This window comes from Lobosporangium transversale (assembly GCF_002105155.1).
Source record: "Lobosporangium transversale strain NRRL 3116 chromosome Unknown BCR41scaffold_9, whole genome shotgun sequence".
Lineage (NCBI taxonomy): Eukaryota > Fungi > Mortierellomycota > Mortierellomycetes > Mortierellales > Mortierellaceae > Lobosporangium > Lobosporangium transversale.
The window spans coordinates 199,579-265,269 of NW_019028987.1; the positions used below are offsets into that span (position 1 = coordinate 199,579).

Genomic DNA, 65,691 nt, shown 5'->3' on the forward strand with positions numbered 1-65,691 from the left:
GACAAACAAACAGGCAGAGCAGGGGAACCAACAAAAAAAGAGAGAGGTGGGTAAGGAGATCACCATAGCTCTTTCTGTAAACCGGGGTTGTAATACAGCATTTTCATTCACTCTTGTCCCTCTTCGCTCTGTTTCCCTTTTCTCTCTTTTCTCTCTTTTCTCTCTTTCCCCCTTTATTACTCTTTACTTTATTCAAAACAGTAACAGCCAACTTTCTTCAACCATACCCATACAAACGGCTTTTTTTCTTCTTTCATTCATCACCACCATCTCTTCATTCATTCCATTCCATCCTATTCATTCTCACTCTTATTCTCATGAACAACTCATAGCAGGACTTTTTTTCTTTTCACGTATCTCTATAGATTCCATATCACATTTCATTTTATATCAATCACACATACCATCGCATTGCACCATTGCACCATCGCAACCATTGCATTTAATACCCACAGGGCTAGGCAAACAACCAAGCAACCAACCAATCAACCAGCCAATATCTTCACCTCTCTCTCTCTCTCTCTCTCTCTCTCTCTCTCTCTCTCTCTCTCTCTCTCTCTCTCTCTCTCTCTCTCGCTCTCTCTCTCTCTCTCTCTCTCTCTCTCTCTCTCTCTCTCTCTCTCTCTCTCTCTCTCTCTCTCTCGCTCTCTCTCTCTATTTTCCTCTCTCATTTTTGTACGCCCACTCTTTTTTTTTTTTTTTTTTTTCTTTTTTTTTTCGCGCTCTTTCTCTCTTCGCTCACTTCGCTCTCGTCAATCATTTCCCTCAATTTATATCATCCACTTCCATCCACTTCCCTCTCTCTACTACAAATAACTACAGCTGCAAGCAACAAATAGAACTTTTTTTAATATCTGCATCTGCAGACATCATTAAAAAAAAAAAAAAAAAAAAAAAAAAAAGTGAGAGAGAAAGTGAGAGAATTAGAGAAAGAACCAAAGAGACAAAAATAGTTCTCAAGAGATAGAGCAATAGAAAAAAAAAAAAAAAAAAAAAATTATTTATGTGACGGATGCCAATGGGTGCAGCCATGGAAGTAGAACCTCGCACCAGCATGGAGCGCCATCTCATGGACAGAGACCGCGAGGGTCAACTCTACCTGGAGGCACGTCGTCAACAGGCTGCCCAGGACCTGCTCGGGAATAGATCGTCCTTCCTCTCCACCATCACTCCTCCTTCTTCCAATCCCTCCTCCGTAGCGTCCTCACTCTTTCATGAAACTTTTTCTTCTTCACAAGAAGGCGTTACTATTCATTTCAACAGCACTTCAACATCCTTGCCCGCTACCCCTACCTCGCCCATCACTCCTGTCACCACAAATATGTCCTCTTCAGACCCTACCCCTGTCAGCCTTCCCCTCCCCAACAACAACAACAACAACAACAATAATAATCTCACCCCTACAGGGACAACAACAACAACAACAACAACAACATCCTCCTCATTATCGCCTTTTCGCTCCTTGGGTCCTTCTCTTCAAAACATCGTCCCCATCATTAAAAAGACGCGCCAAAGAGCTGCCACAGCTCAAGAACGATCCCTCACAACACTCCCCCCATCCACCTCCACTTCCAACACAGCAACAGGAACAGTAGAGACCATGGACCGACCCCTCGTCACCATTTCTCCCTCCAGCCTTGAATATCAACTCACCGCCAACTTGCTCAAATACCCAACACCTCCCTCACTCCCACAACAGCCCACCTCCACACGTCGCCATCGTTCAGGGTCACGGCCACGATCGAAATCTAGACCGCGTAAAAGTCGTCGAGGCACAGATATCGGCGATACCTTTGATACCCATCAGGACAATGACAACCCTCCTTCAACCTCCCAAAGCACAGGCCATCATCGACAGCGTGCAGAGCGTTCCAATAGTGGACGAAGAAAGAGGAGGGATTTTGAAGGTCGTAAAAGGGCCCACACCACCCCAACCTCAATCTCTACAGCAGCAGAGAGTAATCAAGTGCCCCCTCTCCCTCAACAGACCTCCTTGCCTTCACTTCCTCCAATCCCACCAAAGAGTCCTCGTACGCTCATCGCCACCTACTTTCCAGGCTCGTTGCCTCCACCTCCATCTAGAGGTCGGGTTCCTTTGAAGAATAAGGAGCCTTTGGTAGTGGCCCCAACACCTTTCAAGACACCTACTTTTGGACCAGCCTTGAGTATGATCAATAACAGCAGTTGTGCACGAGATGGGCCTCCGGTGCCTTCTCCTTCGACCTCACTTCAGTATATACCCTCGACCGATATCTCTCGCTGTTCCACCGCACAACCCCAGCAGAACAACAATGAGGATTCAGATTTGGCACCTCCCTCCACTCAACCTTCGCCCTGCACCTCAGCCTTGGGGCTATCATCCTCAGCTTCGACCAGCCATAACAATACCAGCGACAACAATGGTAATAACAACACCACTCACAGCAATAACAACAAAAGACGAGCACAGCCATTAGGTACGCATCGCCTGCCATCGGATGTGGATCTGTTGGTGGTCAAGAAGAGCTCCCGCACAGGCCGAAGCTTTCATAATCATCCCTATAACCATAATCATAATCTTAATATTCGTAATCAGCACATACCCATCAACAACTTTAGTCTGCTGAGCCATCACTGCACTTTTAACAATCAGCATCATGCAGAGGAGAGTCAACCCTTATCGACCTCAGGTTCCACTAGTCCAACCTCACCCACCTCAGAGTCCTTTATCAATACATCGTCTGTCCTGTCAGGTACAGCAGCATCAGCAGGAGCAGGAGTAGGCGTACATGAAGGTCGACGTAGTTCAAGTGGCACTATTTTTACATCGACAACAACTGTTGTGCCACCTTCAACTACACCTATTTACCCAAGAGGGTTGATGCCAAGCAGCAGTAGCCCTCTGGCGGATTCACATCTGCCATTGGTCATCCGTGTACAACAGAGAGCAACACCCTATATCCGTGAGCTATTTCCTGGTGAAATCCATCCTAATACGCCTAGCAGCACACATACCAGTCAGGACCTTGAGATTGTTTTGGAGGAAATCACAGGTCGGATCCGGACTAACCGCACCAGTGTAGATCCTTGGCCCTATCAAGTTCGTTACAACAATGGTGGTAATAGTGACAGTACTTCACCAACAACAACAGGACTGCGGGATCAGAAACCCTTGCCACGAACTCATCGTGAGAAGGAGCCACGATACTGGGTGTTTAGAGATCATGATGGGGCGATCGTGTTGGGGCCCATCTTCTTCTTGTTGGGCCACCTGCTCCCATTCATGTGGTGGATTGGTTCTGCTTATCCAAGTATTGAGCATCCAGATGAGAAGCGATCAGCAGCTGAACTGGCTCGGGAAGCAGAAATGGAGGCCGATATGGAGGCACGGGTCAGAGCTCGAGCTCGAGCGGAAGCAGAGGCTGTAGCAGCAGCAGCTAGGAGTACGACTATTTCTATTGAAGGAACAGGTGCAGGCGTAGGACCTGGAAGAAGGAATGATGGAGACTTGGAAGCTGGTCTTGGTCTTCGAGGGATGGCTGACGATGATTCTGATACAGAGACCGATGTGGGAGACCTACGAGATCATCCGGTGATTCAATGGTTACAAAAACAACTTCGGACGGTTGGAGCGACGATTGCATCCATCAAGACGAGTGTCTCTACAAACCCCAACAACAAAGATTCGACGATCGCTACATTACAGATTGTCAGGATCTCTGAAGATGGATCCAATGTGAGTGACGATTATTTGAGGCCCCGATACCATCAACATCAACATCAACATCAACATCAACATCCACTTCATTCTTTGGATCTGACGAATGTTAGTACAATTCATGTTCCGATCCCTTCACCCACTGCTGTGGCAGCAGCGGCAGCACAGTCGCGTGCTCGATCGATGGGACAAGATCGATTGTTCGAAACCCGAGGTCCTTGGTCTATTGCAGGGGCGATTGAGGAAGAAGACATGGGGTGTTCTGCCATGATGTTGGCACAACGATTGGAATACGACCGTAAAGTGCTTCGATATGAACTCGATCTTCGATGGAGACGTATTAATTTGATCTGGTCGATTGGATCGTTCGTCCTTGCCATCGCCATCACAGCTTTCATTGTTGGGTTCTCTCTGTAAAGGAAAGGGAAAAATAGGAAAAAAAAAAAAAAATTATTCCTTTTGCCTACTCTTTTGTTTTTACTGTTTTTTATTTTATTACTGTTTATTTTATATCATTTATATACTCTACATGTATTTTTAATATCATTTCCATCGTTCCTTGTACACTAGCCAGAGAGAGTAAAAAAAAAAAAGAAAAAGTTGTTCCAGGTTATTTTACCCCTGATGACCAAATAAAAAATAAAAAGTAAAAAATCAAAATATCCTCCGAACATTTTAAATGAGCTTTTTTTTTTTTTAAGATTTAAAACATTGTCCATTAACACATGGCAACAAAAGGTATATATATATATACAATGCCCAATGCCTTTGTCTATTACACCGGGTCGCCAGTCAATGTCAACTTTTTGAGATGGGCGAGCCCCATTATGACATTCCTCTCCTTATTTGACTAAATTACAGAAATAAAGATGGAAACAGAAAGGAATCTTCCGAGGAGTTCAGCAGCATTGTTTCTGTCACGCTGTTCTTTGCCAGGGATAAAGACAGGCGATCCATTGCCGATCACAGGTTGAGAACACTTAATCTTCATTTCTGAGGTCTTGCTTCTTTTGATATCCCTAAGTGGGCATGTGCTCAAGACGACTCACAATTAGTAAATGGCAAAGATACACAGGTTCATTGATCACTCAAGTGTGGTGCGCTGATGTGGCCGTGCTGTTCATTTCGAAGGCTCAATGCGCGCTTTTTTATAGGTTGACTTGACTTTTATACTCATCACTCCCAATTGTATCATTGGACTTCATTAATGATAAAATTACAGCACTCTGGAATGAAACACAGCCATTGAATTCATGCAACAAACAATTGTTTTTTCAGCCCTGCCACTTCAAGAGGCAAAGCCGAAAAATAATGGACCAACCGGCATCCTTTACTTACAAATAGAGAAATGAGCCAACTTTTTTTCTTTTCTTCATCTTTTCTTCTTCTCTTGAATCACTACCGAAATGACAGAATTTCAATACCAACAATTCCGATGCAACAACATCATTGAGAAAGTCTGTGCCAGAACTGCCCCCATATCCACAAGCAATGGCGACTTGTCGTGCTGGGTGACTTTGCAAGACATTCGACAAGTGTTTCCAGGTGCGTTCCGGTTCAAATTTGATGAGTATCCTGTTCCATTCCTTGCAGACCTTAACGGCAACTGGTAAGTTATTTTATTATGGCGCCTCTGTCAATCGCCCTGAAAATAAACAGAACCCAATTTGACACGTCTTTTTTTCTGATAGGATCCAGCCTCTGCGCATTGCGTTCTATCCTGACAAGATTCTGGATGTCTTCACAGAAGTACCGCAGTCCAGCAACATCAACAGCGAAAGCAACAGTAGTAGCAGCGCTGTCGTCCATTTGCCAACATCGAGAGACTCGGTGAATTTAGTCTCTCAGGATCCTTCTTTGTCTTCATCAAACTTGGTTCAAGCTTACAACCCATCTCTTACCACTCACAGCTTGGAAGAGATTAAGGAGTTGGTACTAGAAACCCTTAAAATGCAATCAGAAACAGTTAAACTACAGCATCAAGCTCTTGACAGACTTGCCATCCTCCAACAGAAAGCTGATGCTATCCTTGTCCAGACCTTTGAGCTTCATGAATATCCAATCCCTCGACTCTTTATCATTCTGCCTGTTGACAGCACCAAATGGGACCCAATGAATGTCTTGAAGAACAAGGTTCGCCTTCATTTCCTATGTGAATGTGAGGATCGCTCTGAAAAGGCAAGCAAGGACAGCCAGAAGAACAAAACCCATCTTGCCAGACATGAAGGATATGAGATCAGGAACAGCACAGAGTTCTTTCAAAAGTATGGGAAATACATGATCATCTTGTTACAAGGACTCAAGTTGGGAATGGGAACAACTCCAGGCTCATCTCTGACACCAGCCCCAAATCTGGTCGATGCCGGTATAAAATATTCGCTCGACTATTTGAACGAACTCACAAAGGAAAACCCAGGCTTGAGTGGCTTTAACACAATGGATGACTATGAAGGACTTGAAGGAGCAGATCTCCGACGACTGAGCACATTCCTTCAAACCAATGATGAAAACAGACAGCTTGGCAATTTGTACAGGACCAGGACAGAAGCAGGCCATGTCAAATGGGTTTGTGTCGATCACTATCGCTCGACGTATAAAGAGAAAGAACAGAAAGCGTTTGAAGATGTTGTGGCGATGAATTGGGGCAAATATGACTCACAGCTCGGTAAAGTGGTCATTCAGTTGCTATCCAGGATCACAGCTAGAGAGTTCTTCGAAGCCTTGACCAGAGCTAAACATATTTACGAGTTGGATATTACATTCCACTACTGGGAGTGGACCAAGAGTGATTTGGAAGCACTGAAGAATGCACTGAGAGTATCGAGTGTATCGATCCTTCGACTTGATCTTGGACGATCCCAAGAAAGCATAACCAGGAAAGTGCTTTCAGGATTCACACGACATGAAAAGCTTGTAGGCATCATAGAACTTAACAACATGAAAGTGATTCATGTTGTACTTCCTCCGGATGTCAAAAATCTATCCAATCTACAAAGCGCAAAATCATCACACCTTCACAAGTTATCCTTTGGGATGAGACCTCAAAGGATGAGAGCTAGTGATTTCCGACTGCTTATGAATTCGCTCGAGGCTTTGGTCATTTTGGATTTAGCATCCAACTCGATTGGAGATAAAGAGGCTCTGGCACTGTCAGAGGCACTCAAGACTAACACCAGTCTGACCAATTTGGACTTGAGTTACAACTCAATTGGGAATGAAGGAGCTCTGGCACTGTCAGAGGCACTCAAGACAAACACGGCCTTGACTAAATTGATCTTATGGAACAACTCAATTGGGAAGGAAGGAGCTCTAGCGCTGTCAGAGGCACTCAAGACAAACACCAGTCTGACCAATTTGAACTTGTACAACAACTCAATTGGGGATGAAGGAGCTCTGGCACTGTCAGAGGCACTCAAGTCAAACACCAGTCTGATCAATTTGGACTTGAGGGACAATTCAATTGGAAATGAAGGAGCTCTGGCACTGTCAGAGGCACTCAAAACAAACATCAGTCTGACCAATTTGGACTTGAGTCACAACTCAATTGGGAAAGAAGGCGCTCTGGCACTATCAGAGGCATTCAAAACAAAGACCAATCTGGACTTGAGTCACAACTCAATTGGGAATGAAGGAGCTCTGGCGCTGTCAGAGGCACTCCAGACAAACACCAGTCTGATCAATTGGAACTTGAGTTACAACTCAATTGGGAAAGAAGGAGCTCTGGCGCTCTCAGAAGCGTCCAAGAAAAACATGACCTTGAATGTTCTTGTATGGGAAGCGCCTTAATCGATTTGCAAAGAACTCTGAGGACCTTTAGCCAAAAGCTTTATACAAATGGTCGTAAAATAGATGCGCTGAATGGGTGATCTCATTGAAGGGACTACATATAGCTCTGTGTTGTGTTATAGAAAGCTCATATAGCACCACAAGTCGTTTGCTCTTGTTTCTCACTCGTCGATATTCTCAATTCTTTAGGCATCATTTGATTTTACATTTCCAGCTAGCTATGATAAGGCTTGCGGGTGTTGGACAATACATTTGACTGCTAGAGTCCTCGCCAATAATCAAATATATTTTAATTTGAATAGAATACTTAACGTACAACTCAAAGTTATAATTTTTACGACAGCGTTTTCGATTGATAAGAGGCTCGTCCTCAGACTCGCTATCCTCTATCAAACCAAACGTGTTTCCAGTATCTGGAGCAAGGTCCTCTATCTCAGGCTCCATGGCAACAGCCTCAGCTCGCTCTTGGTTTATTACTCTATCGAGTTCTGTATCCCACTCACTACTGACGACTATGATAATGTCACTAAGGTCCTCAATAGTCTCCTCTTCATCACAGACCTCTTGATAAACCTCATCGTCTAACACTTCTCCTTGTGCCCGACTCCTCTCGTTATAGTACCTCATACCAACCTTCACAGACTTCTTCCATACAGAGTAGAAGGCTCTACACGGAATCTGGGAAAACAAGTCGAGTATCTTTTTCTTCAGTAAAAGGGATGTCATTGTCATCTTTGCCCTTGAAGCAATTATGTTTTTTACGACGGCCCAGATCTTCTCAATAGGTTGGAGCTCGCAATGGTAGGGTGGAGTCTTGAGAGTTTCATGCCCACCGTTTTCCTGGGCTATTTTACTGATAGAAAAGTACGACTCGTCAGGAAGGGCTTTAGCCAATCCCATAAACTCGTCTTTATTCAGTGCTTTTCCATATTCTCTTGTTGGAATAACAATATCTTTGCCCGCGAGCCACTTTGATAGCTTTCACAGTGTTGCTCTTGGTTGGCTTTTTGTTTTTTTTTGTGAAAATGGTATGAGGCGCCATCAAGGTGGATTTGGCAAGGCCCAAGTCCCATCTCATTGAGATTCTTACAAGTTCGCTTGAAGATTCTGTCAAGTAAACTGGCGTTGAAGTTTCCATGATAATCGTGACCTGTTGCTACAACGCCTGCTTGTTTGATTTCCTCTGGCACATCGACACATAGCTCAGCTTCCTGTTCTCAAACTTTTTTTGATTGAGTCTTTGATCCTTTAGATGGCCAATCATATACACTGTCCTTGACGAATTTGCCGTTGATCTCTTTATTGGCCTCATCGTAGTAAACAACGAACGCCACAAATATAACCATTATTGGTTTTCTTCCTACATCGTTTACTACGCCGCCGCCACTTTGAGCCCAACATCTCGCTGCCGTATGGTCGATGTGCCAGCAAGACTTGCCTAGGAAGACCTCCAGCCTCCTTGGCGCCCAATTGCCGTCTACAAATCTCAGATTCTTGAGGCGGCGCTTGAGATACGCCGTACGGAACGCGACATTCTCTTTGGATTCGTGCAAGAAGTCCTGCCGGATCCCTTTGCCCCCATAAAATCCCATTTTACAAAGGTCGCGAATGATGGACCTTGCTGATCTGTCGATATCATAGTCGTCCTTCAGTTGGTTTGCATTTAAAGCTGCCGAATTAGGAGTTCCGCTCTTATTTGATTCAGCTATAATATTCATCACTTTCGAGCTTAGATTTTGATCCGCCTCTTTTTTGGGGTGTCCAGTTCTTCCAGATCCTGAGGCCTCGAGGATGCTTGTGGTTGCAAATTTAATTGCTATCACACAAGTATTTCCCCCCGCACCCAATAGAGTCGGTAGGTCCTTTGCTTTATCACCTGTCTTCATAAACCACAGGCCATTATATGAGGGCAGGTAGCTATCGGTATCAGAATTGAAAGATATTTTCGTGTTGTATACTTGAAGGGGAAAATGAGACTGAAAATGAGAATGAGGTGAATAAATGATCTGAATGTTCTGAATGAATTGATCTGAACAGCAAATTCCTAAACAAAACCATAGCTGAATTGACTTGGTGGCGACTGCATCTAATATATAAAGTTATGGCTTCGTTACGTGAATTTTTCGATTACCAACTTTTAATTCAAATCGAGTATTTTAAAAATATATTTGTTTATGACTTTTTGGCGAGGACTCTATTTAGGAGGCAAATCGTTTGAAAAGGAGCCAGAACTACTCAAGGTATCCTCAAGATAACTGTCATAAATTCATCGAACTGTCAAGAGATACTATGGATTCTTTGTTGACATCTAGAGATCAACTAAGTGATGAACTACAAGGCAGTTTAATAACTGAACAAATTATAGCACTTTGCTAGGGATATTAGTTGGTCGAACCAAGCAGAGGACCCATGTTTATGCGTATGTCCATGTCCAATGCATTCTGGAGCACCTAGAGCAAGAAGGATTGAAGGCCCACATTAGATAGAAGCAGTTGTCAGTTCTATAAAAGCCCTTTTGCTTCTCTCTACACATTTGCAAAGGATCACCGGCCTTTCACCGCTTCATATTTGTACAGCTCATGTCCAGGCTGTAAAGGGCGAGCTTTGGTATCTATGATCATCGTTGTGGGCCAACAACACTCATCGCAACTGCGTTTAAGAGCAAGTACAACAGTGATATGCTTGTTTAAATAGCACACCGTTCATTTGATGACATCACTCTAACCGCAAGCTTCTTGTATTATGACATTGGCATACTTATTTGAGGTCAATAGACTGGGAAGGATTCAGTTCATAACATTTTGAGTCGTCAGTAAACGCGATTACAGTCGCAGCAGCATTGGTTAAGGTTTTGTTAAGGAAAGGAAGCAGAGCATCCTACCGTTAACATCCACAATGGATTAATCAATACTAGCTGTCAATCTGAGAACCAGAGATGAGCAAATCAAAGACGGGAACAGAGATCAAGGATTGTCTTCAAGATACCTGTCGCAAAGCGGCTATCATATAAAAATCATTCGCACCAATAAGCGCTTTTAGATGGTTCCGAGTTCATCGAAAAACTATCATTATTTTACGCGACTGTTCTTTGCCAGGAGAAAAGACATTATGTGTTGTGAATGAGGTTGAAGATGGTCAGGAGAACAAATACAGAGATAAAAGATATGAAGCACATGTGTATGCCTTTGCTCAGTTCCTAGGCCTGCTGGTTTAAAAGTCTGAACTTCTGTATTGAAGAGAACGGTAAACATGCTGCAGTAATATAATTAGCTGATCTTTTGGGTATTACAGAAGCTCAAGGCGTTCTTTTTTTATGAGTCGAGTTCTATTAATCTACTTCAATCATATCTTTGACCATCTGAGAGCATTTCAGTAAGGTCACTTCACCTGCGGCGGATGTACTGCACCTTTTTTTTATTTCGTCTTTGTAGCACCAAATGGCGAAGCAGAAAAACGTGGTCGACTGTGTCTCTCTTTCAAAAAGTGAGATGAGATAGCTTTTCTTCATTTTGCCATCATCTCTTGAATCATCACCGAAATGACAGAACCTCAATACCAACAATTCCGATGCAACAGCACCATCGAAGAAGTTTGTGTCAGAACTACTGCGAACACTTCCGCAGACAATGACAGCTCGTCATCCTATGTGAGCTTGCAAGACATTCGAGACGTGTTTCCAGATGCATTACGTTTCAAGTTGGATGGGCATCCCATTCCATTACTTGTAGATTCTAATGGCAACAGGTATGTTACTTTATCATGGTCTTTTGTCAATTGCTCTGGAAAGAATATGAAATCCAATTTAGCTTTTTTTTTTTTTTTTTTTTGCTCTACTAGAATCGAACCTTTGCGCATTGCATTCTATCCTGATAAGATCCTGGACGTTATTACAGAAGTAACACAGACCAGCAGTAGTAACAACAGCAATGCCGTCGTTCATTTGTCAACAACAAGAGACTCGGTGAATTTGACTCCTCAGGATTCTTCTTTGCCTTCATCAAACTTGATTCAAGCTTACAACCCATCTCTTACCACTCATAGCTTGGAAGAGATTAAGGAGTTGACACTAGAGGGGATTAAACTGCAGGATCAAGCTCTTGACAGACTTGCCATCCTCCAACAGAAAGCCGATGCTATCCTTGTCCAGACCTTTGAGCTACATGAATATCCAATCCCTCGACTCTTTATCATTCTGCCTGTTGACAGCACCAAATGGGACCCAATGAATGTCTTGAAGAACAAGGTTCGCCTTCATTTCCTATGTGAATGTGAGGATCGCTCTGAAAAGGTAAGCAAGGACAGCCAGAAGAATAAAACCCATCTTGCCAGACATGAAGGATATGAGATCAGGAACAGCACAGAGTTCTTTCAAAAGTATGGAAAATACATGATCATCTTGTTACAAGGACTCAAGTTGGGGATGGGAACATCTCCAGGCTCATCTCTGGCACCAGCCCCAAATCTGGTCGATGCCGGTATAAAATATTCGATCGACTATTTGAACGAACTCGAAAAGGAAAACCCAGACTTGAATGACTTCTACACAGTCGACGACTATGAAGGACTTGAAGGAGCAGATCTCCGACGACTGAGCACATTCCTTCAAACCAACGATGGAAACAGACAGCTTGGCAACTTGTACAGGACCAGGACAGAAGCAGGCCATGTCAAATGGGTCTGTGCCGACCACTATCGCTCAACGTATAAAGAGAAAGAACAGAAAGCGTTTAAAGATGTTGTGAGGGTGAATGGAGGCAAACATGACCCACAGCTCGGTAAAGTGGTCATCGAATTGAGATCCAGGATCACAGCTAGAGAGTTCTTCCAAGTCATGACTAAAGCTAAACATATTTACGAGTTGCATATCACATTCGATTACCATTGGGTTTGGGCCAAGATCGATCTGGAAGCACTGAAGAATGCACTGAGAGTATCAAGTGTATCAATCCTTCGACTTGATCTTGGAGAATCTCAAGAAAGCATAACCTGGAAACTACTTTCAGCATCCACACGATATGAAAATCTTGTAGGCATCATAGAACTTAGCAATATGAAAACAATTCATATTGTGCTTCCTCCGGATGTCAAAAATCTATCCAATCTACAAAGCGTAAAATCGTCACACCTTCACAAGTTATCCTTTGAGATGAGGCCTCGAAAGATGAAAACTAGTGATTTTCGACTGCTTACAAATCCACTCGAGGCTTCGGTCGCTTTGAATTTAGCATCCAGCTCGATTGGGGATGAAGAGGCTCTCGCACTTTCAAATGTACTCAGGACAAGCACCAGTCTGACCGATTTGGACTTGCGTCGCAACTCAATTGGAAATGAAGGTGCTCTTGCGTTGTCAGAGGCACTCAAGACAAACACCAGTCTGACCAATTTGGGCCTGAGTCGCAACTCAATTGGGAAAGAAGGAGCCCTGGCGCTGTCAGAGGCGCTCAAGTCAAATATGGCCTTGAAGGTTTCTGTATGAGGGGCGCCTTAATCGGTAAGCGAAGAACTCTGAAGTTGTTAAGGCCGCTTATTATTGGCTGGAGTCATTGTCTGATTTAGTTGACTGGTTTGGCCAATGAAGTAGTGCTGGTTGACTTGAATTAGATAGCTGACTTGCCGCAGCTAGGCATCCATAGCGACGTCGTTTTTTTTTTTTTTTGATCCTTCAATATCGAATCTTCCTCCCCCCCCTTATTGAAAGTTCATCCTTTTTTGTAATGGCTCTCTATAAAGGCAAGCCTAATACGGCCAAAAAACTGCACTATGAGGACAGAAAGATACTGTTTGTAATCTCTCCTTAGAATCGTGTGAACGTCAAGGAGAAGCATCCAAGGGATTGTGGAATTCCTATATATCAGCCTCAAGGGGAGCTATGAGAAAATATAATGAGGAAGCAATCCATCCTCAAAGGATAGGAATCAAGAGTGCTCCATACTCTTCAGTATAATCTTAAGAGACCTACAAATCACACAACAAGACCGGACGCTTGTTGGATCAGACACAAGGAGTGACGAAGAGAATATAAATGCCAGAGACATCTAGAAGTGTGTGTAGCAGCCAAAGCAGGGCCTTAACAAAGGAGCAGACTGTTGTGGATGTCACTTCGACAAGGGCCGCCCAAAGTTAGACAGAAGAGGACTAAAAAGTGAAGTTCATTGATGAGACTATAATCGGTAAGAGTGAGGCCCTTTGGCCGAAAGTTTATTACAGATGACCGCAAAGACGCGCTGCATGGTAGTCTCTAATTGAACGGACTACACCTAGCTTTGTACTGTATTCTTTTGACAAGCTAATGAGCAAAGTTCATTTTATATTTAGTACATGCCAGCATAATAGCAACGTTCTACTGACTCGCTTTCACACATTTTTTTTTTGTCTTTCTCAGCACTACATCATGCCGCGTCCAAGAGCTATCAACGCATTGATTCCGGTCTTTGTCACAAAATCAGCAGATCCGTCTTTGATGAAGGATTGACTCTCGCCAAGTTTGCTCGTCGTTTTGGGCTCCTCGTACTCTACAATAAAAAACATTGTAAGAAAGTAAAAAAAAAAAAAAAAAAGTGGTAATTGTCATGCAGTCCTTCGAGGAAGAGCACATATCATGGCTACAAGCTAAACTTGAAAAAAAAATTCTAGCCTTACTATCGCTAGTCTTCACCAAACCATTTCACTCGTTTTCAGAGTTGTTCTTAAACAAGTGGACTATCATTCAAACTCATGCGTTATTAGGCAGAGGATTACAAAATCCTAGAGTGGGTCGCTGCTCGCGTCCAATGGACGAGTGATCTGATTATGTGGAGTCAACTTTAAGGAGGTCATGTTCGTTGATGAAGCGGGCTTCAACCTACATCTTACGTATATTTTTGGTCGAGCGCCGCAAGGGAAAAGGGTAATAAAAAATCGTCATACCCAACTAGGACAGAATGTTTCCCTTGTAGCTGCTGTTGTCCAGGAAGGCATTACCGCTTCAGAAGTCTGTTTAGTTGCCTTCAGTGCTCAAGTCTTCGAAGCTTTTTTGGCCGAAAAATCTATAACTGCTCTCTTAATCCCGAGAGTCATCATCATGGATAAGGTCTCTTTCCATAGACTACCAGAGATAAAAGACATTTAGAGTGCCCATTGTCACTTTTACTTGCGATTGCCTTCCTACACCTACCTCAATACGGCCGCATGGGCCTTTGGTAACTTCAAGACAGATGTACGACGTCAATATCCGTAATCATGAAACAGTCAAAGCACATCAATGATGGTATACTCGAGGTTGAAGCAAACATGTGCCAGCGATCCGCAGTCAAAAGAAATTTTTTGCCCGCAAATAGATGTGAATCTCTGCAACAGTGCTCACGAATAAAAAAAAAAATAAAATGGCCAAATTTATGTCAAAAAATGGCCATTCTGTAAGCATTTTCTATGCCAATTTAATTTAAATCTATTAAATATAAAATGAAATTTGCTTATTTAACTTGTCAAAAGAATAATAAATGCCTGTGTTTATCATGCTGGTACTTATTTGGACTACTGGGGATAAAATGGCCACCAATGCTGTCCTTCAGATGCACTAGCAATGGACCTGTCCCTGTAACGTCACTGTGCTTATGATTTAGGACACTTACTGTGGATATATGATTTCATGCTTTAATATCCTCTACACGCTTACCTCCAGGATAAACCCATCCCCAAGTACTCTACAAGTGGTTTCCAACCGCGTGGATACAAATCCTTGGCAGCTATCCATACATACTGCCATTTAAGCGCTAGGGCCCAAAAGAGCTTTGAAAGCTCCTCACTCTGGCAACGTGCATTTTGATAAGGTATGTGGCCCCATCATCAGATACAGTACACTTGCATATGAAAGCGCATTCACTATTAGGAGATTTCCTTTCTCAAACTCGATATTCACTTTCTCCAGAACTGGCAAAGTACAGAATAAAACAGAGAGCAACCCACGACACTCTGCATTGTCATCAAGATGACTAAATGCAAAACACAGCTTCGCTGAGGGGCCTAAAAACCAGGAATTTATGATTGTAAAATCAGCAGATGGTATCAAAGAGTTGATTTTATCTGAACGTGAAAAGAAGTGTTTTTCATGCCCTTTTTTTTTTACAGGCAGAAAACAGATTTTTTCTGTTCTTTTGCTTCTTTTAAGCAGTGCTTGAATGCTTGTTCGTTGCTTTCATAGAGGGTTATTTTGATCAAGAACATGCTAATGGTAAGAATTGGGTTAAGGGTCGCCTTGTTCCATTCTTGAGGATGTTTATTCATCACATATAAACCATTGAATACGTTGCTAGTCCCGCATCATCCTCACTGCTTTTGACGGCTTTCGGGAGAACTCTTTTAAAAGCTGAAAAAAAATAAAAATAAAAAAATAAAAAAAAAAATTACGCGTTCGGAATTCAGGAAAATATAATGGCTGCACCGATATCACCAAGTTGTCTTTGACTGGACTATATATGCTTGTTTGGGCACTAGTCTAATATTACTCAGCGGAAATAGTCCATCAAATAGCAAACCCATCAATACTTACAAAAATGTAAAGCAGCCTCCACGCTCATCCTTCTGACTCCTTCGAAAGCAAAACCAATTATAAACATCGAACCGCATTATCCGTTCCAGACACAAAGCTGGTTTTTAGAGCATGATTCAATTAACGTAATGAAATAGTGCGCGTACTAAAACTATGGAATGAAATACCCTAGGATCCTGACGATTACAGTAGTAGAAGGTATCAAAAAAAAAAAAAAAAAAAAAAAAAAAAACTGCCATTATGGAGGACCTGAAAATGGAGAGAAGAAAGATTAAGATACCGATGGGTGCTGGCTCATATTTCGCCTATGCAGCACAGCTTCTCACTATTTTCTAAAGGCGCTGACCAAGCACTTTTGAGAAACGATACTTTGAAAGCAAATAATCCAAATCATAATCAGGCCTACGTTCAGGAATCTGGGGCCAGGTCGCTTTACATAAGACGACGCTAGTATTTGGCTTTTTAAAATACCCTCTAGGCCCTTACATCAAGAGAGTAGCTGCTGGCATAGAGAGTAATTATGAATAACAGGTAAATATTAAACAGAGGGTCTTACAAGTCAACGAATATCGATTTGCTTTACTAGGATTCATCTGACCGGAATGTAATCAAAAAGTTGAACACTGCAACCACTTCAGCCAAGACAAAATCTATAAGTGACGTCGAGAGAAGTCTGCTCTTTCTCTTCGGGACTTTGCCTGAGTATCTCGAAGCGTTAGGACAAGTGAGAGAGGGCGGCTCAGTAACGAGGTGATCCTAAAGGAAACGCAAATGAAAGGCCATATACTTGAATCAAAGAGTTTGGACAATTTTACCATTTTCTATGAATGGTCGGATGGGACTGTTGGGGCAGAGTAAGAAGCATCCAGCAAGGCGGTAATCGGTATTAACCTTGAGAAGTCTTCTTCATGTCCTTTTCAAAAAAAAAAAAAAAAAAAAAGACTTTTATTTTTACACAGCTCCCTCCAATGAACTGCTATTCAATTGGCATGCACCAACAAGTCCTGCTTTGTTTTTGTGGATCCTGATCTATATTAATAATATTAGCCATCAATTCAATAGCTGTAGCCAAGGTCTAGGGATAAAGCTGTAAATGGATTTAGCGCCTCGAAATAATGATTTTCTTGATCAGGTCGAGATCCGTCGTCTACGTTTTCCAAGAGTGAAAAGCCTGCATGTACCAAGACATCAGGACACAATTGTTCCTAATAAAGACCGTTATGTCTTCAGTCAAAAGACATGAATGGACAGTATCCTTGAGAGGAAATATAATCAATGGATCAAGAAAGACAACTCAATCGAGTATAGCAAATTCATCAAGTCAAGGAAGCTGTAGAAATCAGGTCTAGAAGGATCCATTGTAAAGAGAGCACACACATGTTTGTGTTTTCTCATAAAAAGAAAAAAAAAAAAAGATCGACCTCATCGCCATCTGGGTATCTTTCGAATCATCGCCAAGATGACAGAACTGCAATACCAACAATTCCGAAAGGCCAACAGCGACATCATTGAAGAAGTTTGTGTCAGAACTGCTTCCACTAATGCAAGCTTGTCATATTTTGTGAGTTTGCAAGACATTCGAGATGCGTTTCCAGATGCACTACGATTCAAATTGGATGGACATCCCATCCCAATCATTCCATATGCTGATGGTAACAGGTATGTTGCCTGTATTTTATCTCGATTGCCCCAAGTGAACCCAATTTGACACGCCTTTGTTTTTATTTTGCTCTAATAGGATCGAACCTTTGCGCATTGCATTCTATCCTAACAAGATCCTGGCTGGATGTCATTACAGAGCTGCCGCAGTCCAGCAGCAGTAACGGTAACAGTAATGGCAACAACAATGCCGTCGTCCATTTTCCGACAATAAGAGAGACAGAAAAACCAGTATTTCAGGACCTTCTTTTGTCATTATCAAACTCGGTTCAACCAATCAACTCCTCTCTAACTCTTCGTAATAACGCCCAAATCGAGATTAGCAACTCTAATTATGAGGAGATTAAAGAGAGATGATGAGGTGATCAAGCTGCAATTGGAGATGCTCAAACTCCAATTGGAGGCAAAGGAGAAGGACGACAAGATGCTTGAAATGCAAAGGGAGGCTATTATGTTGCAACATCAAGCCCTCAGCAGACTTGCGCTCCTTCAAAAGCATGCTGAAGCTATCCTCATCCAGAACTTTGAGCTGCACGAGTATTCAATCCCTCGACTCTTTATCATTTTACCGGTCGATCGAACCAAGTGGGACCCAATGAATATCTTGAGGAACAAGTTCCGCCTTCATTTCTTATGTGAATGTGGAGATCATTCTGTAAAAGCGAACAAGAATAGTCTGAACTAAATCCATCTTGCCAGGCATGAGGGCTATGAAGTCCGAAACAACACAGAGTTCTTTCAAAAGTATGGACAGTACATGGTCATCCTTTTGCTGTGGTTCAAGTTGGGAACGAGTATATCCTCGGCTGCTTCTCTGGGATCAGCCCCAAATCTACTGGATGCTGGATTGATTATTCACTCGACTATATGAAAGCACTCTCTGTTGAGCACTCGGTCTTGAACAACGTCAACACACTCGATGACTATGAGGGACTTGAGGGTGCAGATCTCCGACAATTGGGAACATTCCTTCAGACCAACGATGAAGAGAGGCAGCTCAGCAACTTGTACAGGACCACGACAGAAATGGGACATGTCAAATGGGTTTGTATTGACCACTATCGTGCAACATACAGAGAGAAGGATCAGAAGGGATTTGAAAATGTAGTGGAGATGAATGGTGGAAAATATGACTTGCAGCTTGGTAAAGTGGTTATCAAACTGAAATCCAGGACTAGAGCTGGGGAATTCTTCAGTGCCCTGACCAATGCAAGGAATGTTTACGAGTTGAATATCACATTCGATTGGGAATGGACCAAGACTGATCTTGAGACGCTTGAGAATGCATTAAAGATATCGAGTGTGTCGCTTCTTCGACTTGATCTCGGATGGGTTCAAGAAAAGGTTTCTAAGAAAGTGCTTTCGACATCTACGCGATATGACCTACTTGCTCGCTGATCAATCAAAGTTGTATCTTTGGGATGCACTATGGATGGATCCGTATATAAAAGACACGCCATGCTTGCGATGGCTATAGACGATGTGCGCACTCTTTCTTATTGCCCCATTTCATATTTAAACTCTTTGTTGTTGTTTGTTACACCAAATGGCGGAGCTGAATAAAAACGGTCAAACTGCATCTCGTTCATTCGATGGATCATTCATTCTTCTCAGCATCCTTATAGCATCTGCGAAATGACAAAGCTTCATTACCAACAATTCCGGAAGGACACCAAAATTGAAAAAGTTTGTGTCAGAGCTAGCAATGACAAAAATGACAAATTGTCATTTGTGGGTTTGCAAGACATTCGAGCCGTGTTTCCAGATGCATTGCGATTCAAATTGAATCATTTCCCCATCCCATTCCTTGAAGATTCTAATGGCAATAGGTATTTTTATTTATCTCTTATTTTTATTTTTATTTAGTATGGTGCATTGTCAATTGTCCTAGAAAGGAAACAGGGGGATCCAACTGACATGTCTTTTGCTTTTGTTTATTTATTTGTTTTGTTCCACACAAGAATCGAACCTCCGTGCATTGCATTCTATCCTGGCAAGATCCTGGACGTCATTGCAGAGGCACCGCGACCCAGCAGCATTAACAACAACAACAACAACAACAACAACAACAACAACAACAACAGCAACACCGTTGTCCATTTACCAACATTCAAAGCATCGGAAAATCAGGACTCTCTTTTGCTATTATCAAACCTGGCTCAATCTCTCAACTCTTTTCTTACCACCTACACTCGCACACAATCCGACAATGTCAATTCCATTCCCAATCCTAAAGCTATTAAAAACTTGAAAGTGACCCAAGGAGAGGACCAAAAGGTGATCAAAGTGCAATTGAAACCTAAAGAGAAGGATGAGAAGGATGAAATGATCACTGATCTGCAACATCAAACCCTCGAAAGACTTGCTATCCTCCAAAAATATGCTCAAGCTATCTTCATCCAGAACTCTGAGCTACAAAAGTACCCAATCCCCCGATTGTTTATCATCTTGCCTATCGACAGTACAAAGTGGGACCCAATAAATATCTTGAAGAACAAGGTCCGTCTTCACTTCCTATGCGAACGTGAAGATCACTCCCTAGAGTCAAAAAAGTGTAGCCAGAACGGAATCCACATTACCAAACATGACGGATATGAAATACAAAACATTACAGAGTTCTTTCGAAAATATGGGAAATACATACTCATCCTTTTAGAATGGCTCAAGCTGGGGATGGGAACGGGAACGGGAACAACAGTCCCAAACCTGCTTAATGTTGGTATCGACTATTCAATTGACTATATCAAAGCGCTCTCTCTCGAGTATCCGGATCTGAGTAACATCAACGCAATCGATAATTATGAGGCACTTGAAGGACCTGATCTTCAAAAATTAGGAACGTTCCTTCAAACCAACGACGAGGACAGACAACTTGGCAATTTGTACAGGATCATAATCAAAGTGGGCCATGTCGAATGGGTGTGTGTGGACCACTACCGTTCGACTTGTTGCAGCAAAGGTCAGAAAAGGCTTGAAATTGCGGTGGAAATGAATAATGGGAAATATGACTTGCACCTTGGTAAAGTAGTCATCGAATTGGAATCTGAAGACAGCGCTGATGAATTCTTTGCTGCTCTGGCCAGGGCAGGAAACGTTTACGAATTGGATATCGCACTGAAGTGGGACTGGACCAAGGATGATCTTGAGGCACTTGAAAATGCATTAAAGGTGTCGAGTGTATCGATTCTTCGACTTGATCTTGGGTGGTCTCGAGAAAGCATCAATAAGAAACTACTTCCAGCATCTATACGATATGAACCACTTGTTCGTATCATAGAACTCCACAATATGAAAACGATACATATTCTACTGTGTCCGGATCTCATCGAGCTTTCCAAATTTCAGCCTAAAAACTCATCACACCTTCAAGAGTTATCCTTTGAGATGAGGCCTCGATGGATTGAAGCTAACGAATCTCAAGTTATTGCAGCCTCACTCAAGACCGCTACGAATTTGACCCGTTTAGACTTGTACGACAACTCAATTGGGGCTAAAGGAGCTCTGGCACTGTCCAAGGCCCTCAGGACTAACACCACTTTGACATATTTGGACTTGGAGGCAAACCCAATTGGGAATAAAGGAGCTCTGGCACTCTCAAAGGCACTCAAATCTAACACGGCATTAACCACCTTGAAACTGGAGGCAAACTCAATTGAGAATAACGGGGTCCTTGCATTATCAAAAGCACTCAAAATCAACACAACTTTGATCACTTTGAGTTTGAGTTACAACTCAATCGGGGACGAAGGGGCTCTGGCAATCTCAGACGCACTTAAGGCCAACACTAGTTTAAAGATCCTGGACTTGAGTATCAACGAAATTGGAAAGGATGGAGCTCGGGCACTGTCAGAAGCGCTCAAGGTCAACACGACTTTGACTGCTTTGGACTTGGAAAACAACAAAATCAGGAATGGAGGAGCTTTGGCGCTATCAGAGGCGCTCAAAGCCAACCCGACTTTAACTAATTTAAGTGTGAAGTGGAACTCGATTGAGGACGAAGGAGCTCTTGCGCTGATAGAGGCGCTCAAGGGTAACATGGTTTTGGCCAATTTGGACTTGAGGGACAACTCAATTAACAAGGAAAGGGTCCTAGCGCTGCTGGATGTGTTCGGGAACAGCTCAGCTTTGACCACTTTGGGCTTGTGGGCCGACTTGGTTGCGGAGGAACTGTCAGGACCACTCAAGGGCAACGCGGTATCGACCACTTTAGATTTGAGTGGCAGCTCAATTGGAGATGAAATAGTTCTTGTACTCTCAAAGGCCCTCAAGACCAACACGACCTTGGCCGGCTTGGGCTTGCGGAACCACGCAAACGGAAATGAAGGAGCTCTAGTATTGTCAGAGGCACTCAAGGCTAACACGACTTTGGCATATTTGGACTTGTACAACAACACAATTGGGAAAGAAGGAGTCCTTGCACTGTCAGAGACATTAAAGGTCAACACGATTTTGGTCACTTTGGGATTAATAGACAACAAATTTGGGCATGAAGGAACTCTTGCACTGACAGAGGCACTAAAGATCAACACAACGTTGACAGTTTTGAACTTGCAGGGCAATTGTATTGGGGACAGAGGAGCTATGGCACTGTCAGAGGCACTTAAAGTCAACTCAACTTTGAACACCCTAATCTTGAAAAACAACTCGATTCAGAAGGAAGGAGCCCTTGCACTCTCGGAGGCTCTCAAGACAAATACGGCGTTGGGTGCTCTTGCACTCTCGAAGGTGCTCAAGACTAATAAGGCTTTGACCGGTTTGGACTTGAGTATCAACTTTTTAGGAAGTAGTGGGGCTCAGGCGTTATCAGGGATGCTCAAGATCAATAGGACTTTGAAGACTTTGAAATTGAGTAGCAACTCAATTGGGAGTACAGGTGCTCTGGCGCTCTCGAATGCAATATTCATGTTTCTGTTCTGCAGCATTCTTTTTATTTTTTTTTTTATTATAATAAGATCGAGATAGTTTACAATTAATCCTGTCTAAACTAACAGAGTGAGGAAACCGATGGGAGGATTGCAACGCTTTATGTACCGTCCAATATATAAATATATATGTATATCTTTTTATTCTTTTCCCGCTTTATAATCAATAAACAGCTCCTTAGTATAAAATTCTTTCCTCCATCTCTATGCTACTTGTATGAAAGAACAGCTGTTATCTTCCTTGGGTGGCCGAAGGAGGTTGTTGTTATCGTTACTTGTGTTCCCTCAATGGAGAAACTTCCGGATTGGTGCTGAACGAAAATGGATAGGAGCGACGCTTCCTTTCCTTACACTGATTACTATTATAGTCATCGGACCATCAGCGATGATGGTGTCGGTACCTGCGACTGTTATAGTTACTTGTGGTACTATATAATCCGTTGTCGCTCATACTGGGACTGTCATCATCGTTTTCATCAATACACCGGACATGGGGCCCTCCGCTCTTCCTTGTAGGCTCTCCTATCGTAAAGACACATCTAGTGAGTCGACACCAGTACCTATGCACATATTTACTCTATCCTCGGCTCTTGCTACGCCTGCTGCGCTCAACTTTGTTGTCTGCTCTTATATCTCCTCCCCTTGACCTTGTGTCATGGTATTCGCTATACTCTTCGTATTTATCGCATGTGTTACTTTGTTTATCAGCTCCGGACAAGGTGTCCACTGAGATTGGAGCTGATGAGCTGTATGAAGTGTTTAGTGATAAGCTTCGCTCTGTTTTAGCAAAGGATGTTGCAGATGGAGTGATTGGTGATGCCACTATGAGTCCTTGTGTTTTAATACCGGATGATACTGATGCAGATCTCGATATATCAATAAATGATAGCGACTGTTGTGGCGGACTAACGATGGATCTGTTGAATCGGGAGATAGCAGTGATGGATTTCATAAAAGGGTTACGTTGGCGCGTTAAGGATGGCGGGCGATGCGTGGGTCTACGGATCTGCTGAAGGTTCTCTTGAGAAACATTGGTCTGTCTGAAGAAGTGCAGGGCACTGATACTGATGTTGCTCATGTCAACCAAGCTCAAGGAGACGCACTTAATCACCTCAATCATATCTTCAACCATTGCAGGCAAGGCATCATCGCTGACCATAATCGATGCACCATCATCCGAGTGCATTTCCGTTCTCAATAAAGGCCACTTCATTGAGGCGGAATGAGATGCAAATTTACAACAACTTGGATCCGTGCATTATCTGATTTTTACACCCCTGCGACACCAAGAGGCGAAGTTGAAAATGGATCAACCAGCATCTTTTACAAGAGAGAAATGAGTGAATATTTTCCATCTCGCCATCATCTCTTGAATCATCACCGAAATGACAGAACCTCAGTACCAACAATTCCGAAAAAACGGCATCATTGAGGAAGTTTGTGTCAGAACTGCTTCCACCAATGCGAGCATTGGCAACCCGCTCTGCTATGTGAGTTTGGAGGACATTCGAGATGTGTTTCCAGATGCACTACGCTTCAAGTTGAATGGACATCCCATTCCATTCCTTTTAGACGCCAATGACAACAGGTATATTGCTTTACCATGGTGCTCTTTTAAATGCTCCTAGAAGAAAAGGAGAACCTGATCTGACACATCATTTTTGTCTATGTTCTATTAGGATCGAACCTCTGCGTATTGCATTCTACCCTGACAAGATCCTGGACGTCATAACAGACGCACCACAGTCCAGCAACAGTAACAAATCTCTTACTGTCCATAATAATAAGGATTTCAGCTCCCACTCTGACGAGATTAAGGAGTGGATGGTTAAGGTCGAGGATAAGGGCGACATGATGCTTACACTAGAAGACAAGATGGGCAAGGCGTTTGAACTACAAGTAGAGATGTATAAAATGCAACTGGAGCTAAAGGATGAGGTGGTTAAATTGCAATCGGAGGTTAAGGAGATGAATGCTAAGGTGCATAAACTGCAATTGGAGGTAAAGGAGGAGAACGACAAGGTGCTTGAAATGGAGAAGGAGAATCATAGTTTGCTACAGCAAGCACTCAACAGACTTGCGATCCTTCAACAAAAAGCTGAAGCTATCCTCGTCCAGACCTTTGAGCTACACGAGTATCCAATCCCTCGACTCTTTATCATTTTGCCTGAAGACCGGACCGAATGGGACCCAATGAATATCTTGAGGAAGAAGTTCCGCCTTCATTTCCTATGTGAATGCGGGGATCACACTGTAGAGACAGGCAAGAGCAGCCAAAATCAAACCCATTTTGCCAAACATGAAGGATATATAGTCCGAAACAGCACAGAGTTCTTTCAAAAATATGGGAAATACATGGCCATCCTTTTACAGTGCCTCAGTGTAGGAGTGCCCTTGGCTGCCCCACTTGGGCCAGTCCCGGATCTCAAAGCCGGTATTGATTATTCACTCGACTATATGAAAGCACTCTCTGCTGAGTTTCCGGCTCTGAACAGTATCAATACAATCGAAGACTATGCGACACTTGAAGGAGCAGATCTCCGAGGACTGAGCAAATTCCTTCAAATCAACGATGAAGATGGCAAGCTTGGTAACTTGTACAGGATCAGAACAGAAGCAGGTCATGTCAAATGGGTTTGTATCGGCCATTTCAGTTCAACATATAAAGAGGAAGAGCAGAAAGCCTTTGAAGATGTTGTGGAGATGAACGGTGGCGAGTATGACTCACAGCTTGGTAAAGTGGTCATTGAATTGGGATCCAAAATCACAGCCAGAGGATTCTTTGGTGCCATGGCCAAAGCGAAACGTGTTTACGAGCTGGATATTACGTTCAAGAGCGGCTGGGATTGGACCAAGACTGATCTTGAAACACTTGAGAATGCACTAAGAGTCTCGAGTGTATCGGTTCTTCGGCTTGATCTTGGTAGTCCTCAAGAAGGTATTACTAGGAAACTACGTTTAACTACAATATATGAAAAACTCGTTCGTATTATAGAGGTCAACACTATGAAAGTGGTCCGTATTGTACTGTCTCCAGATCTCACCAAGCTTTCCAGCTTACCAAACCAAAAGTTGCGACATCATCATGAGTTAACCTTTGAGATGAGGCTACGAGATATCAGACGAGATGATTTTCAAGAGCTTGTAAATTCACTCGCGACCAACATGACTTTGGCCAGCTTGGATTTGAAGCACAATTCAATTAGGAATGAAGGAGCCTTCGCACTGTCAGAGGCACTCAAGACAAACATGAAATTGACTACTATAGACTTGAGACACAACTTAATTGGGGATGAAGGTGCTCTAGCACTGTCAAAGGCGCTCAAGGCTAATACAACTTTGGCTGTTTTGGATTTGAGGGCCAATCCAATTACGAAGGAAGGAGTCCTGGAGCTTTTAGGCGCGCTCAAGACTAGTCCAACTTTGGCTACTTTGGGCTTGCGGCACAGCATAGTAACGGAAGAACTGTCGGAGGCACTGAAGGGCAACGCGACATCAGCCACTTTGAATTCGAGCCACAGCTCGATTCGGGATGAAATAGTTCTGGCACTCGTAGAGGCACTCAAGACAAACATGATCTTGACTAATTTAAACTTGGGTCACAACTCAATTGAGAGGGAAGGAGCACTAGCACTCTCAAGGGCACTCAAGACTAACATGACCTTGACCAATTTGAGCTTGAAGGGCAGCTCAATTGGGAAAGAAGGAGCTCTGGCGTTGTCAGAAGCACTCAGGACCAACACTAGTCTAACCAATTTGGATTTGCACGGCAACTCAATTGGAGATAAAGGAGCTCAGGGACTGTCAGAGGCACTCGAGACAAATATGACCTTGGCCAATCTGGACTTGGAGAACAACTCAATTAGGAAGGAAGGAGCTCTGGCACTGTCGGAGGCACTCAAGACAAACACCAGTCTGACCGATTTGGACTTGAGTTGGAACTCAATTGGGAAAGAAGGAGCTCTGGCACTGTCAGAGGCACTCAAGACAAATACCAGTCTGGCTAATGTGAATCTGACAAGCAACTCAATTGGGAAAGAGGGAGCCCTGGCACTGTCAGAGGCACTCAAGACTAACATGACCTTGACCAATTTGAACTTACGATACAACTCAATTGGGAAAGAAGGAGCTCTGGCACTGTCAGAGGCACTCAAGACAAACACCAGTCTGACCAATTTGGACTTGGGAAACAACTCAATTGGGAATGAAGGAGCTCTAGTACTGTCAGAGGCACTCAAGATCAATACCAGTCTGACCAATTTGGACTTGTGGGCCAACTCAATTGGGGATAAAGGAGCTCTGGCACTATCAGGGGCACTCAAGGTCAACACCAGTCTGACCAATTTAGACTTGAGGGGCAACTTAATTAGGAATGAAAGAGCTTTGACACTATCAGAGGCGCTCAAGACGAACATGGTGTTGAATTATTTGGATTTGGGAAGCAATCCAATCATGAGGAGATGAAAAGCTGGCACTGTCTGAGATGCTCAGATGGAAAACTGAACAGGACAGGACAGAACACGTATATTTAAATTGTTTTATTGAGGGGAGAAATGAATACAACCTGTAACAGAACTGTATCTCTCACATGCTAAGCAGGATTCCTCCTATCCCATGCATTATCTTTGCACTTTTACAACGTCCATGTTATATAAAGTTGACACCAACAAGCATTTCTGCTCGGAAACAATTTCCTTTATTTTATTTTCTTTATTTCTTTCTTCTCTTTTCTTGTTAATAATGACAATAATAAATGAATAAATAAATATATATTACATTTGAACCTGTTTACATCAAGAGTTAAGAATATCATCTTTAACATCCCCATCAACTCTTTTCTTCTTTTTTTTTTTTTTTAGATGATAGGATCATTTCTCACTTTGTAATCACTATATTGGTAATGAAACAAATAAAATAAAAAGCAGTTCGTTAGTAACTTACATGGCACCACTGTATAGAAAAGATATTTTTATATATATAAAACGCGGATGCATATAATCCTTTCCATCACTTGTATGCTTTCTTGCTTGCTTACATGAATGAAATGCTGTTGTCTACAGTCTGAGAGATCAGCACATTCTTGGTTGGATGGAATGCTGCACAAATCACTAGCTTCCCTCCTACTTCCAAAATCTGAGTCGGTCCTCCTGGTCGATTTCGAATAGATTGACCTTTCAAAATGGCTGCTTCACGGAAGATCGGGTGCTGGTGCTGTTGTTGTTGTTGCTGCTGTCCATTGGTACTAATATTATCATTGTTGTTATTGTTATATCCACTACCGCTTCGGGTTTTGCTGCCATTGTTGTTATTGATGCTGCTACTGTTGCTGCTACTGTTGCTGCTACTAAAGGTAGTCTCATTATCAAATCGGATATCGCCTGTAACGACTCCTGATCCTGGTCGTTGACTCTCAATACAGTTGATCTTATTCCATCGGACATCCCAGATATTAATGATCCCTTCTTCAGTCCCTCCAAAGGATAAAAGCCCTCCTTCTGGATGCCATGAAGGAATAGGGATCTTGAAAGTCTTTGTCGAGCCTGCATATCCCAACTTGAGAACTGGAGTCACAGGAATTCGCTCGTCCATCAATATCAACTGCGTCATATGGCTATATAGTCTGATGGTCCCAAAAAAGGAAAAAGGAAAAAGAAGAAAAAGTAAGATACCGCTCAAGTAGACATTAGGCCAAGGCAGTATTCTATTTCAAGTTGCTATCATTCTCTGCTTCCACATTAGCATTGCTCCTATCATCATCGAACCAACGACTCTTTCTTCAATTTAATATCATCCTCTCAACTTGGAGAGATTCAACTGTACAAGGAGTATTTCACGATGTAATAGTACCCAGAAGAAAAACAAGAAAAGAAGAGTTGGGAGAAAAAATGATATTATAAAAAAAAAAATAAAAAAAAAAAAAACTAGACAAGAGACTTACGTTAATGCATTGATCCGATGATCCATGGGATTCTGAACGATATTCAGCGTTCGACCGACTTTATCCTCATAGATCTTCTTCTCATGTGCCATATCGTAGCTAATATATCGACCATCCTCTCCTCCTGAGAACAATATCTTGGAAGGGTGAGAGTAGCTGAGACATTTGACAGCGTTTGTATGTAAAGTGTGGACATCTCCCAATCCTTCTGCTTTCGTGTCTCCTGAATCATCTGCTGGACAAAATCGCCAATGCATCTGCATGTGCGAATTTCAAAATCATATAGGAGAAGAAAAAGAGGATGATGATGATGATGATTATGATGAAGAGGAAGAAGAAGATAAACAAAAAAGAGCTGTTAGAACGTTTTGAAGTAAAACACGAGTACATATATTTCCTCATCAATCTTCTTACCAAAGTCTTGTCTCCTCCTGCTGTGACATAGGACATTCCATGATCCTCTCTCATCACTGCAGTTACACAGTTGATGATGGCTCTGTGAGTCATGGTCGAGATAGTTGTTACTTTGTAGCCTAGCTTGCCCTTGTCATTAAAATAAATCGAGATCAAGTTGGTCTGGGTCTCTGGCAAAGATGAATAGGTTGGATCTGCATTGAGTGTTTCTGTTGGAACGATGTTGTTCACCGACGCCGTCTCGGGTGGCCATGGTGTGCCGCGTTTTAAATGGCTCACTGCCACAATCATATCCTCTCTAACCCATGTCAGCGCCTCTGTATACGGAATCACTCGACTTTCTTTGGCTGGAAGTGATAACAGAAGTAGCTGTGCGTTGATATCCCAAAAGTGGATGTTTCTGATGCATCAATCGAAAAACAAAAAAAATAATAATAAAAGGTTAGTAAAAAAAAACTCTTTTGACCTTTCACAAGCAAGGATATATATGTATGGACGGATGGATATATAATCTTACCCATCATATGAACTTGAGGCAGCAATCCCTTCAAAGCGTGTCTGGAAGGAGAAAGGGTTGAGGACCAATGGTCGGCCTCGTTTGCCTGTAAATGGATTATCTGGAACCTTTCTGGTCCCTAAAGAAAGGACTGTCATCGTGGGGTGTCCTCCAATTGGGAGGTAATAGTTGGACTTTTCAAACACTCTCATGTATCCTGATGCACGTGGGCTAGGATATGCTTGATGGACTATCCGGCTTTGATGTGTAGGTGGCACACGGATTGTCACAATCCCACTCGTCTCCACTGCTACCTCAGATTTGACACCTCTCGATTTGTCTCCTGAGGCTGGCTTAAGTGATGGAGGTGGTGAGAGTGCTCCTCGTTGTTGTTGTTGCTGTTGCCATGCACCACCAGTATCTGCTACTCCGTTTTGATTAGAGCCGATCGTCTGAGGTTTTACTGCGTTAGAAGGGTATGATTGTTGTTGGACTGTGCTGGTAGGATCAGAAGGCAGTGGTGACTCGGGAGTGCCTTGTCCAGGAATCTGTTGTGGAGGAGAGATTCGAAGAAGGTTGCTGGTACTGTTGCTGCTCTTCTGAGTTTGGATGCCAGCCAGGTAGTGTTCCTTAATGATCTCCATCTTCTTTTGCATTTCCTTCTTGAGCTGATCCATTTTATGGCTAAAATCTCGCGTCACAATGTCGATCTAGGAACAAGAACAGACCATAAACGGTCAGGATCAACATGAACGGCAGACATCTTTAATAACATTACAAACTGCTTACATATACATGTATATGACATACCTCAGCCATCATATGAACCATTGGATCTGTTAGGGCAACTTGAGAATGACCAGAAAGGCTAGACCTTGCTTTTCGTATGGCAAGAGGTGTGTCGCTATTGTTGTCCATGCTCTCTGCCAATACAGGGACTTCTGGACTGGTGTCAGATGAAAATGAATAGTAACGACGCTTTCTTTTCTTACGACTGCTACTGCTGTAGTCATCGGACCGTCGGCGACGACGCTGTCGGTACCTGGGACTATCATATTCACTTGTACTGCTGTATATATCGCTGTCGCTCATACTAGGGATGTCATCACTCTCGTCACTATATCGGACATGAGATCTTCCACGCTTTCTTGTAGCCTCACCCATTGCAAGGACACGTCTAGCGGGCCGACTCCTGCTCCTGTGCACACTTTTACTCCGTCCTCGACTTTTGCTACGACTACTGCGTCCACGATCTTCTCGACTTCTACTTCTGTGTCGACTCTTGCTTCGATGTCTGCTCTTGCTTCTTCCTCTTGATCTTTCGTCAAGATATTCACTACGCTCGTTGTATCCGTTGTCCATGTTGGTTTTTACATCGGCTGCAGGCAAAGTGTCCGTTAAGATTGGAGCTGAGGAGTCGTATGAAGTCTTTAGTGGAGAGGTTCGCTCTGCTTTTGCCGCCGCGTGTAATCCCATGGATGAGGATGTTGCAGACGGGGTGATTGGTGATGCCACTATAGGTCCTTGTGTGATGGTACCTGGGACCGATGAAGACCTGGACGTATTAATGAATGGTAACGACTGCTGTGGTTGGCCAATGGCAGGTCTCAGCGCATTTGTTGAATCGGGAGATGGTTGTTGTCCTGGAGTGATGGGTTTCATAAAGGGGTTGCGGTATCGCGTTCCTTGTTGTGCGGATATTGGGTCAGATGATTGGATGTTCTCATTTCTCGGAGTAGATACAAAAGTGCTATCCTGACTATCCCTCCGTGGATCTCGAGATGATTGAAGACTAGGATCGATGGAGGATTGTGTCCGATGATGGCGTGCAGGGGGTGGACTCTTTCCTCGAGCTGTAGGTGAGGAATATCTTCGAGGCTGTGGTGGACTCCTTCCACGTTCTTTGTATGGGTAGGGTTGTGAATAGGTTTGATCTGGATATTGAGATTGGCGGTTGATGCGTGGGTCTGGTGGAGGTTCTCTTGAGTAACGGGCCGGATTGGGCAATCTGTTTGAAGAGGTACCCTCTCGTGGGGACGCACTGTTGACTGAATCATCAGTAGATAAATCGGATGCCTTGCGACGACGGTCACGGTCCTCTCGTCCTCGTTCTGGCCCACGTACATGCCTGTCCCGGTCACGTTCACGCTCAGCTTCACGTCTTTCTTCTCTTGGACGGTAATTATTAGCGTTTGAAAAGTTGTAGGAATGAATTCTGCTGGGGACAGAAGTGTTGGCTTGGTGGGCCGAGTGAGTTTGGGGAGCAGACTGGACTGAGGTGTTGGAGCTGGATCGAGAATGAAGAGGGGATGGCGCGGTATTTAAGGGAGCTGTAGAGTTGCCTGGTGTCTGTTGCGGTAAAGACGGTTGAGGATGAGCCTGGAATGGAGGGGACGCAGCGGAGGGGTTGGCAGGAGGCAGCTTTGTAGACTGGGCTGTATTAGAGCGAGAACGAAGACGAGGGTCCGTTGGAGGGGGAGCACCAGAGGGAACCATGACGATTACTGCTTTTTAGTGCAAGTTGTAATGATTTGAACTGTCTTGTTTTAGTCTTTCGTAATGTGTTTATATACATGTATAAATGTATAAATATATAATTAGCAGTAAAAGTCAATCGAGATTGAAAAGAGAAAAAGGATGGGTTGCGTATAGATTGAAAGGGAGTAATCCCCAAGAATGCGATGAAGAGAGAGATGTAAAAGAAGAAAAAAGGGATAAAGACCAATGTGATGGAGAGAGAGAGAGGGTGAGAAAATAAATAAACAAAAAAAAAAAAAAAAAAAAAAAAACGATCAACCGAAACAATTGGAAAAATAAATTTTAAATTCACAATCAAAAAAAGGCTTTTTTTCATTTTATTTTATTTTATTTTATTTTATTTTCTCTTGCTTTTTGCTTTTGTCAACCATGGCATTCACAGACTCTTGGGGACCTGTGTAAAGAGATAAGAGATACTCTCTCCATTGTGTGTACGCCTGATGGCCTCTGCAAGTGTGGCGCTGATATCCAACACCCTGAGCTTTGTGCTCAACGCTCGTTTCTCTGCCGGAAGGGGGTAGGTGTTGGTGACCACGATTCGGTGCACATTCGGACACTCCTCGATCTGGCGCAACGAATTCCCGCTGAGGATACCGTGTGTAGCAATGATGAGCACCTGTTTCGCCCCATGATCCACCAACAGATCTGCTGCCTCCAAAAACGAATGGCATCCATCAATCATGTCGTCCTATATATGTATATATATATATATGTATTATATTATAAAACGAACCAAAAGTTTAGCTCCTTTGGTTGCTTCGTTTCATTCTGACCATACCCATTTACACTATATTAAAAACAGAAAAAGAATCGGTTTTTTTGCTTACAATAATAAAGCACACCTTGTCCTGGACATCGCCCACGAGGGTGAGGAGCGATGTTTCATCGACGGTAACACGCTGGACTTCGTGTCCTGTTTCAGCATCGACCATCTGATCATCATAGTCATCATCCTCGTCTTCCAGTCGGTTGTAAATGTTTTCAGGCTCGGACAGGGAATGATCAGGATCATGGCCAGATCTTGTCCTGTCCTTGTGGATCAATGCAAAATCAATGTTGAGTCGATCAGCCAATGAGGTTACCCTAAAAAAAATAAATAAATAAATAAATAAATAAATAAATAAATAAATAAATAAATAAATAAATATGCAAACAAAAAGGTCAACAATCGAAAAAAATCCATCTACTACCGAGGATTGTGAATGAATATATATATATATATAAGTGTTACCTCTTGGCACCTCCAGCGTTTTTACTGACAACGACACCATTTTGCCAGTCCTGAACATGTTCCTGGATCCAATGGGCGATGGTGGGTTCAGCATAGAGATTGTCGACAGGACGATCAAAGAATCCCTGCATCTGCGAGGCATGCAAGTCCATGGTGATAACATGGTCAACACCTGAAATGGACAGGATGTTGGCCACCACTACAGGTTATTTTGAACAAGCATTAGAGACAAGATCGGAAGAAAGGAAGAGAGAGAGAGAGAGAGAGATTGCATTCCTGAGCACAGCAAAGCAAAGGAAAAAAAAAAAAAAAAAAAAAAAAAAAAGACAGTGATTACACTTTGCGGCAATAGCACCACGATGCTTCTTTTTCTTGCTCTGCTTAGAGTAGGGGAAATATGGGATGACGGCAGTAACGCGCTGAGCAGAAGCACCTTTGCAGGCATTGATCATGATCAAGAGTTCCATGAGCGAATCATTGATCTTGGACGAGCCAGACTGGATGATGAAGACATCTTCATTACGTACAGACACGCCTATGTATAAATTTATATAAATATTAATGTGAATATGAATATGAATATGGATATGAAAGAGAAAGAAAAGAAAAGAAAAGTAAGGAAAAGAAAGGGAGTTTTTTTTGTTTCTTTTACCAATCTCGACCGAGGTCTCCTTGTTCTTAAACTGGGAGAGGGTGGTCTTGCCAAGCTGGATTCCGAGACGGTTGGTGACGAGAGTAGCCAGCTCGGGGTGTGAGCTTCCAGCAAAGACCTTTGTGCGTCTCACTAGCAAAGGGAAAGAAGAAGAAGAAGAAGAAGAAGAAGGAGAAAAGGGAAGAGAAGAAGAAGGAGAAAAGGGAAAGACGAAGGAGAATGAGTAAATGAGAATGAAAAAAGAAAAAAAAGAAATGAATAAAAGTAATTAGTGATCAGATCCAATCAAGAAAGAAAAAAAAAAATAAAAATAAAAAAATAGTTTTAAAGGAGAGAGAGAGAGAGACATACTAGTGTAGTGAACCTAGGGAATGGATGGCAGGATAGAGTAGCGCACTCTGAGGCACAGGATCATAAGGAGAGAGGATGGAGAAAGAGACGGCGGAAGAGAGGAAAGAAAAGAGGGAAGAGGGAAGAGAGAAAAGAAGAAGAAGAAGAAAGAGGAGGAGGAGGAAGAAGAGGAAGAAGAAGAAGTAAAAGAGGGAAGAAATGGGCAATGAGTGACACATTGGAAATAAATAAAATAAGAAATAAAAATACAAAATAAAAAGTAAAATGCGGGGATAACCTTAAAATGCAGGCACACACATACATCTCACACACACATTTATGATTTCCAAATTATTTTACACACCACACGGATTAAAAAATTATTCTGGAAATGCTTTCCTCCATTCCATTGGTGCAAACATGCCTGTCTTCCTCATACTTCATTTCACATTTCTCATTTGCAAGGGTGTGCCATTCCTTTATTACATGCTCTCTCACACTTCTCTATTCCTTCCCTCTTTTCCTCTTTTCGCTTCACCTTCACAAAGACAATCTAATCATTCACTCTTCTCTTTGCTCCATTCCTTCCTCTTCCTGCCTCTTCATTCCACCTTCTACTTCTCTCTCCACACCTGAGCTTCCTTCTATCCTTCTCTCCAGTCTTTTTCTATCTCTCTCTTCCTTCTTTTTATTTATTTGAAAACACACTTAAACCGTTCGTTCGTAGCATTGTCCACCATGTCTGACAGGAAACTACCCACCGAAAAGAGTGAACGTATCCTTGCTGAACTGCTAAAGATCCCCGTCAACACCATCTGCTGCGACTGCGGAGCTGCCAGTACGTCCTCTTTTTTCTTTTCTCTTTTCTCTCCTTTTTCCTTTCTCCAAAAGACAAAAAGACAAGCCAAAAAGACAAGCTGGCATATCTTCTTCTTGGGCTTTTGACACTGACGACATCAAAAATCTGTCTTGCATTGCAATTCGACTTTGGATAGATCCGAAATGGGCCTCTTACTCTCTCGGCTGTTTCCTCTGTGTACGATGTGTCAGCATCCATCGGAAGATGGGTACCCATATCTCCAAAGTCAGATCCGTCACCTTGGACGCATGGACTCAGGAAGATATCGATGTAAAGACAATAAAAAGCCTTCTTCCTTTTCATTTCTTTTTTTTTTTTTTTTTTTTTTTTTCTCCCTTCCTTCCTTTCTTTACAAAACTTTTCTCATCTTGAAAACTTATATACATGTATATATTATATATATTTTTTTTAAAAAAAAAAAAACCTACGTCTAACAGCATATGAAAAACTGGGGTAACGGTAAAGTCAATGCCCTGTACATGCCTCAGCCAGAACGTCATCCACCACCCATTAGCATGGAAGGAAGGTACCGTAGATAATACATTCGCCTTTTATTTCTTCTTCTTCTTCTTCTTCTTTCCTCCAACACAACAATCAAAAACTCTTCTCAATCCTTTGATTTTATCATACCTCTTTTTGTTTGTTGTTGTTGTTATTATTATTACTAACGCTTTTCTTCTCTTTATTTACTAAATAGTGCTATGGAACAGTATATTCGAGCAAAATACGAACGCAAAGAGTTTATGGAGGGCGGTGGCGGTGGTAGTAACTACCAGGTAAAGAATCTTTGTAACAGCCCTTTGTCCACCGTTAATGAACTGCATTGAAAAAGAGTTATTTATATTGTTTTTTTAACCTTGGCTCTTTTCTCTTTCTTTTTTATTTAAAAAAAAAAAAAAAAAAAAAAAAAAAAGCCTGCACGCTCTGCTTATGGCAACACGTTTTCAGGAGGAAGAGGCAGCAGTTACAACAACGATGTGGTCAACACAAACTCCTATACCACTCAAATGTCTGCGCTCCGTGCCATGGGCTTCACCGACAATGCCAAGAACCTTCAGGTGCTTCAGTCCACCAATGGAGATGTACCCAACGCTGTGGAGATCCTGTGTCGTATCGGCTCTGGTCCCGTCACCTCCTCCGCCAATCTCTCTGCCTCCAACACCAACAGTCCATCCTCAAGACCCGCACGACGCAGTCCCTCAACCAATAGCACTCACAACAACACCAGTGGCACGGCCTCCGATCCAAAGGAGGCCATTCTCTGGAACATGGGCTTCCATGATGCTGCACTGAATAAGGAGGCTCTTCGTCGTGCTGGAGGCAATCCCGAAGTGGCTGCTGGTATCCTCATTGATGAAAAGGATAAATTAGCAAGAGCCGTACGCGAAAAATCCTCTACATCCTCACCACTTCCTTCACGACTCGATCCCCCAGGCAGCAAATCTTCAAAGAATGACTCCAATCTCTTGATAGATCTCTCCGATGATAGTGAACAACAACAACAACAACAACAAAGATTACGAATGCAACAACAGATGTTTCAACAACAGATGAATATGCAAAACGCCTTTGGTAACTCAAACCCGAATCAACCCTGGTCTAACTCGAATCTGGATCAGTTTGGTCAAACCCAGAGTCAACTTCAATCGATCATGGACAATAACGCCAATTTCCTTGCCATGTTCAACTCTGAACAAAATTCCACCAACAACAACAACAACAACAACAATATGAATAATATGAATAATATGAACAACATGAGCAACATGAACAATATGTTTGGAAACACCAATAATAATAATAACAATAATAATAATAATAATAATCTGAACACCATGGGCATGAGTAGTCCTTTTGGTCTCAATCAACAACCAACAGGGAACTTTGGCAACGATATGAGCTCTTGGGCTATGAACAACAATACCAACAACAACAGTATGAGCAACATGAACAACGCTTTTGGTTTGCAAACAAGTATGGCCACAGGCACCAGCAACATGTTTGCCAATAATAATAATAACAACAACAACAGCTTTATGAGCATGGGAATGAACAATCAACAGCAACAGACGCTCAACCCTTTTGGCACTCTCAGCAGTCAACCTACAGGTCTATCTGGACTCAGCAGTGGTGGTGGTAGCGCAATAGGATCACCCATGACTCCATTCACTAGCTTATCATCTGCTGGGAACACGAACCCTCTTTTGACTGGGACTGGTCAGATGGGCAACATGGGGATGAATAATATGAGCAGCATGGGCAACATGGGCATGAATAACATGAATAACATGAACAATATGAACAACATGAACAACAACAACGGCAACTTTAACTCTGCATTTGGGATGAATCAGAGTAACCAGAATAACCAGAACAACCAAAATAACAGCTTCAACTCTTTTAATAATAACAATAGCAATAACAACCTCTGGGGAAATAGCAATACTAATTTATTCTAAAGGAAAATGAATAAAAAAATAAATAAATAAATAAATTATGTTATAAAAATAAGAAGCGAATAAAAACAATACGATTTCTTTTTCTTTTATTTCTTTCTTTTTTTATTCCAAAATTGCTGTGCAGAGAATAGAATGGAAACAGTTGTGTTGTATTGTGTTGTGTTGTGTTGTTGTGCTGGACTGTATCATTCATGGTCATGGAATCACGGAAAGATATCGTATCGTCTATGGTTCATGACTGGCATCTCGGAGCGGATTCGTTCCAAGACTGAAAGGTCTACGGGCGCAACAGCAATGCCTTCCTCCTGTCCATCGCACTCTGCAATCACTTTACCCCATGGATCTACAATCTAGCAATAAAATAAAATATGAAAAGAATTACTCACTGAGGATTTGCAATAATAACAAAAGAAAGAAGAAAACAAAAATAAAAATAAAAATAAAACCAAGTGCATATCTTACCATAGAGTGACCATAACTGGAGCGCTTCTCATTATGTTTTCCTACTTGTGCAGCAGCAACAACAAACGATTGTGTCTCAATGGCTCTGCTTCGCAAAAGGACCTCTAAGCGAAGAAGAAGAAGAAAAAGAAAAAGAAAAAAGAAGAGAAGAGGAGAAAAGAGAGAAGGAGGCATTATGTCAACATGAAGATCAGCTTTTTTTTTTTTTTTTTTTTTTTTGGTCCACGTTATCATTTTTCAAAAAAGACAAATATACAAATATATTACCCCAATGGGCTTCACCGGTCTCGGTAGTGAATGCAGATGGGTAGGTCAAGATCTCAGCACCCTGTTTCCTCAGCTGTAAAGCCAGTTCTGCAAACCTGAGATCATAACAGATCCCCAACCCGACTTTGCCAGCAGGTGTTTGGACCGGTGGGATCAATCGATCGCCCGCCACCGTGCTTTTACTTTCAAGTAATTGTGGTCCATTCTGAATATCCACATCAAACAGATGAAGCTTTCTGTACGAACTCACGATCGATCCTTGATCGTTGATCAAAACATGTGTGTTGTACAACCGATCTGGAAACGGACTCTACTTTAGGAGGGGGAAGAATTTTTTTTTTTTTTTTTTTTTTTAGTTAATTGTTGCAGATTGATATTAATTTTCCACATTCAGGAATAATTTTTTGTTTCCGCAGATAAAATTTAAAGATTAAAAATCATAAAAATTAAAATTAAAACTAAAACGAACCTGTTCATGAATTCCAATTGAACACCACATGCCAAGCTGTTTAGCCTCTGCGCACACACCCTCCAGGAATGGTCCCGGGTCCGTCAATGGATGAGACAGCTTAATGGCCTCTTCGCCTGCATTACCGAGAAAGTCGGATGCCTCTGGGAAGAATATCATCTATTTGGCAGGCAGCATACCATTTATATTTACATTTACATTTACATTTACATTTAGATTGACATTTTACATTTGCAACATATTTAACATACCCACACATGTATATATAATATATGAATTCCAATGGGTGTCTCAATATGCCGTGCTTCTTTTTTCTCCAATATCCCCTTCAACTGTTTACCTTTGCAGCTTGCTCGGATGCTTGGCTCATCAAACGGAGACAAGTATTCAAGTTTGTAGAGACAGACTGTCCTCCACAGAACTGCGCTACTGCAATCTTGACTATTTGCATGGTTCGAAATGTAAAGGAATGTGAAAAAGGAAAAAGGAAAAATAAAAAATGAGAATGAATTGAATTGAATTGAATTGAATTGAGAAAAAAAAAAAAAAACGATCAAGTGAGCAAAATACAAGGCTCAGATAAAAGTGTGTGCATGTATGCCATGATGTTGTTCCTGAACGTCATTTTTTTTTTTTTTTTTTTTTTCTCAAATGATGTATTGTATTTTTTGTTAACAACTTATTCTCTTTTATTGTTGCATTAATAATGCTCATGTTCCCTTTCGACGCTTCGATTTGCGAAGACCATTCGTCTCTGTTGTTGTTTCTGTTGCTGTTTCTAACACGGATGAGAATGATAATGATGATGATGGTGATGATGACATGTCCAATATGGAATCTGATACATCTTCTAGCTTGACCTTCTCCATACTTTCACTCACTGCATTAGAAGATTCTTCTTCTTCTCCTTCTCCTTCTTCTTTTTCTTCTTCTTCATTCTTGATTTTTGCCAACAATAATGCCTTTTCCTCCCCTTCTCCTTCTCCTTCTCCTCCTTCTTTCTTGACTTTGATCAATAGATCTGTAACCCCTTCCTCCTGCTTGACCCTCCCTTCGATCGTCCTGAGATCAGCTGCAAACAAAACCGAGTGTGCCCATCCAGAGTACTTCCCAAAGAGATCCACAAAATGTTTACCCACAGCTTTATAGATCGCAGGCGAGATCGTCTTGGGGACCTTGCCCTCAAATCGGAACTGATAATCACGTACTGCTATCTGCCAGACGTGCGTGTCCACCGGTATACTCTCATGTTTGTCAAGCGACATTAAACACTATTTGTGTATGGATCGGGAGGATCGGAACGATCGAGGGTTTAAAGGATCAAGAGATTGGTTTTTTTTTTTTTTTTTTTTTTTTTTGATAATTAATTCGTTAGTTCTATACGAACTTGGAGTTGTATGTAAATGAGATAAGAAAAAAAAAAAGGAACGAATCAACTTACAACACAATCAGCAACTTTTGGACCAACACCCTGCAACGCCAATAACGCAGCATGGGCTTCCTCATACGGCACTTTTCTTAATCCTCGAAGCCATGCTTCACCATCCTCCATTGCATGGATCATCTTTGCTGAACTGGCGATATATTTTGCTCTGTATCCAAACCCTGCCTTCCGTAACGTGTCCTCCACACCCTCCTGTGCTAATGCATCGATCGTAGGAAAACCATAGTATGTCTTGGAAGTTGATTCGCCCGATACTTGAGGTGGTATTGTGATTGGTGCTCCGTACTCTTGGCATAATTTCGTAGCCTATTGTGGCGTTAAAATATAAAATTAAACATTAAAAAAAAAAAGAGAATAAAAATGCATGCATTGAGATTCCCCACGCACAAAGAACCTTTCAAATGGCTTTTTTCTTTTTCTTTTTTTACCATCTGGCTAATCCTGCCAATGTTGTTGTTAGAGCTGCAGATAAAGCACATCAAGTTCTCTACAGGATCCTGACGCAATATCCGCACACCTGGGAAAAGAGGTGCTTTGGCCTTAAAGTTGGCATCGGTTTCCGACCATTTCGCATAGAGTTCTGTCAATGGTACATCCAATTGAAAATAATCTCTCAAAAACGCCGTATCTTGATCCTTCTCCCTCGCTTCTTCTTCTTCTTTTGATGTTTTTGACTCTGTTTCTTGATCTGATGATAGCAAAGGATCCGGTGTTGTCGAGCCTTTAAAGGTCCTGTATCGAAATCCATCCTCGGTCTCCTGGAGGCACCATACCCGATGGTCTAGGACACATGAATAAATAGGAAGGGATATCTCTCCCGATTCCAGTTCCTGATGCTCTCGTTGCCATCGAAAGGACTGTCCACATTTCAATGTTGTCGAAAGATCCAATTCAGACCGGGGCAACTTGACAGAGACCCAAGGAGTGGCTCTAACATGTTTTGGTGCAGCTAGTTTGTTTTTCTGCTTTGCAGTCTTGACTGCCGGTGTTGGATTCGCTTCATCTTTTGTGACAGCACTGGGACTTTTAGCCCTTCTTGATGATGACGGTGGTGATGGGGATGTTGTTGCTGTTGCTGTTGCTGTTGCTGTTGCTCTTGTGGCTCTTGTGGCTCTTGTGGCTCTTGAAGTAACAGTGGTGGTAGTGGTTGTTGAAGAAGAAGAAGAAGAAGAAGAAGAAGAAGAAGAAGAAGACTTTGACCTTCTTGCGACAGTTGCAACCGTTGCTGTTGGAGCACTACCTTGCGCCGTTAATACGGATCCCTTTACCAACGACAGTGCCCTTTTCCGAGTACTCCTGGTCAGACTGGTCATCATATGTTTTTCTTTTTCTTTTTTTTGTTGTTGTTGTTGTTGTTGTTGTTGTTGTTGTTGTTATGTTGCAGAAAAATAAACAATAGAAGAGAAAAGGTAGGCTCGTCACCAGCCTGAAGACGAAGTTCATGTGCACATGCACGTGCTGAAAGGCAAATGTGGCTTGCTCTTGCAGACACCACACTTGACATTTTGGCTGGAGGTCTCTTTTTTTTTTAAATTTGAAAAAATTTCAAAGTCAAACACACCGCTAGGAAAGGCTCTTTTTTTTCTGCCATTCTCGCCGCAGAAAATGGCTTTTTTTTTTTTTTTTTTTCAAAGTCCAGACTAGGATATTGATTTGATTGAGAACGAACGAGGAATGAGAAAAAAGGATGGTATATTTTGCGTAAAAAGAGTCATCATGCTCTAATTAATCAATTAATTACCTTTAATTAAGATAGTGTGCTTAAATAAGGTCAGAGAGATGGAAACGAGAATTGTTGAGTAGATTCAAATGCTAGAATAATAAAATGTTCGAATAATAGATGGCAATGCAGATGATGGAAACAAGAGATGATTGGTAAAAATGAGGCTAGTGATTTGGATGTGTGTGTAGGACCGATTAAAAAGCACCATCCCGTTTGTCTAAAGGGTAAGTGGATAGTGATGGCTTCGTTCATAAAGGATGAACGATTGTAAAGAATACTCAATAGATATGGTATTTTCATTAAAAGACAAAATTCCTTTCACTTGATTGACATTCGACTCTTTTCTTCATGCTTGAACCTCGGCGATCCTCCTGCATATGCGGTATTGATGCGAGTTTTTATGACATGCTGTCCCGCGTGTTTTAAATATCTAGGTGTTGCCTTAACATTCTGATCGTTGTTGATAACGAGCTTCTAAAGCTTAAGCTTGACGTGTATGTCGCCTGGGACCATGGAACGGAGGAATATGATATTGTCACTTTTCTCCGAGGTTTGATCGGTTTCTCTTCAAGCAGGATCCATGCAAAAGTCAAGGTAGTGTTCTAGGGGGATCTAAGGGTGCAATAAAGGTATCTTTATTCAGGGGGAACTATGCTACAGGACTAGATAGAAAAGTAGACCTATTTATACTAGTTAATGTCCTGTTGCAAGGAATGCTCTAGAAATATGGGCGAAATACTATGTTGCACAAAATTATTATAGTGATTTCGCTTGCAGTGGTGGTGAGCGGTCGCCGAATTCACGAGGTGACTCAATATAGGGGCGAAGCAGATCAGCATTAAAGACTGGATGCTGATGCATGTCAGGCGGTAGTTCCAGCTTGTAGGCATTTTTATTGACCTTCGAAATGATCTTGTAAGGGCCTATGTACTCAGGTTCCAGTTTCTGCGACGGCCTATTTTTATGTCCCGCGACAGAGATGTTTTCCGAGCTTAAGAGCACCATGTCACCCACAGCAAACGTAGCAGGCCTGCGAGTTTTGTCCGCTTGGGCCTTTTGCCTATTCTGCGCTTCGATGATGGCATCCTGAGCTAGCGCCAAATTCATCGACTGGGTTCGAACAAAATCACTGACAGCCGGAACATTGGTATCAGGTGGCTTTAAAAGAGATCCAGGGACTAGTGGATGGTGACCATAGTTCAGAAAGAATGGGGAGAAGCCTGTCGTAGGATTGACAGAGTTGTTGTATGCGAACTCCATCATAGGCAGTAAAAGATCCCAGTCGTTTTGCTTGTACGATATGTAAGAGCGGAGCATTTCTTCTAATGTTCTGTTGGCGCGCTCTGTTTGTCCGTCTGATTGTGGATGGAAGGCAGTAGACATGTTAAGTTTGGTGCCCATGAGCTTCATCAACGTTGTCCAGAACTTGCCGGTGAATCGTGAATCTCTGTCTGACACAATTGTCCGAGGCATGCCGTGCAGTCTAAAAACATTGTCGAAAAAGAGTCGTGCAACATCAGAGGCAGTGTCGGTAGTTCGGCTAGCGCAGAAATGAACTTGCTTGGACAGTTTGTCCACAAAGACCGTGATCGCGTCAAAACCTCTGGCTGTCTTCGGAAGCTTGACAATGAAGTCCATTGTTACAGTATCCCATCGTTGGCTTGGAATTGCCAAAGGTTGGAAAAGCCCTGCAGGAGGCTTTAGTGAAGGCTTGTTACGCTGGCATTGCTCACAGGAAGTAATGTATTTTTTTATATCCCTCGCCATGCGTGGCCAAAAATATGTTCGTCGCATGCTACTGTACGTTTTATCGAATCCCAAGTGGCCTGATATAGGAGCGTCGTGAGCGTCATGCAAGAGTTGTGAACGGAGTCCGTCGTCCTTGGGTATGCAGAGGCGAGGGCCTTGTCCAGCGTTGATCCAGAGTAGACCATCCACCACGAAGTAACGATCCGAGGTGGAGGCATCCTTATACTGATGCACGAGGGGACCTAGAATTGGATCGTGTAGGTAGCAACTGGCTAGTTGTTTTCGAATACCAGGGTCTAGATTGATATCCAAGGAGTTCAAAGTAGTAGGTGTAGCCTCCAAGTCCTTGAGGTCCGGTCTTCGTGAAAGAGCATCAGGGACGACGTTATCTTTACCAGGTTTATACTTGAATACGAAATCATACTCTTGAAGCAACTCCATCCATCTTGCTTGTCTGCGAGTCAAGTTCGGCTGGCTAGGAAAATGTTGTAGAGTGGCATGGTCGGTATAAACGACAAAGTGAGAACCATCAAGGTAGTATCGCCATGTCTTCAGAGCATGCACCACAGCCAGCAGTTCTTGTTCGTGTGTAGGATAGTTGCGTTCCGCTGGGTTGAGCTTGCGTGAAGTAAAAGCTACTGGTCGTGATTCACCATTTTGGTCCGTCTGGAACAGGACAGCACCAATTGCAAAACCTGAAGCGTCTGTTTCGACTGCTGTAGAGAGGGCAGGATCGAATATCCTAAGAACTGGTGCTGAGCTCACTGCTCTTTTCAAAGTCTCAAAGGCGTCTTGTTGAGATTTTCCCCAGTGGAATTCCTTATTGGAGCCTAACAATTGTGTGAGGGGAAGAGCAATATCAGCGTAATGAGAAATGTACTGATGGTAAAAATTAGTCAAACCAAGGAATTGCATCACATGTCGTTGGGTTGTTGGTACTGGCCATTCCCTTATTGCCTTGACAAGTCCGCCATTCGTCTTGAGTCCATCCTTGGAGATGACATGGCCTAGGAACTCAGTCTCTTCCTGCATGAAGGAACACTTGGATAATTTACAATAAAGCCCAGCTTGACGCAAGAGGGAGAGTACTTGTCGGATGTGCTCTAAGTGATCTTTCTCGTTATCGGAGTAAATTAAAATATCATCGAGATACACAACAACACATTTATCAAGAAGTGGATCAAGTACGTTACGCATCATAGTCGAGAACGCTGCAGGTGCATTTGTAAGACCGAAAGGTACGACGTTAAACTCGTAGTGGCCATAGCGAGTTCGGAACGCGGTCTTGTGTTTATCATCAGGATGGACACGCATTTGATGATAGCCCGAGAGTAGATCCAGCTTGGTAAAACATTTAGCTGTTCTGAATCTGTCGATCAATTCATCGATCCGTGGTAAGGGGTACCTGTTTTTCTTTGTGATCTTGTTCAGGCCCCGATAATCAACACACATTCGAAGCGAGCCATCCTTTTTCTTCACAAAGAGGACTGGAGCACCGTATGGTGAGGTGCTCGGTGAGATTAATCCTTTTTGTAAAAGATCAGTTAGCTGCTTCTTCAGTTCATCAAGCTCAGCGATCGACAATCTGATGACAGGTCGGACAGGTGGGTCAGCATAAGGGTCAGTCTCTATACGCATGCTATCACCTCTGTCAGGGGGAAGGCCATCGGGAAGCGTTGTAGGAAAGACATCAGGGAATTCGACTTGAACGATTTGCTTGATAGAGTCCGGTAGTTCAGAACTACTGCTAGAGACAGGTACTGGAACTCGAACTTGGGCGAGGAATACAGAGGCATCAGGTTCCGAGGCAACGGTAAGGAAGTTAAGAGCAGATATGACGGAAGATCGCTGTCTAGGCTTCCTGTCGATGCCAGTGCAAGGCCACAAGACCGGGGTACCTTGGTATTCAAAATGCAGATCATTTGTTCGCCAATTGATGCGAGGGTTGATATCCGTCAGCCATGGTTTACCCAAAATTAGGTCGTATTTGGATAGAGGATAAACAATGGCGTTGATTTTATCCTGATACGCGTTGCGGGCGAGGGTGAACGTGGCTGTGTGCTGAGCAATTGTCTCGGTACCGTTGGGAAGAATGACAGGAATGGGTCTACCCTCAATTAGCGGAACATGTGTGTTCTCGCAGAAAGAGGAACTTATGACATTGCCTTCGGCCCCTCCATCTACAAGAATGCGCGCAGGTCGACCATTCACTGCTCCAATGAAAGTAAGGAGTCGGCGAGAGTTTTTATGTTTGTCATAGGTAAGGCTGAAGGATTGAAGGCGAATTTCGTTACGACAATGGGAGTGGCGATTGGATGAACTAGGGGTAGATGAATGAGTGGAAGTGAGTGAAGTGGAAACAGTGAAAGGATCAGTGGAGGGGAAAATAGGGTCGGAGAGGGGATTGTTTTTTAGCAATGAGGAATGAGTAGGGGAATGGGGATCAGGATGAGGTGAATACTTAGAGAGTAGATGTAAGGAAGTAGATGCAGTGGGAGCAATAGAGTGATCAGAAAGGGGCATGGATGTTATATTTGTGCACAAAGGATTTTTATTTGTAGTCATCAACTGTAACTGACCATGCCCTCTATTATCCAGGGCTTGAAGGCTGGGGCTAGAGGGGGCGAGGCAGGCCTGGTTTACTGCTCGCCCTCCTCTTTTCCCGACTCAGAAAGCGTATGGTCATTGTTTTCTATATTAAAGACAGAGGTGCGTTGGCATTGTTCGGCTCTATGACCTCGGTTCCGGCATCTGAAACAACGCCCCTCACGAACGCAACGTTCTCGTTCAGCTGCTGTGAGCTTGGGTAGCGAGCTTGGCTTGGAGTGGTTTCTGTTTGGTCGTTGCTGATGGAGAGAGGTGTACAGGTTGGCAACCAACATTCTCATGCTATCGAGATCCATTGGTGTAGGGCCAGAATTATTCTCATGATGGGGTGATAAGGCGTTCGGGGTAGCGGATACAGGGGTGGCATCGATGGGATGTAGAATACTGTGGACAATGGTCGCCTGCTCAATGGCATCGTCCAACGTCTCTGGCTGTCTAAGTCTTACCTGCTTGCTTGTTTCGGGCTCAAGGCCTAGCATGTATTTTTGCAAAGCAGAGTCTTTGTCGAGATTTGTAGCCAGACGTAGGTGGCTTCTAAACTTGCTCGTATATTCTGCCACACTCATCCTTCCCTGACGAAGTTTATCCAACGCTCGGCGAGCTGCATTCGCAGAATCTGGAGGGGTGAACTGACGGAGGAATGCTTTACGGAAGTCAGCCCAAGGTGTATCGAGATTCAACCCGGAATCTCTCCACCATGCCTTGGCTTCGCCATTGAGACTGAGGACAGCGTATCGAACCCATTTGGATGGCGTGAGTGTGACAATAGTGTAATACTCCTCCAGGCTGTCGACAAAGTTTAAGGCTGCAACAGCGTTAATAGCTCCTTCGTAAGGCGTAGGCTTCTGTGGCTTTAGGACCGTGGCGAGGGTTCTGGCTAGGTCATTCTCAGCGGCTTCGTTGGCTTTAGCAGTAGAGAGGGCCTGATTAAAAGCAGTAGCTATGGCTTCGCGAATGTTCAGAGGAAGATCGATGGACGAAAGGGCGTTATTCAAGTGTTCCATGGCGAGGGGTGAAATTCAATGGTAATTGTAGTTCTCTGGGTGTGGTCGTGGTTTCCTTTGCTACCAATGCAAAAGTCAAGGTAGTGTTCTAGGGGGATCTAAGGGTGCAATAAAGGTATCTTTATTCAGGGGGAACTATGCTACAGAACTAGATAGAAAAGTAGACCTATTTATACTAGTTAATATCCTGTTGCAAGGAATGCTCTAGAAATATGGGCGAAATACTATGTTGCACAAAATTATTATAGTGATTTCGCTTGCAACTGAGGTGACCTTGAAAGGAAACTGACATGTTTCCAGGTCACACTTCAAGATAGAGAGGGCTGGGTCGAGCCTAGGATACACTGAGTCTGATCGCGAACTCCAAAAAGAATACTTGCGAGAAAATTTTGAAAAAAGAGAGCGTTTGAGAGAAAAAGAGCGCGAAGCTAACGAGAGGCATAGGCTGTGGAAAGATCCTCAAGGAAGGAAAATGTTACAATTTCGCGACCGTTTGGAAAGAGGGAAGAGGGAGCAATGGTTGCTAAGAAAAATAGAGCAAGAGAGGAAAAAAGAAGAGGCGGAGAGAAGGAGAGTGTGGCGACGTGAACAGTGGGTGCAAGCCAAGCAAGAAGCCGCACACTCGAAGGCTATCGAAAGAGCTCGCCGTCAAGAACGCCTACGGTTACAGGCTAGGTTTCAAAGGCTCGATGAACAAGGAAGAAGAGAACAGCGACGACGAGCGGCTTTCAACCGAGCAAGATGTAGAGCACAAGAGCGAAACAAGATACGTGGACGCCATGAACTCGATGAACAAGCTCTCGATAGGAGGCTCAGGACGAAAGCGCAAGAAGAGATGGACTCCTCAAGAACAAGGAATAATAAAATCCCTGAGGGTCATCATCGGTGGTTTGGCTCCTCTGAGTGCCTAGGTGTAGAGATCCCACAGGTTGACATGGACAATATACTGCGTCAAAGAGAGAAACTATCAACGATGAGTCAGCTAACACTTTACTCCGATGGGTCCCTTGAAGAGGCAGGAAGAAGGGCGGCGCGGATGGCTTTCGGAGTGGTGGCTCAGATAGGCCCAGAAAGGTTCTCAAATGTAGTTTCAGGTAGAGTCGATGGGTATGCTTCATCCACCAAGCCAGAGCTAGTAGGACTGTACGTAGCCATCCTAGTCAGTCCCCGTAACGTTCCAACGACTGTCTACATAGACAACATGGCGGTAGTGGTTCAGTTCAAGGACCTTGCTCAAAAGCGAGAAGCAAGCACTGAACGGCAGCGATTGCGATCCAAGTACGCAGTGTGGTGGGCAGCCATTTCGAGAGCGCTCTTTAAGCAGGGCGGGAAGGTAACTGTGAAATGGATCAAGAGCCATGCTGGGAATAGAGGCAATATAAGGGCAGACCAAGCCGCCAAAGATGCTCATTTTAGCGAAATGTGGACAATCAAAGGACTGGAACACAACGATCTGCGCTGTCACGCTATTTTCGAGAACGAGGTGGTGGAGGATGATCTTAGACACTTGCTAAAGCTCCAATCAGCAGTGAGAACACATTACTTGTGGGCGTCTCAGAACAGAGTCAGGAATTATATTGCAGACTGGCGAGAAGTAGAATGGAAAGCAAGCCTGCATATTCTTCACGATGGCAACACGCCTAGAGGCCTCTTCACCAGCCCAGCAGATTGTCACAAGAGAGCGCACAGAATAAAAAAGGTCCATGGTATGCTTCCTACACTCATATGAGGCAGTGGCGACCGGACCTGTATGAGACTGACATCTGCAGGATGTGTGAACAGGAGCAGGAGGACATAGAACACCTCTGGCGATGTCCCATGACACTGGACGAGCAATTGAAAGGTTGGAAGCAGGCCATAGAACTCATCACGAAGGATGGCAAAAGAGCATTAGTGAAGGAGAAGAAGCTCTGGGAAGACAAACAAGGGAAAACACAGGAGCCAAACCTGAATAAAGGAGGTCCCTCGTTTACACCTGTAGCCGACAACGTGATTTGGGGCTCTTTGGAAGCGATGTTCAAGGGCGTCAGAGAGATTCGACATGCAAGCACTCTGTTTGGTGAGGAAGATGTGGATATGGGACGGAGGAACGAGGGTGAGGATGCCCACTGGACTGTCCAAGACTTGTACCACGGTTTGGTGCCGAAGGAACTGATACAAAAATGGAAGACGATCTTCAGAACCACAGCATCGATCTCAAGGTACATTGTTTGCCGCTTTGTCAAGTCAATCGAGGAACTCGGCAGGACTGAAATCTGGAACAGACGCTGCAAAGTCACCGTCAACTGGGAAAGAGACAATGGTATCACCTCTGTGAGCAAACGCGCCAGGGGACGCAACTGTGTTGGGAGGCACAGACGTAGCAGAGGTGAATTCTTTGGCTCTCGCCAGGGACAACGACGAACAGTAGATGTGAAGGCGATCAGGACTGAGGCAGACCGGCGAGTGGCGGCAAGCTACCGGCAGCAGGTGGAATTGGCGATTATGGAGCGCCTGGAAAGCTGTAAATTTTTGATGATTGAGGACAGCGGCTAAAGGATGACCTTCGCGCACAACAGGCCAAGTAGGGAGTAGAGCCGTGCCACAGGTCCTCTGGGACCAAGGAAGTCTACTCAATGCTGACGTGGTTTATGAACAGGATGTAGTACTATGGCAGTATGACGATGCGGCTTCGGTCGATTATTGGATACCGCTTTATTTGCGACCCCAGTAATGAGGCAACCCATTTATAGAGCTAACATCTAAATAAATCCTACATGACCTCGTGGGTACTTGTTATCAAAAAAAAAAAAAAAAAAAAAAAAAAAAATTGAGAGTTTCGCTTGTTTCATAGTTGAGGGCGATATCATTACTTTAGAGCGAGATTATGAAATAAAATTCCTCACCTCTGTGGGTTCTTGTTAACAGGAAAAAAAAAAGAAAAAAAAAAAAAAAAGGAAAAAAAAAATTGTTAACACGAAAAAAAAAAAAAAAAAAAAAAAAAGATCCTAAATAATACCTTCCCATGACCCTGAGGATCCTTCGTGATGGAGCGGCTAGGTGGAATGAAGTTTTTGATGACTATGGATAGCGGATAATTTGTCGTGTTGCGCAACAGGCCACGTCGGAAAGGTGGACTTTGAGTACCAACCACGGCGGTCAGGGTTTATGAAATCATGGATACAGCGGTTCTTGTCGTTTGCGCAGTAATAGCTGTTTATTGACTATAGTTTCTGGAGCATTTTGTTCATAGAGTGTAGAAAATAAATCCCATCACCCTGAGGGCCCTTGTTGTCAAAAAAAGGTAACCTTTGAATTGCTTGATTCTACACTTGGCATAAAAAAATTCAGAGAGGCATAGTGTTCACTTCAGAAAAAATCGTTATCTTGTTTTGTTGACTGATTTTTATGGTTGTATGACTAGCTACTCTTTACAACCGCAGTCGCTCTTCCACTGTGCATACTTGCATATAGCTTTTTCACAAGAAGGACAGAGAAAGGCCGAAAATTGTGTAAGAGTGGGGATTGTATTGATCTGAGGTAGCATACCGCTGCAACATCGTGTATTAAATTTTTCATGGCCCAGAATAAAGTTTGAGTTAGAGGACAAATCTGCACTTTAAATCTGACAGTTGAGTAAAAATCTTTTTGTACTGCTCACTTTCTTCCCCTTTTTCTAATGTCCTCCATTCGTCAACGAACTGCATTTCGTCCCTGCATTGACTTACATTCAGGTCAGGTTAAGCAGATCGTCGGTGGCTCACTGAACGACAAGGACGAATCACTGCTTAAAACTAACTTTGTCTCAAGGTACAATATCCATTGTCAACCATCAAAAAATTGTATCAATACTCCATTTTCTTGATTTACCTTATCTCATTTCTCGTTACATTCTCATTCTGGGACAATGAATTAGCAAACCGCCAAGCTACTATGCCAAACTTTACAGAGACAACTGTTTGGCTGGAGCTCATGTTATCAAGCTAGGTCCAGGCAACGATGAGGCAGCGAAGGAATGCCTTCGTACATGGCCTGGTACGTCGTTATGGATCATTCATCTGGAATAAGTGGACAGTACATTTCATTTTTAAGCAAATTTTCAGTTTGGTCTGTAAGCATTGATTCAGTCCTTCTTGGTTCTGATTATCAAAAAAGATGGCCTTCAAATTGGTGGCGGCATCACCTTAGAAAATGCTCAAACATGGATTGATGCTGGGGCGGCAAAGGTAAAAATCTTTATCCAAAATTCAATAAATACAAATCATAGTCAGGGCTTCAACACTAACATAACTTGCGCTTTTTGTAATTTCTTGGTTGGCGGATCAGGTTATTGTTACATCCTATCTCTTTCCTGATGCCAAATTTTCTTTAGAGAGACTGAAAGCATTGTCCAATGCTATTGGCGTAAAAAGACTCGTAGTTGACGTGAGTTGTCGGAAACGCGGCTCTGAGTGGGTTGTGGCCATGGACAAATGGCAAACTATGACTGATATGAAGGTCAGCAAGGAGTTTTTAGATATTCTTGCAGATTATTGTTCCGAATTTCTGGTCCATGCAGCCGATGTTGAAGGTCTTTGCAAAGGGATCGATGAGGAACTAGTCAGAGGTGAGATATCTCAGCCCACTACCAATCTTTCTTTGTTTCTTTCTTCTTTTTCTAAGCGAATAACCTGTGAGCAATATATGGATCATAACTTATATGCGGCTTACTTTAACGACTCTGATAATAGTTCTTGGTGAATGGACAAGGATCCCGACGACATATGCAGGCGGTGGAAATTCGCTCAGTGACCTTGAACTTGTTAATCAACTCTCGCATGGAAAGGTTGATCTTACATTCGGTAGCGCTCTGGATATATTTGGCGGTAAAACTGTCAAATTTGAAGAATGTGTGGCATGGAACAACCAGAATGCGAATATCTTGTAGAATGTGTCATAAATTAATTTGATCCCTCAGGATCTTGTGGCTTGTTAATAAAGATAAATGGTAGCATCCATCATCTCTACCTTCATTCTCTCTCATTCACACATCCTTCCCACTTTCTGCATACGTATTGAGCTTGCGATAGAATAAGACGCACCATGTCTCAACCAGAACGTCGTCGTCCGGCTGATACTGCAGATGAGACTGCAGCTCATACCAGCAGTCAGCCTGTAAATAGAACAGTACCTGCCCCTCGTAATGACCAGGATTCCTCAGGACAACAGCAGCAACAAACTCTCTCGCAGACCCTCATGCAGATGCTTAGTCGTGCTATGATAGCCTATCTCGTCTTGAGTTTCTTTAATGGTGTGTTTCAGTGTATATATATTTCTCTTTGATTCTGTGCATTGCTTACTGTCAGGGCTCGCATATTAAACTATTCTCATTTTTTTCTCTTATGTTGTAGGATTTGGAGGAAAGAATCGGGCGCCCTCCACACAGCCCTCACCTGACTCGATTATGAACGGCCCTGACGGTGTTCAACAGATCAAATTTAACGCCGCAAGTGGGCCATTCCCAGATAAACTTTATCCCCTTTGGACACCTGGCATTAAGGCTGTGCGTTTATTTTACATTCATATATCCTTTCGTTGATGAAGTTAATACGGCTGTTTACGCTAAATTATGCTATTCCACTTTATTATATCATCTATAGGATATGTTTGTTTACCTCTCAGAAGAACCCAATTTTTCAGACTTCAACAACAAGGATAGCCTTGTCTGGCGATCGAATGATATTGAGCTTGGTGATTGGAGCGAAGACCGTGTTGTGGACCTTTCGATCATTCCATCCAAGGTATTACAAAATTTATTTTAAGTTTTACGTGTGCACACAATTATTACAAACACACTGATTGATCTTCGGTTTATCAACAGCATGTTCAAAACAATGGGACATTGTTCGCACACATTTACTTCGCAAAGCAACCTGCTATTTTGGATCCTACTGCTCCTGGTTTTAGTGTTGACAACCGTGTATATACTCGTAAAAGTAAGAGACTACAGCACACCAAAAAAAAAAAAAAAAAAAAGTCAGCCTGTTTGCTGTAGAACAGTTAAACTTATTGGTTCCCCATACCTAATGCTAAAAATTAGTGTTGACTCGATATTTCACCAAGAAAAAGGAGCTTAAGGTCAAGAAATTAATTGGTGGCAATAACCAAGAGACTGAGCCTGAGAAATCTGCAGTTGAGGAAGAGGTATGAGAATTTATGGATGACATTTTGTTCAAACATTGTTTTTCTATTTCTTAATACCTTAAATATATGTTGTTATCGGCTACAGACACCTGCTTCTGGTACAGCGATTGTATCGTACTGGCATCAGAACCTCACTCTCACTGTCCTATCGGATCGCTCCGTAATTCCTTACTCGGCTGTCCCACCAGAGCTGAGAGATATATACCAGTTGGAAAGCACAGGATTGCGCGATCAACATGGAAATGGCTTTGTTCTTCCTGCTCTCTGGGTTAATGACTTTTGGCTTTTGAAAGAACAAATGTTTCCCATCAACGAGACCGTCAAGTAAGAGCCCTCTCATTCATGGCTACCCAGCTCATTTCTATCAATGAATCCAATAGATTTAAGGCAGTACCAGGCTCATGGAAGTTTTTTTTTTCTTTCTTTTTTTTCTTTTTATGGTATAGGGAGTTGCCTCTTAGAATCAACTTTTATCCTATTAGCTACATGAAACTTCAGATGTATGCTTCCATGGATGTCGGCATGAAGAGGCAGTCAGGAATGATGGGCAGTACTGGTTCAGAGTTGGATGAATTTAAGCGCATGTTGATCGAGACCAACCCATGGTTGCTGCTCTTGACTGTTGTCGTTAGTGTTCTTCACAGTGCTTTCGAGATGCTCGCTTTCAAGAATGGTAGAGAACAACTGTTATATTTTTATGATATAGAGATTATGAGATCATCATCACAGACTAACACTGAATGATTTTGGTGATCTAGATATTGCATTCTGGAAAGACAAGAAGGGCACAGCTGGTCTGTCTGTTCGCGCCATTTTCTTGGATATTGCTCAGCAGATTATTGTCTTTGCATACCTCATGGATAATAATCAGGACACTAGCTACATGATCTTAATCGGACAGGGTGTTGGATTGGCGATTGAGCTTTGGAAGGTCAAAAAAGCACTCAAAGTCGACATCGTGCCTGCCACTACTGGTATCCTTCCGTATCGTCTTCATTTCAACACTTCGGAGCCTCTTACAGATCTGGAGTCGAAGACCAAAGAGTATGATCAAGAAGCCTTCAAATATTTGTCCTGGGCTGCCTTCCCATTGTTAGCTTGCTATGCAATCTATTCACTGTTGTATCAGGAGCACAAATCATGGTACTCGTTTGTCGTCTCGACACTTGTTGGTTTTGTGTATACGTTTGGATTTATTAAGATGACACCCCAGTTGTTCATCAACTACAAACTCAAGAGTGTGGCCCACATGCCTTTCAGAACCATGATGTATAAATCGCTAAACACCTTTATTGATGATTTATTTTCATTTATCATCAAGATGCCAATGATGCATCGATTGGCATGTCTGAGAGATGATGTGGTATTCTTTGTGTACCTGTATCAGAGATGGATTTACAGAACAGACCACAGTCGTGCCAATGAGTTTGGTCAAGTGGGAGAGGAGGAGACTCCGAAGGAAGCAACAGAAATCGAAGCGAAAGAGGAATCCAAGAAAGACAAGTAGTTTATTACTCAGGCGACTGATAATCACTAAATAAAAATATAAACAAATGCTAATAAGCACGATCTTTGCGATAGACTTGAGTCCACTTGCTGACAATGTAGTCTCCAAAGTTAATATCACCATTCAATAGTTTGGTTGCGACAGACTTTGCGTCCTGTCTCTCAGCCCCCATTACAGAAGTCCTTGATGAGTCTTCGCCCTCCTCTGCACGTTGATCTCGGAGTAGACTATAATTTCCTGACACAGCTTGACCTTTAACTTCTTGATCCTGAACCAGAAGTGGGATCTTAGCATCGTAGTCTGGGTAGTAGAAGCAACACATGGAGTATCTCTCCTCTTGCCCATTACTGACTACGCGATGTAAGGGGCTGATCAATTTTCCACCAGTTAAAAGAGAGAGATAATCGCCCCCATTGACGACAAGTGTGTTCTCAAGAGAAGGGACATCGTGCCACTCGTTTCCGTAGAAGAGCTGAAGACCTACAGTCTTGCATGGAGAAAGGATCAATGTGAGGAAACCCCAGTCGGTGTGAGCGCTTTTTTTTTTTTTTTTTTTTTGAGAAGAGAAATATGCATAGCACTTAGAAATGCATAAAAAGGTTGTAAAAGATAACAGCCAATCTTGGTAGCCATATATATATATATTTTTCTTTTTCCTCACCTAGATCCAATCTGCGAAGTATGTTGATGGTCAGCATAGGGTAGATAATGGAATAGCCGCATGAAAGAGATCGTCTCGCTCGTTGTACAATGTTTGGCGAGCTCGTCCTCAGGCAATCCAAGTGCCAAGGATATACCCTTTAATAACCCCTTCGCAACCTCACAAACATTTAAATAAAACTCTTGTAGAATGTGCTTGAATGTACCTTCGTGTAAGCCTTGGTCAAGCTGATCTAATATCGGCTTATTTGGCCAGGCATTAGGACCCTGCAATCCATTCATTCCGGTCTTTGCGACTGCTTCGAGCTCGTCTGGCTTCCACTCATAGCCATACGAAAACCCCTCCTTCAGCTCCTTCGTTGCTGACCCCGACTCACCGCCTACAGGAACATATCCACGGGTAAATCCACCAGGCTGAATCTTGGGAATCTGAGATTTTTGAGTAGGATCGAGAGCAAAGAGACGAGTTGTGGCGTCCAGTATTTGCTTACTTTTTTTAGAGGAAAAAACTGGATGCGTTGATGAGGTGATATAGAAAACACCAAATGTTGCGAATGAGTTGAGCAGCTCGGTAGCAACCTCCTGACGCTGTTGCTTAGAGGAGGAATAAGTAAGGAGAGCAGAGATGTCAATAGTTGGAATGGCAAGTGAGGTGGACATGATGGACGATTGATTACTAAAAAAAAGCGTGGGATAATTATACAATTTGGGCTCATCATTCGCCTGCGGACCAAGCGCACGTGTTTATACACGTGAATAAGGCAGTCGTGCCTAAAAAGGCAACTGGGTGGCTTGCTCTTGCAGATGCTTCTCTCGCAGGCTGGAATCAAAAGTCGATTATTAGCTGGCGACTCCTTTTTTTAATTTTTAATTTTTTTCAAAGTCGAAAATCATGTGGAGGAGTGTACAAAACACATGTAACCTACAATCATGCTGAGATATATGAGGACACATAAATTGGACAAACAAACACCCTATACTCCATAATAATCAGGTCTCGTTTCGTTAAAGCTCTTTTCTTCTAACCCTCCAGCATACTCTAATTTCACAATCACCACCATCTAATACTGCTAGCTCTAAGACACCAGCAAAGCAAAAATGATATTGATCGTGAATGAGGTTAATATTTGTGAAATGAGAGTAAGAATGAGTTTACAAAGGCGTTGGGAGAGTTTTCCGACCAAACGAGGCCTGATATTATGGAGTATGGGGTGTTTGTATGTCCAATTTATGTGTCCTCATATATCTCAGCATGATTGTAGGTTACATGTGTTTTGTACACTCCTCCACATGATTTTCGACTTTGAAAAAAATTAAAAATAAAAAAAAAGGAGTCGCCACCCAGTTGCCTTTTTAGGCTTTTAATCAATGACGTTGCAGGGAAGGTCATGGAGGAGTAAGGAACAAGAATGGAACAGAGCTTTAATGGGAGTTGAAGAGAGAGAGAGGAGGTATTGATAGTTAAAGTTGAACAGAAAGAAGGAAGGCTTACTTTCGATAGAGCTACATGATTCGCCGGGGTTTTGGACCATGATCCATGCAGTCCTGGCACCAGTGATCTAAGCTGGAAGCGAAGCAGCAGCGATTTTTGAGAACAAGCACGTGCTGGTTAATTTTTTTCAGCATGCTGGTTTATTTTTCCAGCATACTTGTTAAAATTTAACTTGCTTAACCAAGTGCTCCTCCATGCACTGCTACCTCAGACATCATTCGCATTTATTTTAGAATCTCGAGCATCAATAAAAGCTTGATTACTCACAGCTACAGAATGGATAATCCTCATTCAAACATTTGTCAGTTTTGTATATGCACATGCCTAAAAAAAGATGTCAGCCATAGTCACCCTTCATTGCCTCTTCACAAAAAAACAAAAATGGCGTGCTAACTGCAGCTGGTGGAACAGAAAGGTTTTCATGCTACACAAAACCAAACATCAATTGAATGCTACAACGTTGCCTTTATCTTCTTTATCTTCTTTACCTTCTTTATCTTCTTTACCTTCTTTATCTTCTTTATCTTCTTTCCATTGTTACCCGTTTTACTTTCACACAAAATCTTTAAGAAATAATGGCAAATCATACACATGATCCTCTTCACCAGGATGAGAATGGAGAACAGGGGTATGAGGATGAGGATGAAGATGAGGATGAGTATGGGGACGGACACGAGGAGGGGAATGAGTATCAGGAGGAGCACCAGTGACGAGGACGAGGACGAGGACGAGGAAGAGACCCTTATACCTCGCCGAAATCAAATCGAACGAAGAATGCAACTCCAGAAAAGTCTTCCAGCAAATAGAATCGATTCTCCCCAAACTAGTGATGCAGCCTACAATGGCGAATCGTTCGAGACGCAAGATATGCCGTGTGATGAGCTTGAGGTACTAGACTCCTATCTTGGTGCGAACCCAATCTCGTCTTCATCCCAGATGATGAGACCCATGGTAAGCATTGGTCGCGAAAAGAGGAGGTTCATCAAAACTTCTTCTCCTCCCGGTGGATTTACGCAATCGGTTCATCATGCCAGACCAAGGACGTTTGGACGTTCTCAATCATCAAAAGCTTTGCCTACATCACGTTATAATCATACGCTACTTGCTGCACAGCAAGCCCCACTGTCATCTCTCCGTTCATCCAACAGCTTCTCCCAATATCGGGAGTCAAAACCAGGCCCATCTTCAGTCTCCTCGATTTCTACATTGAGCTCCACGCAACAGCGCAATATTAACTTTACGCGTTCAAGATCTATTAATCTTCCCTCTTTTGACTTTACACGTGCCATTGATGCTGAAGCATTGGCCAACCGGCGGAGAGAGCTGAGGGATAGTCATTTTGCATCAAACGGATGGTATGATTTGTACGAGTTACTGGATTTTGGTACCATTCCTACGCCAGAACAATGCTCTGACGCCCCTCCCTCTCAAAAAGCATTAGCCCTGATTCCAAATCAAAAATCCTTTCGCAAAAACAGCGTGATTGGTCATTTTTTCAAATCAAGCAAGGAAGAATTCCAGTGTCTGGTCTTGAAAGATGGAGTAATCTGTGGTACTACGGAGTGGATATTCAAGATCTGTTCACTTAACTCAGTGCCATGGCGATTTATATAGTGCCCTCCAAGAATTTCGCAATTACCAGAGCAGGGTTAAAGGTATCATGCTGCCACCTGATCCGGAAGAAGTTGACGTGGCTCCACCAAGAAAGGCAAAATTCGACATCGCACGAGATGAGATTGTTAATGAGAGCCTCAAGAAGCCGCTCCCTCATGAACAAGAAGCATTCGAGGATACACTTTTACTGCACATAGCCTCCAATGGAGTGGCATTCGATGCAGTTAATTCGACGATCTTCAGATCAATCATTGAAATGACCAATCCTTATTTCAATATCCCTACCACAATGGCTATGCAAGACAGGATGGATCGACGAGTTCGAGAGATGAGACGCGAAATCAAAGAGTACATTACCTATTATAAGCTTTACGCTGCCGTCACGACAGATTGCTGGACAAGCGTCGATCACAGGAAGTTCTTGGGGACTACAATGCATTTTTTCACGCCAAATTTCGAGCCAGTATCTATTGCAATAGGGATGGAACAAGTCTATGGGGTGCAAACATCCCAAAATATTCACCGGAAGTTTGGTAAGTGAAATGCTGATACATCTGCCCCTTATCTTTATATTTTCATAAGTATTGCAACGTTCTTAACGTTTTTTTTTTTTTTTTTTTTTTTTTTTTGTGGTCTTTTGATTCATTTACCAGCTGAGGCTATTGATAGCATGGATATGAGCGAAAGACTCATTTGCGCAACAACAGACCAAGGTGTTAATATAAAAAAAGCGATAGCTCTCTACCAAGAAGATCACAAGGGGGTGCACTGGTTGGCATGCGCCTCACATAAGATCCAGCTTTGCATCAATAAGTCTTTGGAGCTATGCGAGCCCGCTAAGAAATTATTGGACAAGTGCCAAGATATTTCAGTTTTTTTCAGAGGCAATGCCGCGGCGATGTCTATCTTAGTGGAAGAACAGGAAGGCAAGGGTGCCAAGTTGCTGTCGAGGAACATTACAAGATGGAACTCCCAGTACAAGATGGCAAATAGAGTGCTACTTTACTCTCAAGCAATTTCTCGCACCTACCATCGCATGGAATCCTCCGAAAAAAGGGAGATAAGGTTGAAAGCAAAGGAATTAGAGCCAAACCTACTCGATCGTGATGAGGTCAAAGCTCTCCGTGAAATCATTCATATGATGACAGATGCAGTCAAATTCACTGAATGGGTGGGCAGTACCGACCATCCAAAACTGTCACAAATGTATGTGAAGTTGAAGGAGTTGCTACCGGACTCTCGCACATACGACACCGAGACGGCACAGGAGCTCTGGAGAAACCTTAACAGGCTTATCAATACGATGTGGGCCGTGGATGACATTCCCGATGTTATGCTCATATCGCTATTCCTGAACCCGGTGACCTTGAGTATCATTAAAGACATAATGACAACCAATGGTGACTCTCTCAGGAAGAAAGCTCTAGAGGTGACCAGAGATACAGCAAAAAAGTTTGCCGCCACCCAAGATGGAGCATGTTGGGATCAACTTCCTCTTTTGGAACAAGAATATTACCATTCGATAGTTAGTGTCGATATGGTATATTATGATGCGTCTATTTCAAGAACGCCGATGATGGACATCGCGCGTTTTGCTTTTACTCCTGAGCTTTACTGGAAGGAGCAAAAGGACAAGGGATTAAGAGGAATGGATTATATTGCTCCATTTGCACGAGCATACCTTTCTGTCCAGGCTACTTCCAATGATTCTGAAAGGTTATTCAGCAGAGCCGGATGGATCCTGTCTGCACGCAGAAACCGAATGACCAATCAAAACTTCCGTAACATCATATTTTATCACAGCTTTGTCTCTGCCCTGAAAAAATTACAGAGTTGTAGCAGTAGCAGCTAACTTTTTTATTAAAATAAAGGACTTCTATGGCAACGCTTAATTTCTAAAACAGATGCCAAACTATGGCTGACATCTTTTTTTAGGCATGTGCATATACAAAACTGACAAATGTTTGAATGAGGATTATCCATTCTGTAGCTGTGAGTAATCAAGCTTTTATTGATGCTCGAGATTCTAAAATAAATGCGAATGATGTCTGAGGTAGCAGTGCATGGAGGAGCACTTGGTTAAGCAAGTTAAATTTTAACAAGTATGCTGGAAAAATAAACCAGCATGCTGAAAAAAATTAACCAGCACGTGCTTGTTCTCAAAAATCGCTGCTGCTTCGCTTCCAGCTTAGATCACTGCTGGCACAAGTTCACAACCAACTGCCACCCCGTAAATGAGGAAAAGTTCAACATATTTCGGTCCTTTGTCCCTTCTGTGTACAGGAGCCATTGCGTGTATCTTTATCTTGATTTGGTTTCTTTTGAAGGATCTTCCTATTTTATTATAATAGCTGAAAATGTTCTGCTTCGATCAACCACCAAAGGACTGGCTTCTCTCTCAGCTTCAACCCTAAAACCTCAACCATTGATGACTGTCAGAATACCGTTGATATCAACGTTAGTCATTTTCGTGGAAAGGACCTAGACATTCTGGATTTGGAAGTTTCACCATCTTGGTAATCTGCTATCACTTTCAATAAGCAAGTCCCGATAGGTGATACTGACACGTCTATCACGTACGATTTCCAGTCCGTTGACATATTCGACTAGGTCTTTTGAAATACTATGCTTATAATCGTACCGACTCGAGCCGTTCATCACCACAAGCGAGCGACGAGCTACAGAAAGGCCGTTACAGGAAAATAAAAAAGTTAGTATGCAAGGGATATATAAGCTTTCGTGCTAAATGAAAGTTTTTTTTTTTTTTTTTTTTTTTTTTTTTCATACGCAGGTGAATTCGGTAAATATGGTTTTGTTCCTTTACGTGCTGGAATGTCATGACACAGTCAGATAACAACGATAATGCTGAAATAGTTGGTCCAAATATTCTGGGTGCATCCACATGGGGCATAATGCCTTGTCCTGCTTCATACTCGTTTACAATAATACTATTAGGACTTTTAGTATAAATCTGGTGGTCCAACAGTCGTTGTGTCAGGAAATTAAACATGGATGGCAATGCTTCCATGTCACCTACTACCCTTCTTTTATGCGAAATCATTAGGGTACAGGATTAGTTTCCTTCTTCAAGTTTGGAAAAATAACAAATAAATGCAAGTCTTATTACCGGAAGCGATAGCTAAATACACCACCGTAGTGCTGATGCCTACGCTTCATCTCTGGATTGGGTTCTACGCCCTGGCCTCCCCAAAGCCGAGCATCAAGTTGTTGAATCAGTAATGATTCTTCTTCCGTAGTAACAAACTCATGCAGCAGGTCTAAACCCTGTGGCATCTGTGTTGGATTGTCATTTGCCGGCATTTCTGAAATAGCTTTTCTTGTGTCTACTGCACTCTCATCTGCCTCCACATAATTGTTAGGTATTATAATGTGTGAATTGTCCATGAATAAGCAATTCAATTATGACACAAGTGATCAGTTTACAAAATTATAAAAAAGATAAGAAATTTTATATTTTATTCTTGATTTTCTTGATCAGATGAAGCTTCTACAAATCTCGTACACTAAGCAGCTCTGATGGCCCGTTATTGTCCAACATGTCTACTTTGTTGCTCCTGCAGCATCTGAATGAGTTTCTGGCAAATGTCCTAGTGCGCTCTTATCATCCTGATTTTGATGAGAATTGGCTGTAAAAAGCACACTTTTGAGCACCTGGGAGATCAAGCCATGGGTAGCCTCCACCGAGATCTTGTTGCTATCTCGTGTGATTTTGCCAAGCTGACTTTCCTCTTGCTTCTTCTTCTTATCCTTGGAGAATGAGGCTGCACCCCCCATTGCCATAGGCCCAAACCCTCCAGCACCCGTCCGCGACGCCATCGAAGCAGTCATCTGTAACTTTTCTGCTAGGTCTGACATTTGACGGGCAGCGTACTCGCGATTCTTTACAAAAAAAAAAAAAAAAAAAAAAAATACATCGGATTCAGAGATTCTTAATTTGTAAAAACAAGAAAAAGGCCAAAAAAAATCACTCCATCTTTTCCTGTGTGAACTTCATACCGACAGAAGAGGTGACTGTGAAAGTGTGTTGACCCAATATTTATTCCAGAGTTGGTCCAGAAGGTGCGTATCCAATGTCGACTTGAAGTGCGAAACTTCCAGAGGATAGTACTGTTTGCAATGAACTCCAAAATCTTCAATTTTATTCAAAGGGATTGTCTGGTACTCAGACGGACCTTCATCAGGAGCTTTATATCCCTCAGGGTAGGTGCGGAAGGCTCCGATTTCAACTTTGCCAGCAGAGATGGTTCTGTTAGGATCAATCTACGGTGATAATAGTGATGGCCATGTCAAAGCGAGAAAAATATTAAGTGTATTTGTGATAACAAATAGTATGTGCGGACAAAGTAAGTTCAGGTTGTGTAGGAAAATACTTACAACTACAGCCACGAAAGGGTCCTGAAACTTCTGGTTTTGCATCTGTGTGTTTACGTCAATTCCAGACAACCAGCAACCATACCCTGGATGTGAATGATACCAGCCGATAGCGTTCTCGAGACGGCCAACCTTGCAGTTCGAAAATAAGTATCGCGTTAAATGAACACACTCAAAACCATTTTGTGCATCATCTGTGGCCATATTTATAACTAAATGTATCAAAGTATAGGCTTACCTCCTTCATCTGTGTCACGTATTGGACCATGTACTCGTAACCTTCTACAGCAGCATTTACTCGAGTTTCTGTCCCTTCGACAGGCAAGGCAAAGGCATCCATGATGATTATGGTATTACCATGCACTTTACCCTGCATCATCCCCATGACCTCGATACTGCCTCCGGATCGTGCATGCATAACCTGTATATAATGAGATATGATATTGTGACTCAATAGAGTGCAGTGAAATACATATGCAGGGCAAACAGGCACGATCATAATGCTTCTCTTCCTACCATCTTAATCAAGGCAACTGCAGAGATTTTGATGTGTGTGAAATAGTGAGGACTATATCGGAAAATATCGATATTAGTCACTCTCTGTTTGATTCCATCAGTTTTGCTGCGCCAGCTAATTGCATGACGCGTCAAAATGTACATCGCAGGTTGAATTATATGTGAGCATGATTATTTAATAGTGACCTACTCCTCCTTCCACGGCGATTCATTGAGGATGCGCTTCTGCTCGGCCTCATCAAAATAATAAATCTGGTCCTGCTCTGGGTTGATGGAACGGATATTGTTGATGAACTCAAAGTTCTTTCGAGCATTGATGGCGTCCATAATAGCTAATGAATGGTGCAAGCCTAGCAGAGTAGGCGTTATTCCTTAGTATCCTTGTACTGAATGAAGAAAGAAGCTAGCGATGCACTGAGTTTATGAGTGTATCGGCGATTGAGACGTGTGCGTGTTTGTTTGAAAGAGCAAGAGCAAGAGCAAAGAAAGAAACGCAATGGTGGCAAAAGAACTTTCAGCAGATGGTCACATTTTTTTTTTTTTTTTTTTTTTGCATCTGCAAGCAATGGTCATGTCCGCACCACACTCATTTTCATTTCGTCAAACCTCACTCTTTTAAAACACATACTTAACATTTCTTTTCTACCTAGTCGCCAATTCTACTTTCAAGCTCCCTCCATATCTCAAGGTCTACAATCATCATCTCGCATTTCCTGTCACGTTTAATTTCCATAGCTGCATGTCTACAGATTCCAACACAGCATCGCTGTCTACAGGCCATTTGGAGGAAAAGAAGCCTCCAAATCACCCAATGTTGATTTTGGACACTAAGCTTGTTGAGACTAGCATGCCTGCTTCCCCTTCACCAACTTCGCCTGTCCCTGCGCCTGTTTTCACATCTGATTTTACCCAGGGTACAGCGACAATTAATGACGCTGGTGGGAGCGTGCAGATAGCGAACGGTGAGACGTCAGTCTTGCAGATTGAGCTGACAGAGACATCTCAGGTTGATAATGTTAATGATGGTAGCGAAGCAAGGTCACAACTAGTGTTAGAGCAAGTACTAGGCACCAGTACAGTAACAGCGGACACATCAATGAAATCAGCATCTTCTTCTACTCCCGGTGCTGCTGCTTCTGTTACCTCTGACAATGCTGTAATCAGATCTGGTCAGCAAGGACCTGTGCCGACTACTCTTTCCACCTATGCTCATTCAGAGTCGACGCCGATTCAGCATGGAGCTGATGAATGGCCTGAGACGCCACGTCAGTTCCTCGGTCGTCTTAAAGAAACAGTCTCCAAGGCAGAGCTGGGTAATATTCTGTCCAAAGGGTCAGATGCATTCCATCAAGCGGTGCTACGGCTTCATATGGAATCCTTTGACTTTCGGCGTGATCCAATAGACCTCGCCCTTCGGTATAAAGCTTCTTTCCTTTTCATAAAGATCTTCACTATGTCATTATGATTTTCAGCGGAGAAGAATCGCAGTTGAAAAGACGAAATCCAGTTTTATACTCATATTTTTTTTTTTTAAACGCATGGTGTTTCGTTTCTATCTAGGAAATTTCTCCTAGACTTCCATTTCCCAAAGGAAGCTCAACAAATTGATCGAGTTCTGGAAGCGTTTGCAAGCCGATACCATGCCTGCAATCAACATCTCTTCCGATCTTCTGGTAAAGCCCCGCAGCATCAGCGACAGATTTTATTCACTTCAAAACAACTACAAGCTGCGTTCTAATCTCATTTCCTCTTACTTCTAGATGTTGTATATACCATTGCCTTCTCATTAATGCTCCTTCATACCGACGCACACAATAATAATGTGCGCTATAAAATGACCAAGGAACAATACGTAAGACAAGCTAAAAGCATTGATGGAGTCAACACCATACCCGCTGACATCCTAGAGGTAAATCGCCTTTTATTGCTCAGATCGCTCAACTTTATTTATTTATTTATGTGATAGGGCAATCAACTTGCTCACTCTGCAGCTTCACTTTATTATATCTTATGCAGATCCTATACGATAATATAACGTATCTCAAGTTTGTTTATGCAGAGGACGATATGGATGTGGATGGACAGAGAATTGCAGAAGTACAATCAACGTCATCG

At 42.7% G+C, this 65,691-nt stretch overlaps 19 protein-coding genes across 19 annotated transcripts in view; 11 read left to right on the top strand and 8 right to left on the bottom strand.

Annotated features, from left to right (window-relative positions):
- Positions 1-1,009: 1,009 nt before the first annotated feature.
- BCR41DRAFT_349028 (hypothetical protein) lies at positions 1,010-4,159 on the top strand (the record flags this gene model as incomplete). Its single annotated transcript, XM_022023396.1, has 1 exon — positions 1,010-4,159. The coding sequence occupies one exon, from the start codon at positions 1,013-1,015 to the stop codon at positions 4,112-4,114; it is 3,102 nt and encodes a 1,033-aa protein (XP_021883529.1). The 3' UTR covers positions 4,115-4,159.
- Positions 4,160-6,772: 2,613 nt separating this feature from the next.
- On the top strand, positions 6,773-7,571 carry BCR41DRAFT_333685 (hypothetical protein; the record flags this gene model as incomplete). The annotated part of the gene is made up of 1 exon (XM_022021902.1): positions 6,773-7,571. One exon carries the CDS (start codon positions 6,773-6,775, stop codon positions 7,481-7,483), a length of 711 nt encoding a protein of 236 aa, XP_021883530.1. The 3' UTR covers positions 7,484-7,571.
- A 3,450-nt stretch (positions 7,572-11,021) lies between these two features.
- On the top strand, positions 11,022-12,959 carry BCR41DRAFT_420288 (hypothetical protein; the record flags this gene model as incomplete). Its single annotated transcript, XM_022029878.1, has 2 exons — positions 11,022-11,227; positions 11,321-12,959. 2 exons carry the CDS (start codon positions 11,022-11,024, stop codon positions 12,957-12,959), a joined length of 1,845 nt encoding a protein of 614 aa, XP_021883531.1.
- A 4,510-nt stretch (positions 12,960-17,469) lies between these two features.
- BCR41DRAFT_394033 (hypothetical protein) lies at positions 17,470-19,067 on the top strand (the record flags this gene model as incomplete). The annotated part of the gene is made up of 4 exons (XM_022028610.1): positions 17,470-17,669; positions 17,749-17,829; positions 17,988-18,343; positions 18,454-19,067. The coding sequence occupies 4 exons, from the start codon at positions 17,470-17,472 to the stop codon at positions 19,065-19,067; spliced, it is 1,251 nt and encodes a 416-aa protein (XP_021883532.1).
- A 237-nt stretch (positions 19,068-19,304) lies between these two features.
- Positions 19,305-22,665, top strand: BCR41DRAFT_394034 (hypothetical protein; the record flags this gene model as incomplete). The annotated part of the gene is made up of 3 exons (XM_022028611.1): positions 19,305-19,498; positions 19,631-22,536; positions 22,622-22,665. The coding sequence occupies 3 exons, from the start codon at positions 19,305-19,307 to the stop codon at positions 22,663-22,665; spliced, it is 3,144 nt and encodes a 1,047-aa protein (XP_021883533.1).
- Positions 22,666-22,970: 305 nt separating this feature from the next.
- Positions 22,971-23,777, bottom strand: BCR41DRAFT_394035 (hypothetical protein; the record flags this gene model as incomplete). The annotated part of the gene is made up of 2 exons (XM_022028612.1): positions 22,971-23,130; positions 23,239-23,777. 2 exons carry the CDS (start codon positions 23,775-23,777, stop codon positions 22,971-22,973), a joined length of 699 nt encoding a protein of 232 aa, XP_021883534.1.
- Positions 23,778-23,843: 66 nt separating this feature from the next.
- BCR41DRAFT_349030 (hypothetical protein) lies at positions 23,844-27,276 on the top strand. The gene is made up of 2 exons (XM_022023397.1): positions 23,844-24,179; positions 24,271-27,276. Exons 1-2 carry the CDS (start codon positions 23,977-23,979, stop codon positions 27,053-27,055), a joined length of 2,988 nt encoding a protein of 995 aa, XP_021883535.1. The 5' UTR covers positions 23,844-23,976; the 3' UTR covers positions 27,056-27,276.
- Positions 27,277-27,585: 309 nt separating this feature from the next.
- Positions 27,586-28,873, bottom strand: BCR41DRAFT_244554 (hypothetical protein). Its single transcript, XM_022020147.1, has 2 exons — positions 28,530-28,873; positions 27,586-28,211 (listed from the first exon to the last, which is right to left on the bottom strand). The coding sequence occupies exons 1-2, from the start codon at positions 28,790-28,792 to the stop codon at positions 27,623-27,625; spliced, it is 852 nt and encodes a 283-aa protein (XP_021883536.1). The 5' UTR covers positions 28,793-28,873; the 3' UTR covers positions 27,586-27,622.
- A 3,448-nt stretch (positions 28,874-32,321) lies between these two features.
- BCR41DRAFT_319737 (ribose-phosphate pyrophosphokinase 1-like protein) lies at positions 32,322-34,408 on the bottom strand. The gene is made up of 6 exons (XM_022021365.1): positions 34,212-34,408; positions 33,861-33,992; positions 33,546-33,743; positions 33,209-33,407; positions 32,805-33,060; positions 32,322-32,665 (listed from the first exon to the last, which is right to left on the bottom strand). Coding segments are annotated over exons 1-6 (1,098 nt in total). The 5' UTR covers positions 34,213-34,408; the 3' UTR covers positions 32,322-32,353.
- Positions 34,409-34,928: 520 nt separating this feature from the next.
- BCR41DRAFT_302211 (hypothetical protein) lies at positions 34,929-35,421 on the top strand (the record flags this gene model as incomplete). Its single annotated transcript, XM_022020660.1, has 2 exons — positions 34,929-35,028; positions 35,186-35,421. 2 exons carry the CDS (start codon positions 34,929-34,931, stop codon positions 35,419-35,421), a joined length of 336 nt encoding a protein of 111 aa, XP_021883538.1.
- A 542-nt stretch (positions 35,422-35,963) lies between these two features.
- BCR41DRAFT_244584 (hypothetical protein) lies at positions 35,964-37,590 on the top strand. Its single transcript, XM_022020148.1, has one exon. It carries the CDS (start codon positions 36,057-36,059, stop codon positions 37,506-37,508), a length of 1,452 nt encoding a protein of 483 aa, XP_021883539.1. The 5' UTR covers positions 35,964-36,056; the 3' UTR covers positions 37,509-37,590.
- A 25-nt stretch (positions 37,591-37,615) lies between these two features.
- On the bottom strand, positions 37,616-39,238 carry BCR41DRAFT_333694 (carbon-nitrogen hydrolase). The gene is made up of 5 exons (XM_022021903.1): positions 39,047-39,238; positions 38,707-38,865; positions 38,238-38,547; positions 37,971-38,074; positions 37,616-37,858 (listed from the first exon to the last, which is right to left on the bottom strand). Exons 1-5 carry the CDS (start codon positions 39,155-39,157, stop codon positions 37,712-37,714), a joined length of 831 nt encoding a protein of 276 aa, XP_021883540.1. The 5' UTR covers positions 39,158-39,238; the 3' UTR covers positions 37,616-37,711.
- Positions 39,239-39,392: 154 nt separating this feature from the next.
- On the bottom strand, positions 39,393-41,527 carry BCR41DRAFT_384851 (DNA glycosylase). The gene is made up of 3 exons (XM_022027614.1): positions 40,579-41,527; positions 40,148-40,456; positions 39,393-39,977 (listed from the first exon to the last, which is right to left on the bottom strand). The coding sequence occupies exons 1-3, from the start codon at positions 41,464-41,466 to the stop codon at positions 39,417-39,419; spliced, it is 1,758 nt and encodes a 585-aa protein (XP_021883541.1). The 5' UTR covers positions 41,467-41,527; the 3' UTR covers positions 39,393-39,416.
- Positions 41,528-50,872: 9,345 nt separating this feature from the next.
- On the top strand, positions 50,873-52,198 carry BCR41DRAFT_349051 (Phosphoribosylformimino-5-aminoimidazole carboxamide ribotide isomerase). The gene is made up of 5 exons (XM_022023398.1): positions 50,873-51,022; positions 51,129-51,247; positions 51,368-51,438; positions 51,539-51,818; positions 51,943-52,198. Exons 1-5 carry the CDS (start codon positions 50,892-50,894, stop codon positions 52,137-52,139), a joined length of 798 nt encoding a protein of 265 aa, XP_021883542.1. The 5' UTR covers positions 50,873-50,891; the 3' UTR covers positions 52,140-52,198.
- Positions 52,199-52,601: 403 nt separating this feature from the next.
- Positions 52,602-55,059, top strand: BCR41DRAFT_319752 (cleft lip and palate associated transmembrane protein). The gene is made up of 7 exons (XM_022021366.1): positions 52,602-52,754; positions 52,852-52,992; positions 53,073-53,187; positions 53,292-53,395; positions 53,481-53,719; positions 53,842-54,068; positions 54,154-55,059. Exons 1-7 carry the CDS (start codon positions 52,656-52,658, stop codon positions 54,900-54,902), a joined length of 1,674 nt encoding a protein of 557 aa, XP_021883543.1. The 5' UTR covers positions 52,602-52,655; the 3' UTR covers positions 54,903-55,059.
- Positions 54,610-56,237, bottom strand: BCR41DRAFT_349054 (hypothetical protein). Its single transcript, XM_022023399.1, has 2 exons — positions 55,564-56,237; positions 54,610-55,438 (listed from the first exon to the last, which is right to left on the bottom strand). The coding sequence occupies exons 1-2, from the start codon at positions 56,220-56,222 to the stop codon at positions 54,952-54,954; spliced, it is 1,146 nt and encodes a 381-aa protein (XP_021883544.1). The 5' UTR covers positions 56,223-56,237; the 3' UTR covers positions 54,610-54,951.
- Positions 56,238-61,206: 4,969 nt separating this feature from the next.
- BCR41DRAFT_293531 (hypothetical protein) lies at positions 61,207-61,953 on the bottom strand (the record flags this gene model as incomplete). Its single annotated transcript, XM_022020387.1, has 3 exons — positions 61,207-61,346; positions 61,456-61,712; positions 61,796-61,953. Coding segments are annotated over 3 exons (555 nt in total), but the record flags the coding sequence as incomplete, so codon positions are not given.
- Positions 61,954-62,148: 195 nt separating this feature from the next.
- Positions 62,149-64,107, bottom strand: BCR41DRAFT_349061 (Mov34/MPN/PAD-1 family protein). The gene is made up of 6 exons (XM_022023400.1): positions 63,767-64,107; positions 63,577-63,628; positions 63,299-63,481; positions 63,064-63,192; positions 62,686-62,949; positions 62,149-62,568 (listed from the first exon to the last, which is right to left on the bottom strand). The coding sequence occupies exons 1-6, from the start codon at positions 63,901-63,903 to the stop codon at positions 62,230-62,232; spliced, it is 1,104 nt and encodes a 367-aa protein (XP_021883546.1). The 5' UTR covers positions 63,904-64,107; the 3' UTR covers positions 62,149-62,229.
- A 42-nt stretch (positions 64,108-64,149) lies between these two features.
- Positions 64,150-65,691, top strand: part of BCR41DRAFT_420300 (hypothetical protein) — a 4,154-nt gene continuing 2,612 nt past the window's right edge. The window contains exons 1-4 of the mRNA XM_022029879.1: positions 64,150-64,992; positions 65,137-65,249; positions 65,337-65,485; positions 65,593-65,691. The exon at positions 65,593-65,691 is cut by the window's right edge and continues 69 nt beyond it. Of these exons, the coding sequence (XP_021883547.1) occupies positions 64,316-64,992; positions 65,137-65,249; positions 65,337-65,485; positions 65,593-65,691 (1,038 nt within the window). The 5' untranslated portion in view covers positions 64,150-64,315. The remainder of the gene's footprint in view (positions 64,993-65,136; positions 65,250-65,336; positions 65,486-65,592) is intronic.

What these genes read in the sequence shown, in the direction of transcription:
- BCR41DRAFT_349030 (XM_022023397.1), top strand. Translation starts at nt 23,977, where the DNA reads ATGACAGAACCTCAGTACCAACAATTCCGAAAAAACGGCATCATTGAG. An exon ending in TTAGACGCCAATGACAACAG is followed by an intron (nt 24,180 to 24,270) that starts GTATATTGCTTT and finishes ATGTTCTATTAG; the next exon opens with GATCGAACCTCTGCGTATTG.
- BCR41DRAFT_244554 (XM_022020147.1), bottom strand. Translation starts at nt 28,792, where the DNA reads ATGCAGATGCATTGGCGATTTTGTCCAGCAGATGATTCAGGAGACACG. An exon ending in CATCGGATCAATGCATTAAC is followed by an intron (nt 28,212 to 28,529) that starts GTAAGTCTCTTG and finishes TGGGACCATCAG; the next exon opens with ACTATATAGCCATATGACGC.
- BCR41DRAFT_319737 (XM_022021365.1), bottom strand. An exon ending in TGGTGCTATTGCCGCAAAGT is followed by an intron (nt 33,408 to 33,545) that starts GTAATCACTGTC and finishes AATAACCTGTAG; the next exon opens with TGGTGGCCAACATCCTGTCC. An exon ending in AACGCTGGAGGTGCCAAGAG is followed by an intron (nt 33,061 to 33,208) that starts GTAACACTTATA and finishes TATTTTTTTTAG; the next exon opens with GGTAACCTCATTGGCTGATC.
- BCR41DRAFT_244584 (XM_022020148.1), top strand. Translation starts at nt 36,057, where the DNA reads ATGTCTGCGCTCCGTGCCATGGGCTTCACCGACAATGCCAAGAACCTT.
- BCR41DRAFT_333694 (XM_022021903.1), bottom strand. Translation starts at nt 39,157, where the DNA reads ATGCAAATAGTCAAGATTGCAGTAGCGCAGTTCTGTGGAGGACAGTCT. An exon ending in CAATTGGAATTCATGAACAG is followed by an intron (nt 38,548 to 38,706) that starts GTTCGTTTTAGT and finishes CTCCTAAAGTAG; the next exon opens with AGTCCGTTTCCAGATCGGTT. An exon ending in GACCGGTGAAGCCCATTGGG is followed by an intron (nt 38,075 to 38,237) that starts GTAATATATTTG and finishes TTCTTCGCTTAG; the next exon opens with AGGTCCTTTTGCGAAGCAGA.
- BCR41DRAFT_384851 (XM_022027614.1), bottom strand. Translation starts at nt 41,466, where the DNA reads ATGATGACCAGTCTGACCAGGAGTACTCGGAAAAGGGCACTGTCGTTG. An exon ending in TTGGCAGGATTAGCCAGATG is followed by an intron (nt 40,457 to 40,578) that starts GTAAAAAAAGAA and finishes ACGCCACAATAG; the next exon opens with GCTACGAAATTATGCCAAGA. An exon ending in CAAAAGTTGCTGATTGTGTT is followed by an intron (nt 39,978 to 40,147) that starts GTAAGTTGATTC and finishes ATACACAAATAG; the next exon opens with TGTTTAATGTCGCTTGACAA.
- BCR41DRAFT_349051 (XM_022023398.1), top strand. Translation starts at nt 50,892, where the DNA reads ATGTCCTCCATTCGTCAACGAACTGCATTTCGTCCCTGCATTGACTTA. An exon ending in AAAACTAACTTTGTCTCAAG is followed by an intron (nt 51,023 to 51,128) that starts GTACAATATCCA and finishes ACAATGAATTAG; the next exon opens with CAAACCGCCAAGCTACTATG. An exon ending in ATGCCTTCGTACATGGCCTG is followed by an intron (nt 51,248 to 51,367) that starts GTACGTCGTTAT and finishes TTATCAAAAAAG; the next exon opens with ATGGCCTTCAAATTGGTGGC.
- BCR41DRAFT_319752 (XM_022021366.1), top strand. Translation starts at nt 52,656, where the DNA reads ATGAACGGCCCTGACGGTGTTCAACAGATCAAATTTAACGCCGCAAGT. An exon ending in AATCTGCAGTTGAGGAAGAG is followed by an intron (nt 53,396 to 53,480) that starts GTATGAGAATTT and finishes TATCGGCTACAG; the next exon opens with ACACCTGCTTCTGGTACAGC. An exon ending in GATGCTCGCTTTCAAGAATG is followed by an intron (nt 54,069 to 54,153) that starts GTAGAGAACAAC and finishes TTGGTGATCTAG; the next exon opens with ATATTGCATTCTGGAAAGAC.
- BCR41DRAFT_349054 (XM_022023399.1), bottom strand. Translation starts at nt 56,222, where the DNA reads ATGTCCACCTCACTTGCCATTCCAACTATTGACATCTCTGCTCTCCTT. An exon ending in ACTTCGCAGATTGGATCTAG is followed by an intron (nt 55,439 to 55,563) that starts GTGAGGAAAAAG and finishes AAAAAAAAAAAG; the next exon opens with CGCTCACACCGACTGGGGTT.
- BCR41DRAFT_349061 (XM_022023400.1), bottom strand. Translation starts at nt 63,903, where the DNA reads ATGGACGCCATCAATGCTCGAAAGAACTTTGAGTTCATCAACAATATC. An exon ending in GAATCGCCGTGGAAGGAGGA is followed by an intron (nt 63,629 to 63,766) that starts GTAGGTCACTAT and finishes TTTCCGATATAG; the next exon opens with TCCTCACTATTTCACACACA. An exon ending in ACCCTTTCGTGGCTGTAGTT is followed by an intron (nt 62,950 to 63,063) that starts GTAAGTATTTTC and finishes TTATCACCGTAG; the next exon opens with ATTGATCCTAACAGAACCAT.